This window comes from Cherax quadricarinatus, chromosome 12 (genome assembly GCF_038502225.1).
Source record: "Cherax quadricarinatus isolate ZL_2023a chromosome 12, ASM3850222v1, whole genome shotgun sequence".
Taxonomy (NCBI): domain Eukaryota; kingdom Metazoa; phylum Arthropoda; class Malacostraca; order Decapoda; family Parastacidae; genus Cherax; species Cherax quadricarinatus.
The window spans coordinates 22,585,181-22,657,269 of NC_091303.1; the positions used below are offsets into that span (position 1 = coordinate 22,585,181).

Consider the following 72,089-nt stretch of genomic DNA (forward strand, 5'->3'; position numbering starts at 1 on the left):
ATTATCTTAAATCTACCTTGGGTGTGAACCGCATTACATGGCGCCTGTCTGTCCTGAGTTGACGCAGGTGTTATGTTCTACCTTGGGTGTGAACCGCATTACACCATGTGTTGGGGGAAGGGGTGACCCACAATGAGTCTCTCAGAGCGAGGACAGTGCTTCCATCCGTGACTGACCTCATCTTCCCCATATTATTTTAAAATGAACTAAAAGTTTCCTCTCATTAAGTTAAAGGACCTCATCTTCCAACGCTGAACCGCATATCATGCTGTCTGTCTGACCTGTGTTGACCCAGGTGTTCATGATTATCTTAAATCTACCTTAGGTGTGAACCGCATTATACAGTGGTGTCGGGGGGAGGGGGCGGCCTATATAAGCTCAATGAGACACTCAGAGCGAGGACAGTGCTTCCATCCATCATCCGTGATTGACCTCATCTTCCCCCCACAGTATTCCTCTCATTAAGTTAAAGGACCTCATCTTCCAACGCTGAACCGCACAACATGGAGAAAGGTAAGTTATACTTAGAAAATTCTTGTTTTTTTTTGCATGTTTAATTTTTGTTGAAGCATACGAGTGAAATTTGGGTTAATTTTTGTTGAAGCATACGAGTGAAATTTGGGTTAATTTTTGTTGAAGCATACGAGTGAAATGTTTACTGGGTTAGTGCGTTAATAAGTGAAATTTTTAATGGGTTAATGTGTTAAATAAGTGAATTGGTGAAGAGGAGATTGTTAGAAAATTCTTGATAAGCGTTGAAACAGTTTTTACGTGTTTAATGATTTGGGTTAATTTTTGTTGGAGCATATGAGTGAAATTTTTTACTGGGATAGTGCGTTAATAAGTGAAATTCTTAACAGGGGATAGCATATATTCGAAATACTTGGAAGCATTGGTGAAGAGAAGATTATCGATTAGAAAGCAGCGTTCGTTGGTAATCGAGAAAGGCGGTGTACAACGCAATGAAAGGTTATTGCAATTGGATAATGAGTGGGCACGTGTAGATGCTTTATGGAAGAAGGCTATAGAAACAGGTATGTAACCAATTTGTGATCTTTTGTTGTTGTGAAAATGTGCTAGTCACTCGAGAAAAGATTTTTTGTTCTATTCATTGAAATCTTAATATTTTGGGTTATGAATTGGATGTGCTCTTAATATTTTTTGGGTTATGAATTGGATGTGCTTTTTTTTTCCTCTGTTATATGACCTTTTTTTGGGGAAATCTTAATATGAATTGGATATACTTTTTTTTTCCTCTGTTCATTGAAATCTTAAAACGTATTATGTAAAAATTGTGAAGGGTGACCTTCTTACCCCCATTACTGGACGTAATATTACTATTCATTGAAATCTTAATATTTTTTGGGTTATGAATTGGATGTGCTTTTTTTTCCTCTGCAGGAAATACACCTGGTAGTAATGTCGCACAGCTTGGTGGTGAGAGTGCTAGTGTTGGTACCTCACAATGCGGAGGTGCGGGTACTTCTGCCCCCATTAATGATGATGAGAGAGCAACTACCTCGCATGACGTGTCTGACACGCATAATAGTGAAGATGAGACCCCAGAAGTTATTACATATATCCAGAATTTTAGAGGTAGACATACAGTGAGGAAATATAGTGTTCCTTCATCTTATAACAGAGAGTTAAGAATGTATTTACATGTTTATAGGGATTATTTTATAGAACAGATGCGAGATATGTATGATAGATCGCCTCTAGCAATGTCGCTCAGAATCCACCCAATTATAGTTATAAGGACATTACGTCAAAACATATCGGGTGATGATCAAAATGGACAATTTGTGATAAATTTAGCGTTTGAGTTAGTAAGTGAAGAGGAAATCTCTGAAGTATTTGATCGATGGGTGGGAACAATATTAGAAAGATACGAGTCAGAGTTGCAAGATCAGGAAGGATCTGGCTGGATCATAGATCAAATCGAATCTTTCAGTATCGAATATGTTAAAGTAGAATTCAGAGTGCAAGTGGGGTCATATGTGGCATATCCCGAGAAACTGCGAGGGAAGAAATATGTATTTAATCCAGAGATTAATGATGGGTTATGTGTACTGCGTGCTTTTGCCGCCTATCAATGTCATAAAAAGAACATGCCATGGTATCATATTCGCAGAGCAGTTACTACTAAGAGAGGTTGTCTTAATCATGCAAAATCTTCTATAGATGATTTCCCCATTACGCGTGATAAGTTAGGTATATTAGAGAAGGAAAATAAAGTGTCATTATATGTTTATCAATTAAGAAAGGATCAAGATAGGACATTTATGGCTATGTGTCGTAAGGGGAATAAGAAATATAAGGACATTATGTGCGCGTTATTGTTGAATGAAAGACATTTGGTTTTAATCAAAGATTTTGACGGGTATGTTAGAACGATAATGACAGAAAAAGGTGTAAAGAAGCACTGTCATAGTTGTTTGATGAAGTTGAATACACAGGAAGAGTTAGATATCCACGAAGATGGATGTAAAATCAATCAGGTTCTCGTATTCCCCCCGGAAGGAACAACAGTACACTTTGAAAATTTTAGTCATACGCATTCCAACGAATATATCGGTGTATTTGATTTCGAATGTGCATTAGACACAACTCTCCCAGCAGGTAAAATTGAGTCTCGTCATAAAGCCATTGCCTATTGTTATATTATATTTGATCGCAAAGGAGAAATAGTGTGTATAAAGAGTTATAAGGGGGAGGATGCTGTTAATCATTTCATTTTAAATGTTAGTGGTGAATGGAATAAAATAAAGTTTAGAAGACAGTATCATGAAATCCATATGACAGAGGAGGATGAGATGAGACATGATTCTCAGAACACTTGTGAATTATGTGGTAACACCTTCAAAAAACCCAAGGACAAACATAAACACCATGACCATACTTTAAATTTCAATAATTATATTGGAGCCTATTGTGCACGTTGTAATATGCAGTGTAAAGACAAGAGAGAGAAATTATTGCTTTTTTGTCATAACATGTCGTATGATTTAGGAATAATTTTAAAGGAATTGAATGTTGATAAATATAACGTTGAAATTCATTCGAAACAAGGATTCAAATTCTTGAAAGTAGAGATAGGTAAGGTTAGGTTTCAGGATTCACTGTCTTTATTGAATGGATCTCTTTCCACGTTAGCAGAACAACATATCAAGGCAGGTAAATCCCTGAAATATACAGAGACTATTCTGAAAGATGTGCCTCGAGATGTCTTACCTTTATTATGTAAAGGAAAACAAATTTTGTGTTATGATTATATTGATAGTTTAAAGAAGCTCGATGAAACAAAATTACCGAGTAAAGATCATTTTTTTAATTCTTTGAGAAATAGCGCTATCAGCCAAGAAGATTATGAACATGCATTGAAAGTGTTTGAGTTGGGTAAATGTAAGACTTTAGGAGATTACTTGATGTTATATCTCAAGACAGATGTTGGTTTGTTAGCCGATGTCTTCATGGAGTGGCGTAAAACACTCAAGGATATTTATAAGTTAGACGTTAGTAATTATATAAGTTTACCATCATTCAGTTGGGATGCATTCCTATTGAAAACTAATGTAAGATTAGATATGATATATTCCCATGAATTATATGACTTGATTAAAAGGAATCTCAGAGGTGGGTTTACCTGCGCAATTAATCAGTATTCTAAAGCAGATAATCCCCTAATTAACCCTAATTTTGATGTTGAGAGTGGAATGGGCACTCATATTCTATATCTAGATTTCAATTCTTTGTATGCTAGTGCGATGGTTGAAGCTCTTCCACAGAATGGTATCAGAAAATTATCCAATGACGAGAAGAATGCTATCCTCGATGTGGGATTAAGTAATGTTTCCTGTGAAGGTCAAAAGGGATATTGGATAGAATGTGATACCAAGCACATATCCCCCGAGGTAGCTAGACTCACTGATGAACTTCCTTTAATATTATCACATATGAATATATCAGAAGAGATGTTATCTCCTTATTGTGAATCTATATTGAAAAATGAAGGTAGAAAGATCCCCAAATCTAATGGGAAATTAGTGGGCAGTCATTTACCTCAGAAAAATTATTTGATCAGTCTAGAATTGTTACAGTTATTACTGGAACTTGGGTTAGAGGTGGAAAAGGTTCATACCATATATGAATATACACAGACAAAATTTTTAGAACCTTTCATATCAACTAATATTGCACAGAGAACAGCTACAAGATGTCCTATCAAGTCAAAAGCCTTCAAATTAACTAATAACGCCATATATGGGAAATCATTGCTGAATATTACAAAGTATGCTGAGAAATATAGATATATCAATAATGAGAAAGCATTTATTAGAGCGAGTAAAGATCCTTTGTTAAAAAATATCACACATTTAAATCAAGATAGAGTGATTTGCACATTCAATAAAGATATATTAGAAGTTAAGCAACCACTTTATCTCGGTTTTCAAATTCTTGAGATAGCTAAAAAGAAATTGTATCATTTTTGGTATAAAGTTTTAAAACAGCATTATGGTGATGATGTAAGACTTCTTTATACCGATACTGACTCGTATATTTTTAGCTTGAAATGTAAAGATTTGTACACCGAGTTAAAAAGTGAACCATTGTTAGGTTATATGGATTTTTCAAATTTCAGTCCTGAGCATCCCTTATATGATGATAGTAGAAAAGGGGAGCTGGGGTTATTGAAATCTGAAATGTGTGATAACCATATTAGCGAGTTGATAGCCCTGAAAGCTAAAATGTATTCTGTCAAGATTGCTGGAAGATCAACTACTGTCAGCAGAGCCAAGGGTATTCCTTCGCAATTTATGCCATTATTAACACATGCAAGATATAAGAATGTTTTATCAAATGTAGATAGAGAATTATTCGCGTGTAAGTCTATAAGTAATGTAAAAGGTGAAATATGTACGGTAAGAATTAATAAGAGAGGTTTGTCAGCCTTTGATGATAAAAGATATCATTTGAATACTAATGAATCCTTGGCTTATGGACACCCTGATATTCCACCATCTAAACGTAGGAGAATAGAGTGATGTATTGCTTGTATAATAAATAATGAAAAAAATATTGTGTATTAGTGTTATCCTGAAATGTGTCTTTCTGATGATGAAAATGTTTTCCCTATGATGTAGGTACTATATCCCCTTATTAACTTGAATGAACTGAAAGGATCGACATGATTCAGCTTGTATGTGTGACGTCGACATGATTCAACCTGTATTGTGTGAACTAAAAGGTCACTGATTCAGCCTGTGTGTGACGTCACTGCTATGTCCCCTTATTAACTAAAAGGGTCGACAAGATTCAACCTGTGTGCGCGTGGTCAACACGTGACGTCACTGACCGCCGAGTAAACACGCTTTTTTAGTTCATTTTAAAATAATAAGGGGAAGATGTTTAGACCTGTAGTAAGCATGCTTACCCCCAGAGGGGGGATTCCAAAAACTTGATCCGAGGAATTGGAGAATTTCGAAAACCCCATAGGGGGGAATCCAAAAAAACTTGATCCAAGGAGAATTTCTAAAACCCCATAGGGGGGATCCAAAAAACTTGATCCGAGGAGATGGAGTCATGGTATTATCGAGAAAATTTTGGGGTTGGGGGGTGAAAGGAGGGGTACCCAAAAAACTTGATCCGAGGAATTGGAGAATTTCGAAAACCCCATAGGGGGGAATCCAAAAACTTGTATTATCGAGAAATTTTGGGATGGGGTGAAAGTCGGAGGGGGAACCTTAAAAACTTGATCCGAGGAGATGGAGACTTTCGAAACCCCCATAGGGGGGAACCTTAAAAAACTTGATCCAAGGAGATCATAAGAAAAAAAAATTCGAGGCGCGGGGGCGATCCGGACGACGCTGCAGAAGACGCAGCAGGGCGGGGGGCGGGCGGTCGCGGGGCGCGCGGGCGGGGCGGGGCGCGCGGGCGGGCGCGCGGGCGGGCGGGGCGCGCGGGGCGCGCGGGCGCGGCGCGACGGCGGGGTCGCGAAGGGGGGGGGGTCGTGGGCGGGGGTATTGGTTGGGGGGGGTCAAGGGTGAGGTAGTCTCGAGGGCGAGGTCATGGTCAAAACCGGAAGTAACACCTAGGTGTGAAAAGGTGACCCTCCAGCTGCTGGTCCTAGACCGGATACACCGCCCAGTGGAAGGCCTAAACCGGAATTTTTCATATTCGGGGGAGCGCCTGTTTCCCAGGAAGTTGTGGACAATCTGCTTGAATAAAAACCAGGCATTCACCTCGACACCTGCTAATGGTTCATCAAAATGCTTGCCCTTCATCAATTCCCGAATCTGAGGGCCAACAAAGATTCCTGCCTTTAGCTTGCCTTCACTTATACGAGGAAACCTTTTTCATAAGCCCTAATTTGATGTGGAGTGGTGGCAGCAGAATTTTCTTGGGGTCAACTAGTGGCACAGTTTTCACGTTGTGATTTCCGGGTAAAAAGCTGGTTCTTGGTGGCCAGTCTTTTTGTTCATAGTGCTGGCTGTCTGCCCTGCTATCCCAAAGACAGAAAACAGGGATACTTGTTGTATCCGCCATGAAGACCTAATAGGAGAGCAATAACTTTTAAATCACCACAAATGAGAAAATTGTGTTTCTGTTACTTGATTGCAGATATTAGTGTCTTCATATTTGCGTAAGTTTCTGGCATTTGGACACTATGATCAACTGGCACAGATGCAGCTGTGTTGCCACTGTAGAGAAGTACAGCATTTTAAATTTCTTTTAGAAGAATCAGTGAAGTCTCCATTCATTTGCTTTGTATGACATCCCCATGTGTTCAACAAGGCCAGAAATATTTGAACAGAAAACTAAAGATTCCTCTTTGTCAAAGAACTGAGTAAGTTCTGCTTCATGATGACAGCAGCAAGTGAATGTTGTTCCAGGAGCTAGAAGCCTGTGTTCCTCCAATCTAGAGCCAAGTAACTGTGCACTTTCTTTTGGAAGGTTAAGGTCTCTCACCAAGTCATTGAGCTCAACTTGGTTGAAGGGTTTGGGATCGTCATTTGTTGGTGGTTTATAGTCTACTTTCATCTCCTTAGAATCACTGTATCAGACTGATGAAATTTTTCATGTCTCAGGTGGCACAGGTACAGGAATATCTTCAGTGTGTGGAACAGGCCTTATTGCTGAAGGAATATTTGGGTATATTATGTGATCTTTAGTCATACAAAAGCAGCAGTCATCATGGTGGTTCATCTGTTCCCGCCATACCATTGGTACTCCAAAGGGCATACATTTAAGTTTTCCAACTGACCACAAAGGGCATACATTTAAGTTTTCCAACTGACTACATTTGGAGTTTACTGATGCAACTCTTGCAAGATTTGTGTGGTGCAAATGGTTTGTCCTGGTCTCAAGTTTGCAGCCAAAATAAGCAAATTAGCAGGGCTTCAATACAGGAGTAATGTTGCTCCAGGAATTTGAAAGGGTGAATTGCCCGCAGACATAGCAAAATATGTCTGGTGAATTTATGCAGCCTCTAGACATATTAATGTTCTGAAAATAAAGAAAAACATATTAGATTTAAAATTTAAGTCAATATAAGGTAAGCATTTTAACTGGTAATATACCACTTTCTCATTTACTTATGTTATACGAAAAGAGAAAGTAACGTTTCCGTATAACCTGACAACCTGATGGGATAGAGAAGAATTAAAAAAATGAATCACTATTTTCCATATATATACCGAAAAAGTTACCATAGAGCCAATAAAAAAAAAATCATTCAGACCAGTGTAATATGCTTTCCCCAGACTTTGTTCAAGCTGAAGGTGTCCCCCAGGGATGTGTTCTGAGCACAACACTTTTTCTCCTTGCTATAAATGATCTGGCATCTATTCTTCCATCTAATATTTGGTCCTCGCTCTATGGTGATGACTTTGCTATAGCTTGTGCTGACGCTGACTGTCACGTCATTGCAATTTCTCTCCAGCATGCGGTCAACCGTGTTTCCAATTGGGCCACCACTCATGGGTTTAAATTTTCTAGTACTAAAACTCACCAAATTATTTTCACTAGACGTTTTCTCGTCTCTAATAATCCACTGTACCTATATGGCTCTTGTATTCCAGAATGTGATACGGTCAGGTTTCTTAGCCTTATGTTTGACCGTAGGTTATCCTGGAAACCTCACATTACCTCTCTGAAGGCAGCTTGTCATAGTCGGCTGTACCTCCTTAAAACCCTCACTCATCTTTCATGGGGGGCTGATCGTAAAACTCTCCTTCGACTACATTCAGCCCTAACTTTATTGAAACTCGATTATGGCGACCAGATATATTCAGCGGCCTCTCCTGCAACTCTTTCTAGCCTTGATCCCATCCATCACCAGGAATTACGTTTATGCCTCGGTGCTTTTCGCTCTTCACCGGTTGAGAGCCTCTATTGCAGAAGAGAATATTCTATCCTTGACCGATCGACGTGATGCTCATTGCCATCGCTATTATGTTTGCTCTCATGACCTCCCCAATCCTTCCATTATTAGGATAGTCACGGATGTTAGTAGACATTCTTTATTTGTTCGTCGCCCCTGTTTACTCCATCCCTTTTCTCTTCGCCTACATTCGCTCTTGTCTTCTCTTCAGTTATCACTTTTCTCTGTTCATGTAGAATTTAACTTTTCTCTACCCTCTTGGGAAGTTCCAACTGTTCGTGTTTGTTCTTTCCCGCTGCCATGCGCGAAAGCCCAACTGCCTATGGTAGCTTCTCTCTCTCTTTTTTTTAACTACTTCTGATCTCATTCTCATGCCATCACAGTGTACACCGATGGTTCCAAGTCTTCTGACGGGTCGGATTCGCAGCAGTGTTTCCGGACAGCATCGTGCAAGGGCATTTATTATCCTCGGCTATAATTTTTAAACTGAATTGTATGCTAATCTTGTAACATTTATCCGTATTGCATCTATGCCTGTGTCACCATTCGTAGTCGTTTCAGACTCCCTTAGTGCTTTATAGGTTATAGAAAAGATTGATGCGCCTCATCTCTTGGTTTTTCGTATCCAACTTTGGTTATGCCTTATCTCTAGCAAGCACAAAGATATTGTTTTTGTTGGGTCCCTGGTCATGTTGAGGTAGAGGGCAATGAACAGGCAGACATTGTTGTGCGGTCAGCAGTACATGACCTCCCAGTTTCATATTGAGGTGTTCCGTTCACAGACTGTTTTGCTGTACTTGCTACCCATCTTCGCAACCGTTGGCAACAACATTGGTCTGATCTGCTACATAACAAATTGCATTCTATTAAACCAAGTATAGGTTTCTGGCCGTCTTCTTGTCATCAGTGTCGAGGTTAAGAGACTACTCTCTCCCGTCTTCGCATCGGCCACATTCGTCTTACTCACGGGTATCTCTGTGAGAATTATCAGGTTCCAGTTTCTGTTAGCCATATTCTGTTGGACTGCCCACTCTATCAACGAGCACGCAGAATTTACCTCCAGTGTCGTCACCGCTCTATTGCCCTTATTTTACCTTCCCTTCTTGCTGATAGCAACTCCTTTAACCCAGACTCTCTCGTTGTCTTTTTGATTCCAACTGATTTACTGCATAAACTCTGATGATAATGCCTCTAGCACTCCTCACAACCCTTTTCACCTCAATCTCTTGCTACCCTCTACCCCTGCACTATTTCCTGCCCCGCTGTACTCCATGACCTAATAATAATCCTTCTCCCTCTTGTTCCCAAATACCCCTCCCTGCCCTGCTGCACTGTATGACTCTTGTAGGTTTAGCGCTTCTTTTTTATTATAATATGACTGCAATAACTAATGCTGGAAAAAAAGTCGCCCCCAGTACCACCAATACCACCAGTCTGATGACATTCTTTTTTGCAAATATACAGGGTCTAAAACCAGCAACGAACAACAAAATACCTTTCATCCGTGGACTGCTTGCAGAGGCAAATGCAATGTTCGCGGCTTTCACAGAGACCCACATGAAGGATCACTTGGACAACGAAATATGGATCCCAGGTTACAACCTATACAGATGCGACAGAGTGAACAGGCAAAAGGGTGGGGGGTTGGCCTGTACATCGCAGAGTTACTTGTTTGCACAGAACTGCTTAATGCCTCAAATGATGTAGTGGAAGTTTTAGCAGTAAAGGTCGAGAACTAAAACCTAGTCATTGTGATAGTCTACAAGCCTCCGGATGCAACATCCCAGCAATTCCAGGAACAGCTGTTAAAAATTGACCACTGTCTGAAAAATCTGCCAGCTCCTGCCCCCAACATCTTGCTCCTTGGAGATTTCAACTTAAGGCACCTAAAATGGAGGAATATAGCAAATAATGTTGTTGCAGTGATAACTCCAAGAGGCAGCTCTTATGAGAATTCAAACACACACGAGCTTTTAAATCTCTGCACAAAATTCAACTTAAACCAGCAAATAATAGAGCCTACTAGACTAGAGAATACACTAGACCTCATCTTCACTAACAATGATGATCTGATAAGAAATGTCACCATATCAAAAACGATATACTCAGATCACAACATAATCGAGGTTCAGACATGTATGCGCGGAGCTCCAGACCGACATAATGAGATTAGTCATGAGGGAGCCTTCACCAAATTCAACTTCAATAATAAGAACATAAAGTGGGACCACGTAAACCAAGTCCTAACCTATATAAACTGGGAAGATAGACTAAGCAACACAGACCCCAACTTACGCCTAGAACAGATTAACTCGGTGGCACTCGATGTATGCTCAAGGCTTATTCCTTTAAGAAAAAGGAGGAGTAGATGTAAAATAGAGAGACAGGCGCTCCCTTTACAGGCGACGAAAAAGAATAACAGAGCGGCTAAAAGAGGCCAATATATCTGAAATGCGTAGGGAGTCACTGGTCAGAGAAATAGCAAACATCGAACTTAAGCTAAAGGAATCTTATAGGAGTCAGGAATCGCGGGAAGAACTAAAAGCCATAAATGAAATCGAAAGAAACCCAAAGTATTTCTTTTCCTATGCCAAATCAAAGTCGAGAACAACGTCCAGTATTGGGCCCCTACTTAAACAAGATGGGTCCTACACAGATGACAGCAAGGAAATGAGTGAGCTACTCAAGTCCAAATATGACTCAGTTTTTAGCGAGCCGCTAACCAGACTGAGAGTCGAAGATCAAAATGATTTTTTTTATGAGAGAGCCACAGAATTTGGTTAACACAAGCCTATCCAATGTTATCCTGACGCCAAATGACTTCGAACAGGCGATAAATGACATGCCCATGCACTCTGCCCCAGGGCCAGACTCATGGAACTCCGTGTTCATCAAGAACTGCAAGAAGCCCCTATCACGAGCTTTTACCATCCTATGGAGAGGGAGCATGGACACGGGGGTCGTCCCACAGCTACTAAAAACAACAGACATAGCCCCACTCCAAAAAGGGGGCAGTAAAGCAATAGCAAAGAACTACAGACCGATAGCACTAACATCCCATATCATAAAAATCTTTGAAAGGGTCCTAAGAAGCAAGATCACCACCCATCTAGAAACCCAGAGCAACATGGGTTTAGAGCAGGTCGCTCCTGTCTGTCTCAACTATTGGATCACTACGACAAGGTCCTAGATGCACTAGAAGACAAAAAGAATGCAGATGTAATATATACAGACTTTGCAAAAGCCTTCGACAAGTGTGACCATGGCGTAATAGCGCACAAAATGCGTGCTAAAGGAATAACAGGAAAAGTTGGTAGATGGATCTACAATTTCCTCACAAACAGAACACAAAGAGTAGTAGTCAACAGAGTAAAGTCCGAGGCGGCTACGGTGAAAAGCTCTGTTCCTCAAGGCACAGTACTCGCTCCCTTCTTGTTTCTCTTCCTCATATCTGACATAGACAAGGATGTCAGCCACAGCACCGTGTCTTCCTTTGCAGATGACACCCGAATCTGCATGACAGTGTCTTCCATTGCAGACACTGCAAGGCTACAGGCGGACGTCAACCAAATCTTTCAATGGGCTGCAGAAAACAATATGAAGTTCAACAATGAAAAATTTTAATTACTCCGATATGGTAGACACGAGGAAATCAAAACTTCATCAGAGTACAAAACAAATTCTGGCCACAAAATAGAGCGAAAAACAAACGTCAAAGACCTGGGAGTGATCATGTCGGATGATCTCACCTTCAAGGACCATAACATTATATCAATTGCATCTGCTAGAAAAATGACAGGATGGATAATGAGAACCTTCAAAACTAGGGATGCCAAGCCCATGATGACACTCTTCAGGTCGCTTGTTCTATCTAGGCTGGAATATTGCTGCACACTAACAGCACCTTTCAAGGCAGGTGAAATTGCTGACCTAGAAAATGTACAGAGAACCTTCATGGCGCTCATAACGGAGATAAAACACCTCAATTACTGGGAGCGCTTAAAGTTCCTGAACCTGTATTCCCTGGAACGCAGGCGGGAAAGATACATGATTATATACACCTGGAAAATCCTAGAGGGACTAGTACCGAATTTGCACACGAAAATCACTCACAACGAAAGCAAAAGACTTGGCAGACGATGCAACATCCCCCCAATGAAAAGCAGGGCTGTCACTAGCACGTTAAGAGACAATACAATAAGTGTCAGGGGCCCAAGAGACTGTTCAACTGCCTCCAAGCATACATAAGGGGGATTACCAATAGACCCCTGGCAGTCTTCAAGCTGGCACTGGACAAGCACCTAAAGTCGGTACCTGACTAGCCGGGCTGTGGCTCGTTCGTTGGATTGCGTGCAGCCAGCAGTAACAGCCTGGTTGATCAGGCTCTGATCTACCAGGAGGCCTGGTCACAGACCGGGCCGCGGGGGCGTTGACCCCCGGAACTCTGTCCAGGTAAACTCCAGGTAACAACAATCACTTACCTTCAGGATCTGAGTTACGGAGGAACAACACTAGCAGGATGCCAGCGCTGACCCAACACATCCGTGCCAAACTCTTCATTCTTCCTCGGCTCCTCTAGTCTAAATATCTACCAACCTGGACATTGGCACAAATTCTTCGTTTCAGTTTTCAAGCTATATATATTATTTTGATTTGCAATATGAAATTTGGGCTTCTTAAATTGTCTAATTCTTGTGATACGTATTAAATGTAGATAGAGAGGAAGAAAATTCTTCTAGCACCAAGATTTCCTGGTCAAGACAGAACCTTCCTATACACTAAACTGCCGCATGCGCCTGCCGCAGAGAACCTGACAGGCTGAGCTCTTCCTGTAGACTAAACTGCAGCATGCGCCTGCCGCAGAATGCAAAGCGGTACCGCTGCTTCCCCACGCAACCATCATTCTAGGATCTCACTTTGCAATGCATGAGCAGTATTTTCACGCACTTACCGCAAAAATTGTCTTCATACACCAACTATCGGAACATTTACAAAGATATGAACTCTGCATGCTATGCATGCTGTTAGTAATATATCCTGTCAGCGTGCCTGCATGTGCTGTATTATCGTGCTGGTATACAAGTACTCAGGTGTTAGTATACAAGTACTCACGTGTTGGTATACAATACTCAGCTGCTGGTATACAAGTACTCAGATGCTCATATATAAGTACTCAGGTGCTGGCATATTAAGTACTCAGGTGCTGGCATATTAAGTACTCAGGTGCTGGCATATTAAGAACTCAGGTGCTGGTTTACAAGTACTCAGATGCTGGTATACAGGTACTCAGGTGCTGGTATATAAGTCCTCAGATGCTGGTATATAAGTACTCAGGTTCTGGTATATAAGTTAATATATAAAACTGGCTAAATAGAGTACAGGTATGTAGGTATGTAATAAGGAGAAGGTTGAGGAGGTATGAGGTAGATTCAAGCATTCAGTGTTAGAGTGTCCAGAAGAAGTTTACAGGTATAAGAGGTTGAGTGAAGGTGGGAAGAGGAGCGAGTGATGGAATGAAAAGTTAATGGGGGCAGAAAAGAAAAAAAATAGCATACGCGAGGTTTTTACAACGTAGAAGTGAAATGTGGAGAGCAGAGAATATGGAGAGAGAGAAAAAAATAGTAAAAAGAGTGATGAGGAAGTACAAAAGAAGAGCCAATGCGTGGTGAGGATTTATCAGCAAATTTGGCTGAGAATAAGAAAGAAAATGGGAGGAGATTAATAAGTTAAGAAGAACTAGGAAACAAATAATTTAACAGTTAAAAATAAAAGAGGAAAAATGTTAGATGGGCAGGTGAAAGTACCGGGAAGATAGAGGGAATATTTTTAAGTTGCTAAATGATGAAGAAATAAGAGGCACTGATTTCATGCATTGGGTAGGGAGGTATAATATCTCGTAGGAGTGAGGGAGAGTTAGATGCGAGTATAGGAGTAATGAATGGGGAAGTGCGTAGAATTAGAAAGGGGTAAAGCAGCTGGAATAAGTGGGATTAAGACAGAAATATGAAAATCAGGTGGAGTGGTTGTGTGTATATTCATATGCATGAAAGAAGGTAAGGTTCCTGAAGACTGTCAGAGAGTATATATAGTTCCTTTGTATAAGGGATAAGGGGACAAGAATGAGAGTAATAATTATAAGAAAAAAACCCGTTAAGTATACTGGGTAAGTTGTATGGCAGAATCGTTATTGAAAAAATAGGGGTAAGACAGAGGGTAGGAGTGCAGAGGAACAAATTTGATTCAGGATGGGTGGGAGATATATAGACCAACTGTTTACACTGAAGTATGTAAAGGAACAGTACTTAGATAAAGGTAAGGAAATTTTTCTTGTTTTTGTGGATTTAGAAAAGGCATGTGACAGTGTGGATGAGAGAGTAATGTGGCAGATGTTGCAAGTGTATGGAATAAGTGGTAGCTTACTAAACGAATGTGTTATGTCATCATTCGTTGCTTAACATATATATAGATGGGCTTTATATAAAAGAAGAGAATATTAATGTTTTGGACCAGGCGAGGGATTAACATAGTGAATTAGATGGCTCCTGGGTGTCGGACACTACGCCGACTGATATTTCACCAACGGACATTTAAATGAATGTACATATTGCCGAACTTTCATTCACCTTAACCTAACCTAACCTAATTATCCGTTCGGCCAAATAGCTGTTGACGCAATGTCCGTTCGGCCAATTATCCTTCGGTCAAATGTCTGTCGGCTAAGTGTCCGTCAGTCATCTGTCCAATCATGGAATTAGATACAAAGCGGCAGTTGTCATGGTTTCTCTTTGCAGATAACTCAGTTCTTTTGGGAGATTGAAAAGAGAAATTGCAAAAGTTGGTGGAGGAATGTGGGAGGGTATGTAAAGAAGGAAATTAAAAGTGACTATTGACAAGATTAAGGTGATAATGAGAGTAATAAAAAATCTAGGCTGTGAAAGTTTGAATATTAGGTTAAAGGGAAGGAATACTACTTCTAATAATAATAATAATCTTTATTTCTACAAGTACATATACAGGCCTAGTTGACATCAGTGACATACTATAAAGAAAATCCCTTGTTATGCAGAGCATTTCGCGCAAATTAGGTGAATTTTGTCCCCAGGATGCGACCCACACCAGTCGACTAGCACCCAGGTACCTGTTTTACTGCTAGGTGAAGAGGGACACCAGATGTCTTAAGGAAACACGGATGTGTTCAGGTATTTGGGATTGGCATAATACCAGAATGTACTCTGGTCACAGACCGGGCCGCGGGGGCGTTGACCCCCGGAACTCTCTCCAGGTAAACTCCAGGTACATTCTGGTACCAACGGTTACATGTGAGGCATGAGTTTTAAACGTTATAGCGAGGATTACTCGGAGGCAGTAGAGATGTCATGTTTGAGAGCAATGTGTGGTATAAATATTTTGGAAAGAATTCGGATCATAGAGATTAGGTGTGGAGTTACCGAAATCATAATTCAGAGGGTTTTTTTTTTTATATTTTATTTAAAACATCATAAATACAAGGCTGCTTAAAAATTAAATAGCATCACCATACATAATCTATAGAGTACAACGAGGTACACACCATAAATACCAGAAAAAATCTTTAACTAATACGTATAGATATATACGACAAACACACCATAAAATGCATACGTACGTTTCACTAAACACACACAATACCAAAAGATATAACTGTTTGTGTAACAAATATAACACTGGTGGAAACCCCACTTAACCCATTATAACCTACATGCACATCATACAAACATGTTACATTGATGTTTAAACAATGTTATGTAATTTGCATACAAAATATACAATTGATTATAGAAATTCCAACTTAGACACAAATTCAATGATTTACACTAACACAAATTCATAAACATAATAAATATTATATAAATTGACGATCATATTAATCGTCAGCAATTTCCATCCATTCCATAAGTGTTCAATCTTGATACCTATGAACTACGTTTGAATCACAAACAAAAATCATAATGTTGCTACATATTTATAGGATACAATTGGACGACTCAGGGTAATGTACACGTGTTATATCCCTTTAATACTTTGGTGACTCACAGACTAGATTGAACAGTAACAGGGAAGGGATAAAACATGCATATATATATGTATGTATATATGTATATATATATATGTATATATATATATATATATATATATATATATATATATATATATATATATATATATATATATATATATACATATATATATACATATATATATATATATATATATATATATATATATATATATATATATATATATATATACATATATACACATATACACACATATACACATACACACATACACATATACACACATATGCACGTTTATATACCCAAATATCTGGACCTCCATAACACAATCAAAAACAAAACTAAGAAAACTAGTGACTCAAGAATACAACGAGTCTTTACACAAAGGAAGCATCAAAAACATAACAAATATGTAAAGGCACCCCAGTCATTTTGTACACAAAAAGGTACAATAAGTAACCCTAACCCCTGAATCTACAACCACACATCCATAACAACTAAAAAACATTCATGCCTAAACTCATATTCATGCAACTCACATCCTTCCCCCCAAGAGACGAGCCAGCTATTGCCCACTGACCTACACGACAACTTATTCGGCATGCCCGTATATTTATCACAGATTCACAAGGGTTTCAAGAGTGAGCCTTTTATAACCGTCCGAAAAACCCTTATCCCACCTCCTCCCATACAATTCCCTATTCCTACACATTGTACGATAAAACGTTATTGCAAGGACACGCCTTCTCACCTCACTGACCCCTTTCCCCCGCATTACCCACGAAATATAAATGTAATCCACGATAATATAATCTAAAGCCCGTTCAACGTCCTGGTCTAATCCACCGATGTCGAGACTTAACGCACGCAGGACCTGCACTCCTCTGCCTCCCACCCTCTGTACCACCCTACCCAACCAACTCCTGACATCTTCTAAACCTTCGCAAAAATAGACAACGTGAAAAGCCGTGTCTTCCCCACCACAAAACCCACACCCGCCTCCCTCCACGACTCTTCTGGATCGTAGTATTGCCCCTGACGGCAATATACCATGTAAAAAACGAAACATGACTTCACGCACCCTAGGCCGTAATTTCAACTTGCTAAATCGGAGCCATATATTTTCCCACGAGTACATGGGGAACAAACCTTCTACTGGAGCTGCACACGTACCCCCTAGTAACCTACTTAAAACCCTTATGCGAACGTTCCTCCGTTCCTTTACCATCAATTCAGAGGGTTAAGGGGTTTTTGAGGTGGCGCGGGACCAGCTACCTGGGCTGGGAAAGACATCCGGAGAAGTGACACTCAGAACTATCAGAGATCCACATCCACCGTCCTGTCAGTAGCGCCCGTTTAAGTTCTGTTAAATGTAGCACAACCACACGATCATACTAAAAAAAGAGTGACGCAGTGCACTAACTGTTGCATTGCTAGGTGGTAATAGTCAAAGTAATCAAGTACACAAAACAATCATGCAGATACAAAAGAGGCACATCCAGTACTTTTGTTTTCACTGTTGTAAGAGCTTAAAGTCTCAGTCGTGTAGATATCTGCAATATATGTGAAAAATGGGTACATGTAATGTGTACATAAATGATTTAGTGAACCGACAGGACGATAAATTAGACATTTGTGCATCACTTGGGTTTCTTTATTGAGGAAGCCGCTGCTTGGCGAAACGTTTCCACAAGATACCCTAGTGTTGCACATGTAATGTGTACCCAGCTCACATCTCTTGATGTTTATAACGAACTAAGGGTCAGTAGTGCCAATTTTAACTTTATATGTACAGAAATGCATGCTTAATAAAGACCAAACAACATAAAACCCACAAATGATGCAACATTATGGCTACACTGTGCTAATGGTGTGAAGAAACACAGAAAATACCGTAGATGTGAATCGTGTTCCGGATGTGTTCATAACGGAAATGTTTTTATTCAGAGGAGCGATGCCCCTCGTTAGTTTGTATACGATACACATTGATACTGTTACCATGTAGTCGCACCTTGAGGATGTGTCAGTGTCTTCAGTAGTAAATAGTTATGTGGGGGGTCCTTACACCTGCTCACTGAGTAGTATCTTCAAGACTGTCCGTTAATACAGCCCGTTAATATAACACACATGTTACCCTTATTTACCTGGCAGTAAATAGGATCCAGGGTGTTAGTATTATACACCTGTTCACCTATGATTTCACCTTTGTTTATGTAAGAAACTAGAGATAAAACTTTATGTCACATTTGAAAGTCTGCTATATTTCCTCATCTACATTTGTTCAAAGCATTGACTACTATTCGTATTTAGAGTGAAGGATAAGTATTGAAGATTGATGTATCTAGTGTAAAAGAAGTGTTGCAGTTTTGTAGTGTGAAGTAACAATGAAGTTTTGTGTGAACCTAATGTAAGATAGTCATGCAGTTGCCTTTTCATTTAGTGTAAGGTAATCATGCAGTTTCCATTCAGTCTAAGGTAATCGTGCAGTTTCCATTCAGTCTAAGGTAATCGTGCAGTTTTCTTGGCATATAGAATATAAATAATTATTGCAGTTTTCTTTTCGCAAGTTTTTCTTGTCTTATATCAAAATACATTTATTAGGCTCAAAATATACCACTTTTAAAATTAACGTTTATTAAGCATAATACATAATTTGATACATATATTTATATTAACATAATTCTCCTCATGAGTATACGGTATAATGATTTTATTAAGTAAATGGTCTATCGTTATATTAAAATGTACAATGCATTTAAATTAAAGAGGCTTTGCATGAGGGAGTTAAAAATCATACATAGAATGATAAAAACAGAGAAACAGGATGACAGAAAAAGGGAGAATGAAGGTGACACAACAATGATAGAAGCAAGGACACATACAGAAAGAGATGACAAAGAAAAGTAATGGCGGAGAATAATTAAAATGATGAAGATCAAACAAATATGTGTTTGTGTGATATCAGAGATATTTCTGCACATGTGTACCACTAACACGACACTTTTTTGGAATGTGTACCACCAAGTGCACCACCAACACGACACTTGTCTGGAATGTATACCACCAAGTGCACCACCAACACGACACTTGTCTGGCATGTGTACCACCAAGTGCACCACCAACACGACACTTGTCTGGAATGTGTACCACCAAGTGCACCACCAACACGACACTTGTCTGGAATGTGTACCACCAAGTGCACCACCAACACGACACTTGTCTGGAATGTGTACCACCAAGTGCGCCACTTGATAGTTGGTGTGCACTCACTGCCAGACTGGTCGCTGGTGTGTGTGTGTGTGTGTGTGTGTATGTGCTCGTTGCCAGACTGATAATAATTGGTGTGCACTCACTGCCAGTCTTGTCGCTGGTGTGTGTGTGTGTGTGTGTGTGTGTGTGTGCTTGTTGCCAAACTGATAATAACTGGTGTGCGCTCACTGCCAGTCTTGTCGCTGGTGTGTGTGTGTGTGTGTGTGTTTGTGCTTGTTGCCAAACTGATAATAATTGGTGTGCGCTCACTGCCAGTCTGGTCGCTGGTGTGTCCTCACTGCCAGCTTAGTTTGTGACTCCTTTAGAGGTCTCTTTGTGCATCGAACTTGACGAGAACGTAGGCGGAGTCCTTGTTAGTGTTCCCGAAGACCCTCTTGATTACCATGTTCCTTTCCAGGAAGTATCCCCCGATGTCGCTGCCAATGTTAACTTCGTGGGAATAAACTACGACCATCTGAAGAATTAACAAAGTCTGCTAGATATTATCCAGTTAATGAATTTTAACACCGAAGATTTTCACAAAGTTCATAAAAGAAAAAGTTGGTTTACGTCTAACTTTAACGTCTGAGTAACACTAGGCCTATGCTGAGAGACAGAACTTTAAAATATATCGATTGGGCACAATGGGCACATTGCCAAGGGCCTATGCTAAAGCTTTTGGCTCCGAAAAATCTTATATTAGTCCAAAATGAGAAAGGAAAACAGCTAAATCAAACTTGCTTTACTATAATTACTTTATAAAAACATTGTTTTTTCTATATATCAAACTTGGGGGAGGGAAGGGGACTAAGACGATGAGTTTCCCCGACCTACGAAGACTAATCCGACCATTCTGATATAGAGACTTGAACATCGAGCGTCAGATCACGGAACGGGTAGCTTTTAACCCCGTGGTGACTCCTAAAAGTTACTTGCCATGTCTTCAAATTATGTCTTAGAATTTGTATTGATAAAGCCACTGGATGGCGAAACGTCTACAGTCAAGATACCCAGATGTTGCACATGTGTCTTAATTTCACTACTACTAATGCTACTACTAATATCACCTACTTTGACTATTATGACCTATTTTATGACCACTAATGTGCCTACGACTACTACTAGTACTACCACTACTACTAATAGTGACAACAACAACAACAACAACAGGCCCCGTGGTGGCTAAAGCTTCACACGGCGAGGGTTTGAGTTCGATTCCCGGCTAGGGTAGAAACATTGGGCATGTTTATTTACACCGGTTGTCTGTGTTCCCCATCAGTAAAATGGGTACCTGGCTGTTAATCGACTGGTGTGGGTCGCATCCTGGAAGAAAACTGACCTAATTTACCCGAAATGCTCTGCATTCCGTGCATTGGATTGCGTGCAGCCAACAGTAACAGCCTGATTGATCAGGCCCTGATCCACCATGAGGCCTGGTCACAGACGGGGCCGCGGAGGCGTTGACCCCTGAACTCTCTTCAGGTAAACTCCAAGTAATAACAAGGGGTTTTCTATATAGCAGTATGTCATTGATGTCAGCTAGACCTGTATACCTTGTACATGTACTTGTAGAAATAAAGACATATTATTATTATTATTATTATTATTATTATTATTATTATTATTATTATTATTATTATTATTATATGCAGTTTCGATAATAAAAAAAATTAACTGATAAAGGTAATATGAAAACTAAAAAACAGGGTCTCCAATTAATATAAAAAAAATAGAATGATGACCCAGCTGGTGAAACTGACCTCAAACTCCGGGAGAACATCGAGCTTGGTGTTGATGAGCAGGTCGAGGTCAGTGCCACTCATGTCGAGCACTAAGAGGTCGATGGTGGTGGTGATGCCGGCCGCGTACACTAGGTTCTCCAGGGGAATACTCTGTGCCTCAAACACTTCGTATTGTGTACCATTCTGTGAGAAACAGAAGGATGGGGAACATTTGCCAAAAAGACACAGATGGGAAACATTGCCAGTCTTGTTAAAAAAAAAGGTGCGTACACCAAAAGGAGACTTTTATTAGTACGATATTTTGCTTACATGATGCTTTATCAACTACTGATAAAGTACTTCATGAGGCTTTATAATGTACTTGATAAAGTACTTGATGAGGCTTTATAATACACTTCATAAAGTACTTAAGGCTTTATCAAATACTTGGTGAAGTACTTGATAAACCTTTATGAAGTACTTGATAAAGCACTTGATGAGGTTTTATCATGCACTTGATAAAGTACTTGATGAGGCTTTACCATGTACTTAAAAAGTCTCGTGTAGATGCTTTACTTAGCTGAATTTACATAAAAGCCAGAAAGACGACACTATATCGCTATGGATGCTTCATTAAGGGCAACGTTGTCCTTCAATAAGTATCCACACTGGCAAAGTGTTTTCTTTCCAGCATGTCGATATCTCATACCTTAAAAATCTAGACTAAAAGTTTTCAGCCTACTTTGTCCGTTTTCAGTGCCTAGGCCTATGTTAAGCCCGAAATGTCTAGGCGTGCTAGTGACCTTCTTTGTAATTAATATTTTATAATATATAAACCACACATTGTAAGCTTAGCAAGGAAATTAACATTTTCATTTTCATTCAAAATACCCCATGATACTACCTGTGGAAAATTTTTAATTTTCCTAAATTCAGCATGTGTATATTTGAATAATATAACAATTGTATATTAAAATGTGATGCTGATTTGACCCTTCGAGAAATTTCGAGTGAGGGGGGGGATGTGAAACAGCCACAGAGGGCCGCGGAGGAGATAACACCATATTGAAAATGAAAGTGTAAACATTGATCCTTTAATTGTGCAATGTAATCGGGCGTCATCGAAGTTCAATGGGAGGATATCGGCCTCAATCCGTATTTTAGAAACTGATGACATGTTCCCACTGAAGAATTGGGATAAATAGTGTGGTAAACCCTTACAATTCGGCAACAAGAATGGAAAAATAAAGGGCACTCCCAGGAGCATACCTTAGCTACATGATGCTTACCCATAATGTACAGTAGTTTTGCATTGGCCATTGTAAATTCTAGCTCTTGTGGTATCATTAGGGTGTGTTTCCAAAAAATAATAACTATGAGCCAGTAATTAAATGGTAAGTGGTAATACAAATTTCTTTTTTAATAACACCCTTATAATTTTTGTATAATAATATTCTGTGTACCCACCAAGCCTAATCATATACAGTCCACATTATTTTATAATTTAGGTGTCCCATAGCTCGTTCGCTAGTGCACTTAGCTCACACACTGAGGTCCGGGGTTTGAATCTCTGCTGGTACGGCATGGGTTCGATACCCCAGCTAGTTGCAGTGTTCTTATTGATTAAATACCACTCGTTCATGGCTACAATAATATAAAATACTGCTTATGGAGGCTAGTACACCAAACGGGGAGAAGAATGAAATTAGCTCAGAGGCATCCACACCACCCTATGTCTTCAGATCAAGGTAAAACACCTAGCTCTGCTGGGTACTTGATTCTTGTAGGATTTGGTTGTGCTGTGGGTTAGAGCGTCATGTGATTTTCATCACCATGAGGCGGGCCAAAACGACATGGGTTCGAGTCCTTGGCTAGTTGCAGTGTTGTTATATATATATATATATATATATATATATATATATATATATATATATATATATATATATATATATATATATATATATATATATATATATATGTATATATATATATATATATATATATATATATATATATATATATATATATATATATATATATATATATATATATATACATATATATATATATATATATATATATATATATATATATATATATATACATATATATATATATATATATATATATGCAATAAGATCACAGTAAACAGGTGATTCCAGAATTGAGAAAGTTGTACCAAGCAAGTCCATGGTCGAAAGGAATATAACTGAATCATATTTCATAAAAAGCAGTTTTGAAAATAATATGAATATTTCCTTTGGTTTATATAAATTAGATTCATTTATAATTAATAAAAGTTGGGAAGAATTTAATAATGCACTTGACAAATAGTAAATCTTATTTCTTGGGTAGAGTGCTGTGTTAGTGGGATGTTGTGAGGACCTGCCTAGTTGGGGCCAGCAAGCCTGCTGCAGTGTTCCTTTCTTATGAGTCGGATGTAGTCGCACATCAGGTGTTTGCTTTGTTGTGGGATGTGATGGTGAGGTGTGGTCCCAACCTTTATTTGCCTACCTTTGATGCATTGTTTTTATAGTTCCTTGATAATGTGAGAGGTCACGAAAGCGCTTGGAATTTATCTATCCTTTCACAGTGGTTGTTTTGCATATATACATACATATATATATATACATATATATATATATATATATATATATATATATATATATATATATATATATATATATATATATATATATATATATATATATATTCATAGATGGGGTTGTAAGAGAAGTAAATGCGAGGGTCTTGGCAAGAGGCGTGGAGTTAGAAGATAAAGAATCACACACAAAGTGGGAGTTGTCACAGTCGCTCTTTGCTGATGACACTGTGCTCTTGGGAGATTCTGACGAGAAGTTGCAGAGGTTGGTGGATGAATTTGGTAGGGTATGTAAAAGAAGAAAATTAAAAGTGAATACAGGAAAGAGTAAGGTTATGAGGATAACAAAAAGATTAGGTGATGAAAGATTGGATATCAGATTGGAGGGAGAGAGTATGGAGGAGGTGAATGTATTCAGATATTTGTGAGTGGACGTGTCAGCGGATGGATCTATGAAAGATGAGGTGAATCATAGAACTGATGAGTGGAAAGGGTGAGTGGAGCACTTAGGAGTCTGTGGAGACAAAGAACTTTGTCCTTGGAGGCAAAGAGGGGAATGTATGAGAGTATAGTTTTACCAATGCTCTTATATGGGTGTGAAGCATGGGTGATGAATGCTGCAGCGAGGAGAAGGCTGGAGGCAGTGGAGATGTCATGTCTGAGGGCAATGTGTGGTGTGAATATAATGCCGAGAATTCGTAGTTTGGAAGTTAGAAGGAGGGGCGGGATTGCCAAAACTGTTGTCCAGAGGGCTGAGGAAGGGTTATTGAGGTGGTTCGGATATGTAAAGAGAATGGAGCGAAACAGAATGACTTCAAGAGTGTATCAGTCTGTAGTGGAATGAAGGCGGGGTAGGGGTCGACCTAGGAAAGGTTGGAGGGAGGGGGTAAAGGAGGTTTTGTGTGCGAGGGGCTTGGACTTCCAGCGGGTATGCGTGAGCGTGTTTGATAGGAGCGAATGGAGACAAATGGTTTTTAATACTTGACGTGCTGTTGGAGTGTGAGCAAAGTAACATTTATGAAGGGATTCAGGGAAACCGGCAGGCCGGACTTGAGTCCTGGAGATGGGAAGTACAGTGCCTGCACTCTGAAGGAGGGGTGTTAATGTTGCAGTTTAAAAACTGTACTGTAAAGCATTCTTCTGGCAAAACAGTGATGGAGAAAGTTTTTCTTTTTCGGGCCACCCTGCCTTGGTGGGAATCGGCCAGTGTGCTAACAATAATAATAATAATAATAATAATAATAATAATAATATATATATATATATATATATATATATATATATATATATATATATATATATTTATATATATATATTTGTCTGTATATATATGTATATATGTATATATTTTTATATATATATTTATATATATATATATATATATATATATATATATGTATATATATATATATATATATATATATATATATATAACAAGTCAAAGAAAGAAAATCTCCAAAAAGAAAATACTTTCATCATCATTCAACACTTTCACCTCACTCACACATAATCACTGTTTTTGCAGAGGTGCTCAGAATACAACAGTTTAAAAGCATTTATGTATAAAGATACACAACATATACCTCCAAACTGCCAATATCCCAAACCCCTCCTTTAGAGTGCAGGCATTGTACTTCCCATTTCCAGGACTCAAGTCCGGCTATATAAATATAACCGGTTTCCCTGAATCCCTTCACTAAATATTACCCTGCTCACACTCCAACAGCTCGTCAGGTCCCAAATACCATTTATCTCCATTCACTCCCATCTAACATGCTCACGCACGTTTGCTGGAAGTCCAAGCCCCTCGCCCACAAAACCTCCTTTACCCTCTCCCTCCAACCTTTTCGAGGACGACCCCTACCCCGCCTTCCTTCCCCTACAGACTTAAACACTTTCCATGTCATTCTACTTTGACCCATTCTCTCTAAATGACCAAACCATCTCAACAACCCCTCTTCAGCCCTCTGACTAATACTTTTATTAACTCCACACCTTCTCCTAATTTCCACACTTCGAATTTTCTGCATAATATTTACACCACACATTACCCTTAGACAGGACATCTCCACTGCCTCCAACCGCCTCCTCGCTGCAGCATTTACAACCCAAGCTTCACACCCATATAAGAGTGTTGGTACTACTATACTTTCATACATTCCCTTCTTTGCCTCCTTAGATAATGTTTTTTTGTCTCCACATATACCTAAACGCACCACTCGCCTTTTTTTCCTTCATCAATTCTATGATTACCCTCATCCTTCATAAATCCATCTGCTGACACGTCAACTCCCAAATATCTGAAGACATTCACTTCTTCCATACTCCTCCTCCTCAGTCTGATATCCAATTTTTCTTTATCTAAATCATTTGATACTCTCATCACCTTACTCTTTTCTGTGTTCACTTTCAACTTTCTACCTTTACACACACTCCCAAACTCGTCCACTAACCTTTGCAATTTTTCTTTAGAATCTCCCATAAGCACAGTATCATCAGCAAAAACTAATTGTCAATTCCCATTTTGTATTTGATTCCCTATAATTTAATCCTACCCCTCTCCCGAACACCCTAGCATTCACTTCTTTTACAACTCCATCTATAAATATATTAAACAACCATGGTTGACATTACACATCCCTGTCTAAGACCTACATTTACCGGGAAGTAGTCTCCCTCTCTTCTACACAACATAACCTGAGCCTCACTATCCTCATAAAAACTCTTTACAGGATTTAGTAACTTACCACCTATTCTATATACTTGCAACATCTGCCACATTGCTCCCCTATCCACTGTTCACATATATGCTTCAATGTAAGCACTTGATCTACACATCCCCTACCCACTCTAAAACCTCCTTGCTCATCCGCAATCCTACATTCTGTCTTACCTCTAATTCTTTCAATAACAACCCTACCGTACACTTTTCCTGGTATACTCAGTAAACTAATTCCTCTATAATTTTTACAATCTCTTTTGTCCCCCTTCCCTTTATATAAAGGAACTATACATGCTCTCCGCCAATCCCTAGGTATCTTCCCCTCTTTCATACATTTATTAAACAAAAATACCAACCACTCCAACACTACATCTTCCCCCTGCTTTTAACATTTCTGCTCTTCTTCACTCCTTAAAGATGGTATACCTCCCTGGCCAGTGCATGAAATTACCGCCTCCCTTTCTTCATCGACATTTAAAAGTTCCTCAAAATATTCTCGCCATCTACCCAATACCTCCCTCTCCCCATCTACTAACTCCCCTACTCCGTTTTTAACTGACAAATCCATTTGTTCCCCAGGCTTTCTTAACTTGTTTAACTCACTCCAAATTTTTTTCTTATTTTCATTAAAATTTCTTGACAGTGCCTCTCCCACTCTATCATCTGCTCTCCTTTTGCACTCTCTCACCACTCTCTTCACCTTTCTTTTTTTCTCCATACTCTCTAGTCTTCCTATAACACTTCTGCTTTGTAAAAACCTCTCATAAGCAACCTTTTTCTCTTTTATCACGCCTTTTACTTCATCATTCCACCAATCACTCCTCTTTCCTCCTGCACCCACCCTCCTATAACCATAAACTTCTGCCCCACATTCTAATACTGCATTTTTAAAACTATTCCAACCCTTTTCAACCCCCCCCCACTACTCATACTTGCACCAGCCCACCTTTCTGCCAATAGTTGCTTATATCTCACCCGAACTTCCTCCTCCCTTAGTTTATACACTTTCACCTCCCTCTTACTCGTTGTTGCCATTTTCCTCTTGTCCTGCCTAACTCTTACTCTAGCCGTAGCTACAACTAAATAATGATCCGATATATCAATTGCCCCTCTATAAACGTGTACATCCTGGAGCCTACCCATCAACCTTTTATCCACCAATACATAATCTAACAAACTACTTTCATTATGTGCTATATCATACCTTGTATATTTATTTATCCTTATCCTCTTCTTCATAAAATATGTATTACTTATTACCAAACCTCTTTCTGCACATAGCTCAATTAAAGGCTCCCTATTTTCATTTACCCCTGGCACCCCAAGTTTACCTACTACTCCCTCCACAATATTTTTGCCCACTTTAGCATTGAAATCTCCAACCACAAGTACTCTCACACTTGGTTCAAAACTCCCCACATATTCACTCAACATTTCCCAAAATCTCTCTCTCTCCTCTACACTTCTCTCTTCTCCAGGTGCATATACGCTTACTATAACCCACTTTTCACATCCAACCTTTATTTTACTCCACATAATCCTTGAAGTAATACATTTATAGTCACTCTTTTCCTGCCATATCTTATCCTTCGACATTATTGCTACTCCTTCTTTAGTTCTAACTCTATTTGAAACCCCTGATTTAATCCCATTTATTCCTCTCCACTGAAACCCTCCCACCCCTTCAGCTTTGTTTCACTTAAAGCCAGGACAACCAGCTTCTTCTCATTCATAACATCCACAATCATCTCTTTCTTATCATTTGCACAACATCCACGCACATTCAGACTTCCCACCTTGACAATTTTCTTCTTCTTATTCTTTTTAGTAATCTTTACAGGAAAAGGGGTTACTAGTCCATTGTTTCCGGCATTTTAGTTGACTTTTACAACACGCATGGCTTACGGAGGAAAGATTCTTATTCCACTTCCCCATGGATATAAAAGGAAAAGTAATAAGACCAAGAACTATTAAGTATAAATAAAAGTGTACATGTATGTGCAGTGTGACCAAAGTGTAAGTAGAAGTAGCAAGATGTACCTGTAATCTTGCATATTTATGAGACAGACAAAAGACACCAGCAATCCTACCATCATGCAAAACAATTACAGGCTTTCGTTTTACACTCACTTGGCAGGGCGGTAGTACCATCCTGGGAGGTTGCTGTATATATATATATATATATATATATATATATATATATATATATATATATATATATATATATATATATATAATATAGGGAGGTACCACCTCTAGAACTGTCCTAGGGACCCTCATCCTCAGAAAAAAGAATAAACTTGTCATATACATATATATATCAATAACAAAACTGCTCTAGCCAAGGACTCGAACCCATGCTGCTTTGGCCAGCCTCGTGGTGGGCGAAGACGTATGACGCCCTAATCCACTAGGCCATACGACCCTTTCAAGTAGGGCATCCAGCGGAACTGGATGTTGTACTCCCTACCCAAGGACACACGATGGTGTGAATGAATCTAGGCTAATTTCATTCTAGTCCCTGTTTGGTGTACTAGTTCAACAAGCAGTATTTTATATTATTGTGACCACGAACACTGCACTAGCCAAGGACTCGAATCCATGCTGCTTTGGCCTGCCTCATGATCGTATGGTCCAGTGGATTAGGGAGACATGCGTTTTCGCCCACCATGAGGCAGGCCAAAGCAGCATGGGTTCGACCACTCGTTCGTGGTCATATATATATATATATATATATATATATATATATATATATATATATATATATATATATATATATATATATATATGGTCAAAAAATGGGACTGTTTAAAAGTCTTGAAGAGGGAAGTAGTAACTTACGTCTTTCGTCCAGAGTTGTTCCAGCTTGGTCAAGCCAAGTATCTCTACCTCGTTGCTCGCCCCCTCCTCAACCCTCGGATGAGACAGCGTCAGCTGCAGACAATAAATGCATTATTATATACATTCGGCATAAGTAGTGATGGAGGTTTGATCCTCTGGTGGCTAATCGTGGGACCAAAGCATTGTGTGGAAAATATTTTAATTTTCCAAAGCTATAGTGCCTAATAGGTGTTTAATGTGTCGATATGGGTCAAAAATGTATTTGAAAATGGAATAGAACCAAGAGTTCCCTCTGCGTCTGCGCGGATGTGCGGGGAAAGAGGTCGACACAGGGCATGGAGGCGGTGGGAGTGTTTTGAATGTAGTGAAGAGGCTGTGAAAACGTGGGACCAGGAAATTGGCGTTCACGGCGGCCTAAGGATTAATATAGGCCTCACTTCATAATAGGAAGTGTCGTAACTGTTCCTGGTGAAGAGTGAGGGAACGTGATTTACGAGACCATCGTAATAAAGTGGTAAAATGAGTGAATAATGGTAGGACCGGTGGTGACTGGCGTGTCGCCATGGACTGTCCCAGGGAAAAATACCCATGGTTTAATCATCACTCATTGGTCTCAGATCTTAATGGAGTGGCCTCCAATATGTATAATAATTAGGAGACATTAAACCGTATGGTGGGCTAAGAAGTAATCAGTGACAATAACACCAAGTTAAGAGAATGTGTGAAGTGAAATGAGTCGCCGTTCTCAGAGTGAGCATTTGTTTATCTCGTGTTCCTGTCTCGAGGATAGTGAAGTTTTTATGGAGTTACGACTTCTAAACCGGGACAAATCAACGAATACCTCGTCCTGCTGGAATAAGAACCGTGTCGGTGTAGCAGGACATCGAAATGTGATGGTGAATGGAGGAAATAAGGTGCATCAATCACCCACAGTTAAGTAGCCCTTCTAGTTATAGCAGACTGATACTGGCCAGTTAAGTATGTTGTAATTGGATAGGTTATGGGTGATCCAGCTACTTCAAGTGACCACCAGAGAATATCTGGTAAGTGGTGGTATTATATACGAGTGTTATGTCCTTGATGGATATATACATGTGCAACCAACCCCTCCCCCTTCATTCAGTTAAACTAATATAATCTATACAGTCCACAATTAATTAGTAGCGCCGTACTTGTGGGTGCTATCCAATTTATACTGGTCTCGGATAGATATGGATAAGATTGTGAGGTCGAAGGGGCCACCTGCAGTGACCAGAGGTGGTTAAGTTTTCTCATATGTCTACACGGGGTGACTACGGTAAACAATATAGTTGTTGTCTCCCAATGATATTACTCGTATGCATATAATGTTGAGGTACGTACAGGTAACACCCCTAGAAAATTTTCCATACATTGCTCTCGCAAGGATGAAAAGAATTCCACTACCCAGGCTTGGAATGCAAGTGCTGGTGTTCCAAACTTAAATGTCTTTTTCAGGAATACAACTTTTACCTTAAAACAGATTCTCCTTGGGATAACAAGTATTTTTTCTTGTATATCAAAACATCCTTATTATGAAGAAATAGGGTTTTTAATTAATTATTTTTTATCATGCTAGTAGAAAAGTTACACAGTACATTACAAATTGTCACCGTATCTATGTCGTACTTCCATTCATCACTAAATGTCATGGAACTACAGTCTCAACTTCATGTAACAGCCAACTAGCTAAACAACGACGACGAAGGACGACCAATACGGCTTTTATTTCCACTAGGTTAGTAATGACGGAGGCTTTAACTGGAAAACAGATGGCGATGACTTCAGTAACTTCGGCGACAGCGACAGTGGTAGAGTTCCTGGGACTGGGGTGTCAGCAGTGGGATTGAAGAGTGGGTAGAGAGACAGCAATGGGCTTGGTTGCTGCAAGAATGAAATACATCTGTGTCCACGTGCGTGAATGATTCCGAGATATGTGCATCAGATGGACTGTGGTGATTGAAGATTCTCAGCATTCTTTTAGTGACTACTTAGAGAACTTCATTTTTGGAAGATTGTTCAGCTTGAAGATAGCGTTAGCGACTCTGTTGAAAGTTTCTCGGTTGGAGGCGTTTTGTGGATGGGAAAATTCGGAACATGTGAGGATTTTCTTGGTGATTCTTCCCTGAAGGACGGATGATGGGTCCATAGTATTAGGGTCATGGTGACATGTGACAGCGGCGTATTGTTTCATTGGAAGTCTGGGATTCGGAATTTCTTAATGACGATTTTCTTCCTCGTGGAGCATTTTTCAGCAAGGGTGAAGTGGTTGCTTCTGCAGTTTAGGCACTTTGGTTGGCCAGTCTTAGGATATTCAGGTATGTGACCATCAGTACTGCAGATGGAAGAGAGATTTTTTTATTCTTGAGAGGACAATCTTTAATGATGTAGGTACAGAAGCGTGTCCATTATGGAGTGATCAGACAGCAGTGTTGAGGCTTGATGTTGCGTGGTTTAATATGGTAATGTCAGATGCGTGTCCATTACTTATAATATTATTGGCCAACAGCTGCTTGAATGCATGTACAACTCTCTCACTGGTTGAATAAACCATAGTCAAGCAGTCAGTCAACACCCTGGACTCAAACCGAATTCTAATAGACAAATAAAGAGTGGCCAAGCAGTTAATCATCCTCGTGCTTGTGAACACAATAATAATAATAATAATAATAATAATAATAATAATAATAATAATAATAATAATAATAATAATAATAATAATTATTATTATTATTATTATTATTATTATTATTATTATTATTATTATTATTAACAATAAAAATAATAATAATAATAATTATTATTATTATTATTATTATTATTAAGAATGATAATAATTATTATAATAAAGTTTTAAACACTATTATGAAAACTTAATTCACGTTGACCTTTATGAGGGGCGATGCTTACCATGGTTGGGTAAGAAAAGGGAGACAGGCAGGCATTGGTCACCATGGCCTTGCGACCCTTTCTGAGCAGCATCTTGTAGAGTCGAGGATTAGGCTCCACCAGCAGCCCCGTCCACCCCAGGTTCTTCTCCAGCTGTAACGTCAGTGAGTGGTACTCCCCATCACCGGCGCCCAGGTCCACGAAGACACCGCCTTGCTGCCAACCCAAGAACCAAGTGATCATCGAAGTGTAATAAAAAAAATGCAAATAAAAAATATGAAAACCGTTATCAACCAACATACGGTAACATTTATGTGAATTATTATTATTGTTATGTAAGCAAATCACCTGCTGGAGGCTTACTTGAATTATTACCTGGAAGTAATTTGGGTGAGGTAAGTGGGACTTAAGTTACAGCAGGTCGCCTAACTGTAATTCCCTCTATCCCCACTCCCTACCACTCTCACAAAAAGCTATATGTCTAAGCATTTTATCCACAATGGTATATTATAGACTATTCTGGAAAAATACCCTGACTTTACTCCATGTAAATAAAGCATTACCACATGTGTGTGTGTACTCACCTAGTTGAGGTTGCAGGGGTCGAGTCCTAGCTCCTGGCCCCGGTGTGTGTGTGTGTGTGTGTGTGTGTGTGTGTGTGTGTGTGTGTGTGTGTGTGTGTGTGTGTGTGTGTGTGTGTGTGTGTGTGTGTGTGTGTGTGTGTGTGTCTGTCTGTCTGTGTCTGTGTATGTGTGCTTGTGTGTGTGTTTGCATGTGTATTTGTGTACTCATATGTGTGAGTGCTTGTACTCGTGTGTGTACATATACTCGTGTGTGTGTGTGTGTGTGTGTACTCACCTAGTTGTACTCACCTAGTTGAGGTTGCGGGGGTCGAGTCCGAGCTCCTGGCCCCGCCTCTTCACTGATCGCTACTAGGTCACTCTCCCTGAGCCATGAGCTTTATCATACCTCTGCTTAAAGCTATGTATGGATCCTGCCTCCACTACATCGCTTCCCAAACTATTCCACTTACTGACTACTCTGTGGCTGAAGAAATACTTCCTAACATCCCTGTGATTCATCTGTGTCTTCAGCTTCCAACTGTGTCCCCTTGTTGCTGTGTCCAATCTCTGGAACATCCTGTCTTTGTCCACCTTGTCAATTCCTCTCAGTATTTTGTATGTCGTTATCATGTCCCCCCTATCTCTCCTGTCCTCCAGTGTCGTCAGGTTGATTTCCCTTAACCTCTCCTCGTAGGACATACCTCTTAGCTCTGGGACTAGTCTTGTTGCAAACCTTTGCACTTTCTCTAGTTTCTTCACGTGCTTGGCTAGGTGTGGGTTCCAAACTGGTGCCGCATACTCCAATATGGGCCTAACGTACACGGTGTACAGGGTCCTGAATGATTCCTTATTAAGATGTCGGAATGCTGTTCTGAGGTTTGCTAGGCGCCCATATGCTGCAGCAGTTATTTGGTTGATGTGCGCTTCAGGAGATGTGCCTGGTGTTATACTCACCCCAAGATCTTTTTCCTTGAGTGAGGTTTGTAGTCTCTGACCCCCTAGACTGTACTCCGTCTGCGGCCTTCTTTGTCCTTCCCCAATCTTCATGACTTTGCACTTGGTGGGATTGAACTCCAGGAGCCAATTGCTGGACCAGGTCTGCAGCCTGTCCAGATCCCTTTGTAGTTCTGCCTGGTCTTCGATCGAGTGAATTCTTCTCATCAACTTCACGTCATCTGCAAACAGGGACACCTCAGAGTCTATTCCTTCCGTCATGTCGTTCACAAATACCAGAAACAGCACTGGTCCTAGGACTGACCCCTGCGGGACCCCGCTGGTCACAGGTGCCCACTCTGACACCTCGCCACGTACCATGACTCGCTGCTGTCTTCCTGACAAGTATTCCTTGATCCATTGTAGTGCCTTCCCTGTTATCCCTGCTTGGTCCTCCAGTTTTTGCACCAATCTCTTGTGTGGAACTGTGTCAAACGCCTTCTTGCAGTCCAAGAAAATGCAATCCACCCACCCCTCTCTCTCTTGTCTTACTGCTGTCACCATGTCATAGAACTCCAGTAGGTTTGTGACACAGGATTTCCCATCCCTGAAACCATGTTGGCTGCTGTTGATGAGATCATTCCTTTCTAGGTGTTCCACCACTCTTCTCCTGATAATCTTCTCCATGATTTTGCATACTATACATGTCAGTGACACTGGTCTGTAGTTTAATGCTTCATGTCTGTCTCCTTTTTTAAAGATTGGGACTACATTTGCTGTCTTCCATGCCTCAGGCAATCTCCCTGTTTCGATAGATGTATTGAATATTGTTGTTAGGGGTACACATAGCGCCTCTGCTCCCTCTCTCAATACCCATGGGGAGATGTTATCTGGCCCCATTGCCTTTGAGGTATCTAGCTCACTCAGAAGCCTCTTCACTTCTTCCTCGGTTGTGTGCACTGTGTCCAGCACTTGGTGGTGTGCCCCACCTGTGTGTGTGTGTGTGTGTGTGTGTGTGTGCGTGTGTGTGTGTGTGTTTGCTTGTGTGTGTGTGTGTGTGTGTGTGTGTGTGTGTGTGTGTGTGTGTGTGTGTGTGTGTGTGTGTGTGTGTGTGTGTGTGTGTGTGTTTGTGTGTGTGTGTGTGTGTGTGTGTGTGTGTGTGTGTGTGTGTGTGTGTGTGTGTGTGTGTACTCACCTAATTGTGGTTGCAGGGTCGAGACTCAGCTCCTGCGCCCTCCTCTTCACCGACCGCTACTAGGTCCTCTCTCCCCCTGCTCCATGAGCTTTATCATACCTCGTCTTAAAACTATGTATAGTTCCTGCCTCCACTACATCGCTTGCCAGACTATTCCACTTCCTAACTTCTCTATGACTGAAGAAATACTTCCTAACATCCCTTTGACTCATCTAAGTCTTCAGCTTCCAATTGTGACCCCTTGTTTCTGTGTCCCATCTCTGGAACATCCTGTCTCTGTCCACCTTGTCTATTCCATGCAGTATTTTGTATGTCGTTATCATGTCTCCCCTGACCCTCCTGTCCTCCAGTGTTGTCAGAACGATTTCCCTTAACCTTTCTTCACAGGACATTCCCCTTAGCTCTGAAACTAGCCTTGTTGCAAACCTTTGGAGTCTGTGGTGTGGGGTGTGGGGGCAGAGGGCCTATGGGGGGTTTCAGTGGGGGTGGGGGTAGTGGTGAGGGGGATGGGGGAAGAGGGGCCTATGGGGGGTTACAATGGGGGAGGGGGTTGTGGTGAGGGGGATGGGGATAGAGAGTAAGGTGTGTGAGTTGCTGTGGGTTACTGTGAGGGTGGGGTTTGTGGTGAGGGGGATGGGGGGAGAGGGTACATTGTGTGGGTTACTGTGGGTTTCTGTGGGGGTGGGATTTGAGCTGAGGGGGATGTACGGGTTACTGAGGGTTACTGTGGGGGTGGGGTTTATGCAGAGAGGGATGTGTGGGTTACTGTGGGTTTCTGTGGGGGTGGGGTTTGTGCTGAGGGGGATGGGGGCAGAGGGTGCAGTGAGTGGGTTTTGGGTTAGGTCATTTGGTTGCTTTGGGACTGCCATGGTTGTGTTCTTTCTGTGGATGGTACTGGAGGGGGTTGTGTTTGTTCTTCCACGTGGGCCTGATTTCTCCTGCTCTCCACCTTCCTTGCCACCCATTCCTCCTTGCGACGTTGCACCCTCTCTTTCAGTGTCATCCTTTCTTCTTGTGTTCTGTCTCGGTCGAGGTACACACTCTGGAATACCTGATTGTCCCTTAGGCATGCTTTCTCCTGCAGGATCCGGTTTCGAGCTGATTCTGCCTTGAAAATCATTTTGACTGTGTGTGTGTGTGTGTGTGTGTGTGTGTGTGTGTGTGTGTGTGTGTGTGTGTGTGTGTGTGTGTGTGTGTGTCTGTCTGTCTGTCTGTCTGTCTGTCTGTGTCTGTGTATGTGGGCTTGTGTGTGTTTGCATGTGTATTTGTGTACTCATATATGTGTGAGTGCTTGTACTCGTGTGTGCATGTATACTCATGTACTCACCTATTTGTACTCACCTATTTGTGGTTGCAGGGGTCGAGTCCTAGCTCCTGGCCCCGCCTCTTCACCGGTTGCTACTGGGCCCTCTCTCTCCCCGCTCCATGAGCTTTATCAAACCTCGTCTTAAAACTGTGTATGGTTCCTGCCTCCACTACGTCATTTTCTAGGCTATTCCACTGCCTTACAACTCTATGACTGAAGAAATACTTCCTACTATCTCTCTGACTCATTTGTGTCTTCAACTTCCAATTGTGGCCTCTTGTTTCTGTGTCCCCTCCCTGGAACATCCTGTCTTTGTCCACCTTGTCTATTCCACGCAGTATTTTATATGTCGTTATCATGTCTCCCCTGACCCTCCTGTCCTCCAGTGTCGTCAGGCCGATTTCCCTTAATCTTTCTTCATAGGACATTCCCCTTAGCTCTGGAACTAACCTTGTCGCAAACCTTTGTACTTTCTCTAGTTTCTTGACGTGCTGCATACTCCAGTATGGGCCTGACATACACGGTGTACAGTGTCTTGAATGATTCCTTACTAAGGTATCGGAAAGCTGTTCTCAGGTTTGCCAGGCGCCCATATGCTGCAGCAGTTATCTGATTGATGTGTGCTTCCGGAGACATGCTCGGTGTTATACTCACCCCAAGATCTTTCTCCTTGAGTGAGGTTTGCAGTCTTTGGCCACCTAGCCTATACTCTGTCTGGGGTCTTCTGTGCCCTTCCCCTATCTTCATGACTTTGCATTTGGCAGGATTAAATTCGAGAAGCCATTTGCTGGACCAGGTGTCCAGTCTGTCCAGGTCTCTTTGAAGTCCTGCCTGGTCTTCATCAGATTTAATTCTCCTCATTAACTTCACATCATCTGCAAACAGGGACACTTCTGAATCCAACCCTTCCGTCATGTCGTTCACATATACCAAAAATAGCACTGGTCCTAGGACTGACCCCTGTGGGACCCCGCTCGTCACAGGTGCCCACTGTGATACATCATTACGTACCATGACTCGTTGTTGCCTCCCTGTCAGGTATTCCCTGATCCATTGCAGTGCCCTTCCTGTTATATGCGCCTGATGCTCTAGCTTCTGCACTAATCTCTTGTGAGGAACTGTGTCAAAGGCCTTCTTGCAGTCCAAGAAGATGCAATCAACCCACCCCTCTCTCTCTTGTCTTACTTCTGTTATTTTATCGTAGAACTCCAGAAGGTTTGTGACACAGGATTTGCCTTCCGTGAATCCGTGCTGGTTGGCATTTATACTCCTGTTCCGTTCCAGGTGCTCCACCACTCTCCTCCTGACAATCTTCTCCATAATTTTGCATACTATACACGTCAATGACACAGGTCTATAGTTTAGTGCCTCTTTTCTGTCTCCTTTTTTAAAAATGGGAACTACATTTGCCGTCTTCCATACCTCAGGTAGTTGCCCAGTTTCCAGGGATGTGTTGAAGATTGTGGCAAGTGGCACGCACAACATATCTGCTCCCTCTCTAAGGACCCACGGGGAGATGTTGTCCGGTCCCATTGCCTTTGAGGTATCGATGTCCCTTAGCAGTTTCTTCACCTCCTCCTCATCTGTATGTATGTCGTCCAACACTTGTTGGTGTATTCCTTGCTGGTGTCCCCATCTGGTCTGTCCCCCCAGAGTCCTTCCTGTCTCTACTGTAAATACTTCCTTAAATCTCGTGTTGAGCTCCTCACATACCTCTTGATCGTTTCTTGTGAGTTCTCCACCTTCTTTCCTCAGCCTTATCACCTGGTTCTTGACTGTTGTCTTCCTCCTAATGTGGCTATACAACAGTTTCGGGTCAGATTTGACTTTCGATGCTATGTCGTTTTCATACTGTCGCTGGGCCTCCCTCCTTATCTGTGCATACTCGTTTCTGTGTGTGTATGTGTGTGTACTCACCTATTTGTGTGTGTGTGTGTGCGTGTGTGTGTGACTCAACAATCAATATTTGCACTAATAACTCGTTACAGTTGTGACCGGGTGTGAAGAACGTGTGAATTGTTCATTACTCTATAATTTGTTCATGATTGTAGCCATGTATAAACGTAAGTAACTTTACTTACAGGATTCTTTACCTTTGTAACTTGTGAATTCATTACCTTTTACCTAGTTTAGCTATCAAAACTTTGGGGGCCCAGTCCCTGGACCCATTATGTACCTCTGTAATCTTTTGACTACCACCAACAGGATGGGTATGGGGTGCATAATAAACATATTAAACAAACAACATTAAATTAATAATTGCAATATTAAACATTATTACCAATAAGGGAAGTACAGTGTCTGCACCCTGAAGGAGGGGTGTTAATGTTGCAGTTTTATAAACTGTAGTGTAAAGCATCCCTCTGGCAAGACAGTGATGGAGTGAATGACGAAGTTTTTCTTTTTTGGGCCACCCTGCCTTGGTGGGAATCGGCCGATGTGTTAATAAAAAATAAAAGGGTAAATTATAAAATAATGTGGACTGTATATGATTAGGCTTGCTGGGTACACACAAAAAAATTGGTATTAACACTTACCATTTAATTACTGGAAGACAATGCTGATGGAACATGCCCTAACATTACCCTACCAGCTAGGATTTACAACGGCCAATGCAAAAACTACTGTACCTTATGGGTAATTGTCACTTAGCTAAGGTATGTTTTGGGGAAGGATTCATTGAAGTCCTCTATTTTTCCATCCTGGTTGCCAAATTGTAAGGGCTTTCCACACTTTATCCCAGTTCTTCATCAGGAACATGTCAGTAATTTCTAAATTATCGATTGAGGCCGATATACACCAACTGACCTTCAAGAATGCCTGATCACATTACACAATTCAATACAGCATTCACACATTAAATTCAATGTGGCATCTCGGCATCACCCATCCGCAGCTGTTCTACACCCCCCTCACTCGAAATTTTTCGAAAGGGTCAAATCAGCATCATATTTTATTACATAATTATTATATTATTAATTTATATGTTCTACATTTAGGAAATTATGTAAAAAAAAATTCCACAATTTAAATGAAATGACAACGATTCGAACTGCCTGCCTGAAATTACTAGCCAGTTGCATGATTCACTGCACTACAGAAGGTTCATCAGTGCACAATCCAACAGGAGTAGAACAATGAGGTGAGCATTGCTGGTAAGGCACAGTGTCTCTCACACTTATCGGGTAGACAATTGAGCCTCCATCACTCCTTCAGTGACCCACACGGATTTAGCATGACATAAATATAATATTATTTAAGCAAGAATAAGAAATTCATTGCAGTTTCACTGTAAATATTGCACAAATGATAAAAAAGCATAAAAACTGGGATTTTCGAAATTACGAAACCAAGCCATGTTATGACTCACTGCAAGGTGACATGTCCAGACATGTTGTAATGGTTAGACTCAACCAGTGGCATGTATTCATAAGAAACATGGTAAATATTTCTCACCCTATAAAAATTCTTCCCTTAAGATAAGATAAGATAAGATTTCGTTCGGATTTTTAACCCCGGAGGGTTAGCCACCAAGGATAACCCAAGAAAGTCAGTGCGTCATCGAGGACTGTCTAACTTATTTCCATTGGGGTCCTTAATCTTGTCCCCCAGGATGCGACCCACACCAGTCGACTAACACCCAGGTACCTATTTGCTGCTAGGTGAACAGGACAACAGGTGTAAGGAAACATGTCGAAATGTTTCCACCCGCCGGGAATCGAACCCGGGCCCTCCGTGTGTGAAGCGGGAGCTTTAGCCACCAGGCATTCTGCATTTTTAATACAGTGGAACCTCAGTTTTTGTTTGCCCTGGTTTTTGTCAAATTCGGTTTTCGATGACTTTTTTTCATCAAAATTTTGTCCCAGTTTTCATTCAGCCGCTCGATTTTCATTGAGTTGACAGTGGTCTGCAGTACCAAACGCATCTGCCTGTCCACACCCACACAAAGCATCCCACGCATTCTGACTCAGTCTGGCTTTGTTTCTCATCGAATGAGCATTAACCTACGTATTCATCCGAAACATTTCATAATAATCTATTATTTTTTGTGCTTGTTTATTGAGTGTGACTGCCAAATAAGCCACCATGGGGCCAAAGAAACTTCCGAGTGCCAGCCCTTTGATAAAGAAGGCAAGAAAAATTAAAGAATTAAAAAAAGAAGTCGCAGCTAATTGCTTCAAAGGAGGAGGAGGAAGAGAGAGGGGAGAGTGTACCTTCTTCAGTGATTAAGAACATGTGTGCAAAGTGGAGTGAGCTGCAAAGTTTTGTGGAGAAATATTACCCTAACAAAGCTGTTGCAAGCTGTGTCTGCAGTATGTTCAATGACAATGCCTTGTCCCATTTTAAGCAAATCTTAAAGAGATGCCAGAAACAGACCTCTTTGGGCAGATCTTTTTGTGCAACAGGGGTACAGTGACTCTCAAGCTCTTGTTAGTGCCAGTAAAAGACAAAGAAGGGAAATAACCCCAGATAGGGCCCCTGATACCTGAAGTCCTTATGGAAGGGATTCCCCTTCCAAACAATAACCTCTCCTCCTCTCTCCCCTCCTCGCTGTCTTCCATATCCAAACAGAGTCTTCAATAAAGGTAAAAGTGATGTTAAATGTTCCTTTATCCATTTCATTAGTCATTTATATTTATTTCTCATTGTTTTCTATATGTAAAACTATAGTTATTCTCATTAATTTTTTTTTTTTTAATATTTTTGGGTGTCTGGAACGGATTAATTGGATTTACATTATTTCGTATGGGAAATGTTGCTTCAGTTTTCGTACAGTTCGGTTTTCGTCAGACTTTCTGGAACAAATTAATCACAAAACCCGAGGTTCCACTGTATATACGTCTGAGTAATTTAAACTTGAAGCTTGCTACACAGGAGTGTTTCCCACTTGAAAATCTTCTGCCCTCTTCCTGCGTGCCCCGTGGCCTGGTGGCTAATGCTCGTTTCACATGGCGAGGGTCTGCGTTCGATTCTCAGCACCGGTAGAAACATTTGGAGTGTTTTTTTACACCAGATGTCTATGTTCACCCATCAGTAAAATGGATACCTAGGAGTTAGTCGACTGGTGAGGGTCGCATCTTGGGGCACTGACCTAATTTGCTTGAAATACTGAGCATAACAAGGGGCTTTCTATATAGTAGTATGTCATTGATGTCAGCTAGGCCTGTATACCTTGTGCATGTACTTGTAAAAATAAAGATATTATTATTATTATCTTATACATCTTATACCTCCCTAATTAATCAGGTGGATTACCTGCGAACCAATGTGTCAATAGGAAATCTCACAGGTATTCTTCTTCTTCTTCGAGGACAAGAGCTGTCGTAAGATGGGAAGGAAGAAGGATAAGGAAGGATGGAAATAACTGGAAAAGGATGGGAAAGAGGGGAAGAGGAGGAATCAAGGCAAGTGGCCCAACCACTTTGGGACATGTGGTACCGAAGTACTGGAGGCGTAGATGGAGATGTATTTCAGAAATACTGACGAAGATGATGTAGAAGGCAACAGGAACTCAGCAGGTGCTGGCTGCATCTTGCTGGGCGGCTGCAGGCGACATGGAAGGAGCTCATCGCTGATTGGTCAGTTCATAGAGGTTTGGTGTTTACCTGGAGTCATGGCGTTGTTTTACGATTCAGCTCCGTTTTCAAGACGTTTAAAACGTTGTAGAGGGAGCAAATTTATACGTGTCAGCAAGTGTTTTTGGCTGGAATCTTCTAGTTGGTCTACAATGGCCTTTAGAATAGTAGAAAGTTCAATTGTACGAAGAGTTCCAGCTGAGCAGGAAGAATCGATGGTAAACTTGACTGTCTTTTCGATGAGGTGAGAATAAAGCTCATAAAGCGGCATGTCTTGATGATATTTTTCTGTAGTGTAGAAGTTGATTCCAGTCCATGAAGTATATTTTTTAATATCTTCGTCTTTATCATGTCAGGAGTTGTGAGATGATGATTTTTTTGCTGTTTTTCCTTTCTTGTTAGGTATTGTTGAAGGAGGAAGTAAATATTCGTTGTCATCTTCAGTAGACGAATAGGAAGATGTTTCTGGTGATAAGGCTTCTGATTGGTCGGTTTCAATGAGGAGTGGTGGCGGCGAAGGCTTCTCATTGGACGTTGTTGGAGTGACGTCACTAGTTGTTGGTGGTGTTGGAGCTACTGTAGCTGAGGTGTTGATTAAGTCCTTGGTGAATTTTAGAATTTCTTCAGAAGGTGGAGATGCTGGAAATATGAATGATGGCATGTTAGTTAATGCAAATAACTCGTTGATGGTAGAATTAAAGGTTCCAGGTACAGCCATGTTCTGCATGTGAGCATATAGTAAACAATAGTGGATCTTCGTTACGTCACATGTTGTAGGAGTGATGGTGGTGGAGGCGGGCTGAGTAGATGCTTGAAGTAATGTTGTAGTGTCTGCTTGTAACTTTGCAATTGCTGCATACGTTGGTGTGTTGTTAGTAGGTTTTTTCTTTGCTGCATCTTGTGTTTTCTTCATAATATCATTTCTTGTAGGACATTTTGCTGCCAGTGTATGGTGATCATTACTTTTGCAGTTTAAACACGCTGGTTGTGTTGGAGCAGCAGCGGTGCAGGAACTGAAGGTGTCCCTCACTACCACATGTAGTGCAGAACTTCTTGTCTTTTGCTGGACATGCTTTGGTGGTGTGATGGTATGAATAACAGTTCCAGCAATGTTGAATGTAGTGGTATCTCTCTGCTTCAATGTAGGTGGGACTGATGTAGTAGTAGTAAACAGCAAGACCTTCGTTCAGTGCAGTGGCAGCCATGTTCACGTCGGTGAAGGTGACCTTGAGCATAGACGATGCATTCGGGATTTTGGTAATGCTATCAACAGTAGCCCAAGTATTTTGCGTTTCAGTGGATGACTTGAGTTCAGCAATTGATTGAGAAGTCAGAATCTTGTCCAGTTTTTTAGGAATACTGATTTTCTTACCCTTAGGGCAGGAGAGGATGTAACAGTAAATCCTTGAGCAGTAAGAGTAGTGGTGGCTTCTGTGGTGAGTAACTTCTCTGCTTCAGCATCATCGTGACATACAACAATGAATGCTTCTTTCAGTGACAAAATAGCATTGAATTTCACTTGCAATGCTTTCTGCACAACAGTGGCAAGAGCAAGCTTCGTTGAATCATCAACGGTACTACTTTTTGGCTTGATCTTTACACGATTTGCGTAGCTCATCATGCAAGTCAAGGCGAAGACGACGCTGGTAAAGGTTCCCCTCCCCAACGGGGATCGTAGGGAGACAGAGTAAGTAGAGCTGCTATGACCTGCCAGGGCGAGAGTCAAAAGCAGAATCTCTGTATAGTGACTTTAAACTTACAAGAGACCTCTTTGATAGCAAACCATAGCATATAGATATATATACACTGGTTTTTGTAAAATACAGTCTAATCCTGGACGAAACATCGCTATGACGTTTTCCTGCAAATATAATCTCTTTTCACTTGGTTTTCCGTAGCCGAAGTGTAACTATAACAGTTTATTAGACTTTTTCATTGAAATCGCATTTTAGAGTTGTTTACTTACCAGGAGTATACCTAGAGAGGATTTTGGGGGTCAACGCCCCGGCGGTCCGGTCTTAGATCAGGCCTCGTATTTGACAAAAGTCAAACGAAACTAATATTAATTAAGATTTATACTAAAAATTATCAAAAAGCTTGCGCAGCTGGACTCAACACCTCTCCTACCTCATATGTATGTATAACATTCGCCAGGACAGGCGTCCTGTCACGGGTCTCAGTGTTACAATGACCCTTCTGAGTGACCTACCTTGTTTTTGAAGTATTCTTTAATGTATTGAAGGAGAGCGATAAAGGCATCGGTTTCGCCAACGTGGCCGGAGAGTTTGTACTCGGAGGCAGCGGGAGATAGGAAGTAGTTCATCTTCAGGTAAGTAGCCGTCGCTTCGTCGTTGAAGGCTGGCGGACCCTCCAAGAACTTGGACAGGCACACTGTAGGAAATACAATTTTGATGTGGGTGAGAAAAGGAAAAATGCTTGGTGGTTGGCAGTGGGTGTAAGATGGCAGTGCCGGTAATGGTGTTTTGTGTGGTGTATTGGTACTGGTTGTGGTGGTGAATGCCGAGGATAATTGTGTACAATAGGTGGTGAGTGTCGGTTGCTGGTGTAGATAATGATTTTTTGATAAATATCATTGATGAGTGCCATTGTTAATGAAGTTCAAGTAATTGGTAATCGACTAGGCCTTGTCATATCTTCATCAAAGACTAAGATATTGACAGGTAAAGGACATGTTCCACCAATCTGTTTGTATGGTAAAAACATCAGCTGCGTTAAAATCTTACAATTAGCTTGGTATAGACGTATCTTTCAATAAATCCATCATACGACGACTAAATAGAAAATGCAAATAGGAAATGCTCTCAGAGTTGTTGTTAGCTACAACCCCAACTGTGGTGCTAATGTATGAATGTTAAGAATGATATACATAATTGTGTTGGAGTCTTAATTGATTATGCTGCGCCTATGTTAATGTTAATTAAAGAAAATTCCTTCCAGCCCTTGCAGCTGTAAAACGAAGTCCACAGAATTATTTTTGGCTGTTCTAAAACTATCAAGGTCCTATTAATATGAGGAAGGAGCTTTGTGTTCCTAGTATCGGTCATAGGATTATCGATATTAATACTGTACTTGATATTTGAATTTAAAATCAATGAACCAGACACTCACTTCAGATCTTACCAAATATCTATAAGTAAATTAGCACACATCTACATAGGTTGTGAAAACATGCATGTATATTATTTTTTTTTAACCTACACCTGTCTTTAGACAGCAAGAGCATTTCACCCCTCCATGGAAAAATGTATTCTTTTAATATGACTTATCTGCAAGCCCCTCCAAGAAGCTCATCAATACAAATCTCTTCCTTAATTGACTTGCAGAGACAATTACTCTAGAAGAAATTTCTCGCTTAACTGTTTGCAATAATATTTCATAAATTTTTACACTGATGGATCTAAGCAGGAATGTATTGGCAGGGCTGCAGATTCTCTTGTTCCCACTTCCTAGTTAAGAACTCTAGAAACTAAGTTGTTAGGCATAAGAATTAACAACTGCGAGTCTACACTGCAAAATTAATTGCTTGCTATCCTAAAGGCAATAAAGGTAATTTATGACACTAAGCTTGACACTATAATTATTACTGATTCTGTGAGTTTCTGTCATCATTGGTGGCGCTTGACTACATGATGGTTAACAATATGCTCACTCCGGAAGCCGGGTATAGATACTCCAAAATAAGAGGAAAAGGAATTAATGTACATTTTTTTTTATGGATTCCATCACACGTTGAGTTATTCCTTCATGATAAAGTTGATAAGTTAGTAGAAGAAAGCAACCTGAAGGAAATTTTGTAATATAACATTGGTATCTGTATCTAGCATTAGAAATAATGTTATTAGAAAAGTAGATAATGATAGTGAATGTTATAGAAAAGGAGAAAGAAGCCTAGGTAGATTTGTCACTCACAATGATAACATATTTACTTTGCAACTTGTGATGTGAACAGATTGTTGTTGTAGTAGATAGACTTAGGACTTAGTTACAAGTACTTCTGACAGTTTGGAAGACGCACAGATGATGGTTAAACTAAATATAAAGTAAATGGTCAGCCTTAAGGTCACTATCTGTAACACTATGTGGTTCATCGTCCTAAAACTTTGAGAAATACAGAGATATTGTAATCTGTGATATGTCAGAGCATTGTATTAATGAAAGTAAGATAGAAGATATACTATGCAAATATCTTAAATTTTCTCTCATCCGATAAGACAATTATAGATATAAGTCTAGAATCTAGGCATTTCGTGTATCCACATGCTCCTGGGTTATCGTTCACAAGATGGATATTGGGTGCACAAACTAGCCGCTTCGACGGCAGAATCTGGAAAAATCCTTTCGTCATACATACCTATCTCTCGTTTTGTGTGTAAAAGTTTCCAGCACCCGTGCTTTGTGTGAAAGTTCCTAGCACTTATCAAATCCGTAAATGTTCCCAGCGCCCGTTCTTTGTGTGAATATTCCCAGCACCCGTCCACTGTTAGATTAAAAAAATCGATTTCATTTCTCTTACCTTGTTTTGTGCAGGCAGATTTAGAGGGCCCAAAGAGCATTGCAGCCAGTTGGAGGAGCAAGACCAAGCAGAAGACGCCCAGCACCGTCAGGAGAGCCACACTCACCCACCTGCGTATATAGGGTACTCAGGATGAGCGTGGCATTCAGAGCCAGTGTTTGAAATGACACATAATGGTCATAATGATAACTACCTTACGTAATGTTTGGTACCTGGGATAATGCTAGATGCATGTTAGGTGTCTGGGATAAAGTTAGGTGTTTGAGACAATTTAAGGTGAGGTATCTTGGCTATTGTTAAAGGCATATGATAAGGTGCGATGCACATGGTAATCCTAGGTACATGGGACATTATTAGCTCCTAGCACTGAAAATGCTAGGAGCCTGCAATAATGCTAGGTGTCTGGGCTTCTGCTGGGTACCATTGATAATGCTAGGTTTCAATGAAAATACTTAGTGCCAGTGATAATGGTAGATATCAGTGATAATGCTAGGTGCCAGTAATAGTGCTAGGTGCCTGATAATTCTAGATATTGGTGAAAAAGCTAGGTGCCAGTGGTAATGCAAGGTGTCCGTGATAATGCTGGGTGCCTGTGATAAAGAAAAATGCCTGGAGTCATTCTAGGTGCAAAATATTTTTTACATCAAGTAATAATTTGTAGGCCTATATGAGATAACACCAGGTGCTTTATGCAGTGCTTGATGCGTGGGATAATGCTAATTAGCTAGGCTAATGTCACGGAACTGGGATAATAAGAGGTGACTGGGACAGTGCTAAGTAACTGGGATAAGCAACACTACAGGAATCTATTATAATATTCAGTTTCTAGAACAGTGTTGCTAGTAACCCGCGGTAATTTCAGATATGTAGAACGACGATCTGTTAAGAACTAGGCATAATACTAGATATTTAGAACAATGAAACGTAATGTATAAAATAAAATATTCATATGTTCTTTATATAGGAAATCTAAATAATCTACAAATAGTTTCACAGACAGTATTAAGTGGCTGGATTTATTATTGTTAAGGATTGTGTGGTCTAGTGGTCTAAAACGTCATGCGTTTTCTCTTACTATGAGGCGGGCCAAAACAGCATGGGTTCGACTCCTTGGCTAGTGCATTGTTGTTATTGATCAATATGAATAACTTATTTAATTTTCTTCATATCAGAAAGATTTATCTTTTTCTATGATTTCGCATTTTTTTTATCATGCACATACATATACAAAACTAGAAGCACTTAATTTTCCGATATACTAGAAAAAGTGTTTCTTTTAGTCAATTTTCACGAAACTTATACAATAGCGTACTAGAGTTATACTTAGTTATTTTTTTTATTATCACACTGGCCGATTCCCACGAAGGCAGGGTGGCCCGAAAAAGAAAAACTTTCACCATCATTCACTCCATCACTGTCTTGCCAGAAGGGTGCTTTACACTGCAGTTTTTAAACTGCAACATTAACACCCCTCCTTCAGAGTGCAGGCACTGTACTTCCCATCTCCAGGACTCAAGTCCGGCCTGCTGGTTTCCCTGAATCCCTTCATAAATGTTACTTTGCTCACACTCCAACAGCACGTCAAGTATTAAAAACCATTTGTCTCCATTCACTCCTATCAAACACGCTCACGCATGCCTGCTGGAAGTCCAAGCCCCTCGCACACAAAACCTCCTTTACCCCCTCCCTCCAACCTTTCCTAGGCCGACCCCTACCCCGCCTTCCTTCCGCTACAGACTGATACACTCTTGAAGTCATTCTGTTTCGCTCCATTCTCTCCACATGTCTGAACCACCTCAACAACTTAGTATTCAGTAAAAATAATCAATTTAGTTAATTGTTAACGAACATGATATACCAGACTATTTAGCACCCTCCTTGATGCTGGTGTGGGGATCTTGATCTAAGGAGCTGGATTTGTCCTCCATTTCCTTGAATAGAGCCTGATTGTCTACGATTTTCCCACTATGGAACTATATAACCCCTACGGGTTCAGCGATCCCCATGAATATAATAAGTTCTCCCCTAGAAAAAACGCGAGCTACAACACTTGACAAACTCCGAGGTATGTGTTATGGCTGCAAGTTGAACAGTGATAACGGTATAAAATGTGCACTAGTATTCGTCACTTACCGATTTACACGGGTTTTATCAACATGCATATTGTTCTTTAGTGAGAGTCAGTATACACACACACAGTCGACTGTGAGTAGCACAAGAGCCAACTCATAATAATAAGATTTTTCCTGTTCGCTATGATGTGTGCGTGGCTTGCTTCCTCCGGCGTCCACATACAGGAAATCACATATTTATAGAGATCGTCTTAACTCTCTGCCTAGTTATATAAATAGTTTTTTATTTTCTTTCCTCGTTATTTCATTTACTTTTTTTTCGTGCCGTTTCAAACATTTATTTTATTATATATGAAATGAGGAAAGTTGTTATATAAGTTTTAATTTGAGTGAGTTAAATATAATATTGATATAATAAGAGATGTTATCCAAAAGTTCCTGGGCTGCCACGAGAAAAGATATATACGCTTACCTAATCACCTAGTTAAACATGTCTCCGTCGAGACATGTTTAACTAGGCGATTAGGTAGGCCTACACAGTCTATACAGTCTCCTTGGGAGGCTGTATAGACTGATCCCAGCGCCTCTGCAACTTCTCGAAACATTTCTGGAGCTCTTATTTCATAACGACGTAGATACAGGGCGGCCTGTGATTCTGCTTGAGTCTCCTCCACGTTGCTGAAACACCGCCCCTTGATTTCCATTTATATTTTTGGGAAGAGAAAGAAGTCACAGAGGACTATATCTGGGGAGGGAAATTATGTGGTCTGCCCGAAATGCCTAGGTATGCTAGTGGTTTTCTTTGTAATTAATATCTTATAATATGTAAACCACACATTGTAAGCTTTGCAAGGAAATATAAATTTTCAGTCAGAATGCTTTGATACGACCCAAAAGAAATTCCCACAGTACTTGCAGTTTCCTGGATACTCTGACGACGATCTTCGTGAATAGCCGTCCTCGCTTTTTCAGTGTTAGAGTCTGCAATCAGAGCATTTCTTATCCACCATATATATATATATATATATATATATATATATATATATATATATATATATATATATATATATATATATATATATATATATATATATATATATATATATATATACAAGGAATTCGCAAGAGCAGGCGAAATATACACAAACACTGATTTCTGGCCGAAGGAGACTCGAACCTACGAACCTTGGAACAGTGTTTGTGTATATTTCGCCTGCTCTTGCGAATTCATCGCATTGTTAAAATCTCTAGTTGGTCGATGCATGCAGGGGATGAGATGAAAAGCTGTAAGCTTCCTCCCTGAAAGCTGGCTGCCTTGGATCAATACGTCCGGTGTGAGCTGGATGTCAAGGTATTGGTCCAGTGTGGTGAGGATGGTAAAGCACTGCGTACCTTGTTCCAAGGTTCGTAGGTTCGAGTCTCCTTCGGCCAGAGATCAGTGTTTGTATATATTTCGCCTTCTCTTCCGAATTCCTTGCATTCTTAAAATCTCTAGTAAGGCTGATGCATGCAGGGGATGTAATGAAAAGCTGTAAGCCTTCTCCCTGAAAGCTGGGTGCCTTGGATCAACGTCTAACGCAAGCTGCACGCCAAAGTATTGGTCCAGTGTGGTGAGAATGGTATAGCACTGCATACAAGGTTCGTAGGTTCGAGTCTCCTTCAGCCAGAGATCAGTGTGTGTGTATATATATATATATATATATATATATATATATATATATATGGCTATGGGCATCCCTTTCTGTGGTTTTGGCATAATATCTTCTATTCAAGAACACCTACCAGGATACCAGGATTATCATTAACAGGTTGGTGTGTGAATACCTGCAGCTCGTTTTGGAGTGGCAAGAAGACCCTGCATTTCATTTCTTCCATTAGATCAGATTTTGCCAGCGAAGTGGCTAGTTCATTGTGCACCCCATATCCATCCTATGGACGGTAGCGCAAGAGCATATGGATACACAAAAGGCCTAGGAACTAGGCCCCAAAAGGGCTAACAGCTGCACATATGGATTTATATCAGCATATCTACAGTTCATTTATCTGTTAAAAGCAAATTTAGGAAATTTGCTTAGTATATTTGCTTCTCTTATTTTCATTAATAAGATATCTTGACATGCCACAATAAGTGGACAACTAAGCACATAGTGTTCAAGAGAGTGACCATATGCCTGATCACATAATTTGCATTCAGTTTGATCATCATCTGTGTGTCTCCCAAACTGCCAGAAGTACCTGTAACCAAGCCTAAGCCTGGCCACTACAACATCAGTCAGTCTGTTCACATTGCAAGTTGCTCCATAAACATACATATCTATTCATGTTATCATATTGGGTTATAGATCTACTCGGGCTTCTAATTGCATTTCTATAACAATAATTTTCATTATTTATTTCTCTCCTAATATTATTCCTATAGCTAGACACAGATATACCAATGTAATATTCTACATTCTCCTTCTGGGTACTCTTCTTGGCTAACATCAACTTCATCATAAAGGAGTAATCCAATGTGTGAGGGGCTCGATAGCAATTGTACATTAATTCCTTTGTCCCGGATTTTTGAGTATTTATACTTGGCTTCTTCAATGAGCATGTTGCTGGAGTCATTATATGAGTCAACAGCCAACACCCAGTTGTTAATTCTTATGCTTAGTTCAACAAATTTATTATCGTTCTTAACTAGGGAGGTGGCAACAAGAGCAGATGCAGCCCTGCCAGAAGACTCCTGTTTAGATCCATCAGTGTATATAACTTGTGATAACTTATTACTACCAGCTAGGCAAGAAATTTCTTCTTGAGCAGTTGCTTTAACAAGCGATTTAAGGAAGGGATTACTAGTAATGAGCTTCTTGGGAGGGACTTACAGGTATTTGATATTAAATGAACACATCTTCAATGGAGGGGTGAAATGCTCTTGTTGTCTACAGTGATACAGTTCATGCAGGTTATAAAATTTAATGTAATTGCACGTTTTCAAAATCCATTTAGGTCTGTGTGTATTTACTTTTAGACATTTAGCAAGATTCATTGTGACAGTGTCTGGTTCAAGAAAAGTGTTGTATACATGAAGTCAGTGCCAGAGGAGTGAGGGAGGATGCATAACGGTCATCTTAGGGTAGGAGGGGGTAGTGAGAGGAGGTGGGCAACATGGAAGAGGCGGAAGAGAGGTAGAACTGCATGTGTTTCCCCCTTCCCCAAACACGCGCACATACACTGTTCAGACTCGCTCCGATAACAGAGTGTTTGTTCTCCTTGTATGTATAGTGCAGAGTATATAGCGGTGTGTTGTTTATAATGGGGGCTGTGTATAGTGTATAGTGTTGTCACGTTTATTGATGTTTCGTGGAGCGCGGTGAGTGAGCAACTCCGCTTGGCCTGCCTCCACAGGTCATCACCCTACCTCCACTCCTCGCTTCTCATCACTTATCACACCACCTCCACTCCTTCCTCCCTTACCTGCCTACTATGAGGACGTGAGGCCACCAACCACATTTTGGGCTATTCTCTCCTCCACCCCTCTCCATCCCCACCATGAACCACCAATGGTATGTACCTTAGTTTTAGTTTAATATGTTTATTATCCACCCCATACCCATCCTGTGGGCGGTAGTCAAAAGATTACAAAGGTACATAATGGGACCAGGGACTGGGCCCCAAAGTTTTGATAATTGAGCAAGTTACAAAGGTAATGAACTCCAGGTAGATCTGGTCACAATCATGACAAGTTACAAAGGTATTTACAGATTACAGAGGTACATAATGAGTCCAGGGACTGGGCCCCCAAAGTTTTGATAGCTGAACTAGGTACAAAGGTAATGAACTCACAAGTTACAAAGGTAATGAATCCTGTAAGTAAATTTTCTTACTTACGTTTATACATGGCTACAGTCATGAGTAATGAGCAATTCACACGTCCACACCCGGTCACAACTGTAATGTACCTTTACCCACATGTGCCATTTTTCCTTCAGCCCAAGCTTACCACACAGACTGAGGTGTGACAGGTGATGCAACTAGCCAGCTATAAAGCCAGGGGAACAATGCACCTAACAATGAAAGAAGAGGCACATGTCAGGTGTGTGGAGTGTATTTTGGCTTTATCCACGCACGCAGTGGGTGTGCTGGATCACATATGATCCCTGCAGAGAGCAGCCCACAGCCTCCACAGGCAGATGAAAATTCCAATAGCAACCTCCTCAGTTGTGAAGATCTGATGACATTCAAATCCACTGCTAGCAGTACCCTATCTCACATTCCTAAAGCGGCTCGTTCATATGCTGCAGGTAAATTCACAGACCTTCTTAAGCAGGTGAATGGAGGTTCCACCAACTTAGAAGCCTGAGGCACCATTAAGGCTTGGCACAACCTACTCCTGTTCAGCAATGTCTGTCTTGCATTTCCTGCAAGATGCGGCAAATTGCTAACCACATCAGTCATCAAAGCAATGCGCAACTACCCAAGAACAGATAATTATGTCCTCTGCTCTATCATCACAGGAATCACACAGGCAGACCCAAGAAAAATTCCACTGAAAACGAGAAAATTGGCTCACAAGTTAGCAAAAAAATCGAAGAAGGTAACACAGTGGGAGCAATCAGAATAATCACAAGTGACGACACTGTTGCTCCCAAAGATGAGGCCACAGCCCAAGCACTAAGAGACAGGCACCCAGCCAAATATCCGAAAACATTCACTTCTTCCATACTCCCTCCCTCCAGTGTGATATCCGGTTTTTCTTTATCTAAATCGTTTGATACCCTCTTCGCCTTACTCATATCTATATTCACTTTCAAGTTTCTACCTTTACATACCCTCCCAAATTCGTCCACTAACCTATGCAGATTTTCCTTAGAATTTCCCTAAAGCACAGCATCATCAGCAAAAAGTAACTGTGTCAATTCCCATTTTGTATTTGATATCCCCTATTTAATCCTATCCCTCTCCCCAACGCTCTAGCATTTACTTCTTTTACAACCCCATCTATAAATATGTTAAACAACCATGGTGACATTACACATCCCTGTCTAAGACTTACTTTTACTGGAAAGTAACCTCCCTCTCTCCTACACATCCTAACCTGAGCCTCACTGTCCTCATAACTACATCATAGCATTACTAAATTCCCTGCATTCCAGTATATCCATCATTACTCTCACCAAAACCTGGCTAGAGCCTGATACTACAGATGTCTATGCCATTCCTGGTTACACAGCCATACACAACTGTAGGCCAGATCAACAAGGGGGTGGCACAGCTATATACTACTCAGACCAACTTGAACAAGGGATGAACAGGGGAATATATAATAGCTAAATTCAAATCCAAATACCTAGAAAAACCTCTCACAGTTATAAACATCTACAGAGTACCACAGTCAAACATTAGCAGTTTTAGTGACAACCTAGGAAGTATGATAACTGATGCACGCATGAACAAAGATCACTTACTACTCTCAGGTGACTTCAATATAAATCTCCTGCAAGACCAGGACCCACACGTTACTGAATTCACAAACACTATGAGTAACTGCATGTTGCTACCAACAGTAACAAAACCTACAAGAGTTACAGAGACTAGTGTTTCCCTACTAGACCACATCTGGACCAACACCATATCCCCTTTAAAATCAGGCATAATCACAGATAATACCACAGATCACTACCCTACCTTCCTCATCACACTACTAAAGTCACTTTCAGACTTCACAATGAGGCAGCCATTAATAACTTCACAGCAGCAGTGACAAACATTGACTGGCACACTGAGCTAGAAATCTATAGATATTGACGAATGTATTAATAATTTTCTAAAAAAGACCCAATACCTTTATAACAAGCACTGCCCCCAAAAAACTGAACAGATGACAGCTAAGAGACTGAACAGTCCCTGGCTAACACCCAGCATTCTCAAATCCATAAATACAAAGCACCTATACGAAAAACAGTACAGAATGGGTCACATAACCAGAGACCAAACAAAACGTTACTCGTCAATCCTAACCAGCCTGATAAGAAGGGCTAAAAAACTGTATTATGAGAACAGATTATCCAACTTACGAGGTGATATAAAAAAAGACCTGGAAAACCCTATCAGAAATTCTAGGAACAAAAAAGATGTCACGAAATAGCGAAATTGAATTAACAAAACCAGATGAAACCCAACTCCCACCAACTAAAACTAAAGCTCCCGCTTCACACACGGAGGGCCCGGGTTCGATTCCCGGCGGGTAGAAACATTTCGACACGTTTCCTTACACCTGTTGTCTGTTCACCTAGCAGCAAATAGGTACCTGGGTGTTAGTCGACTGGTGTGGGTCGCATCCTGGGGGACAAGATTAAGGACCCCAATGGAAATAAGTTAGACAGTCCTCGATGACGCACTGACTTTCTTGGGTTATCCTGGGTGGCTAACCCTCCGGGGTTAAAAATCCGAACGAAATCTTATCTTATCTTAAACAGACTCAATAATTTCTTTTCCACTATAGGAAAAAACCTTGCCAATAAAATCCCAAGCTCAGATACCCCACTCAATGACTACCTCACTGGCAACTACCCGAACACACTGTTCCTAGCTCCGACTAACCCTACTGAAGTCTCCTTTATTATCAACACACTAAAAAAACAAGACAGGAGATTTAAATACCTTACCACCCTTTATATACAAAAAAGTGTCACAAGTACTATCACCAATCATTGCAACACTAACAAATCCATAGAATCCTCTACCTTCCCTACAGTTCTCAAAATAGCAAGGGTCACCCCGATCCATAAAGGAGACCAAACAGACTTGAATAACTAAATGCCAATATCCAACTTACACCCTCTCTCAAAAATCTTCGAAAAATTAATTCATAAGCGAATCTATTCTTACCTCATCTCCCACAACATACTCAACCCCTGTCAATTTGGATTCAGGCCTAATAAAAATACTAATGATGCTATTATACACATGCTAGAACACATATACACTGCAATAGAGAAAAAAGAAGTCCCACTGGGGATCTTCATAGACTTACGTAAAGCTTTTGATACAGTTGACCATGACTTGCTCCATATAAAATTGTCGCACTGTGGTATAAGAGGGCACTCCCTCAACTACCTAAAGTCTTACCTCAGCAACAGAAGCCAATATGTATACACAAACAGGGCAAACTCTTCAGCACAGCCAAATACAGTTGGTGACCCACAGGGAAGTGTCCTAGGCCCTCTTCTCTTTCTCATATACATAAATGACCTACCAAATGCTTCGCAACTACTGAAACCCACACTATTTGCAGATGACACTACATACGTCTTCTCTCACCCGAGCCCAGTCACGCTAGCCAATACTGTAAATACCGAATTACAGAAAATATCTACCTGGATGAGTACTAACAAACTTACTTTAAACATTGACAAAACCTACTTCATTCAGTTTGGTAACAGAGCTACAGGCGTCCCTCTTAACATAATGTTAAACGGATCACCTATCACAAAACTCACAGAGGGAAAATTCTTAGGAATCCACCTTAATAATAGACTCAAATTTCAAACACATATACAACAAATTTCCCCCAAAAATTTCCAAGACCGTAGGCATACTATCGAAGATAGGGTACTATGTTCCACAGTCAGCCCTCTTGGCCCTATATCACTCACTTATTTACCCCTATCTCACCTATGGAATTTGTGCATGGGGCTCAACAACAATAAACCATCTCAGACCATTAATTACCCAACAAAAGGCTGCAGTCAGAATGATAACAAATTCCCACTATAGGCAGCACACTCCACCAATATTCAAAACTCTAAACCTACTCACCATACAAAACATCCATACTTATTACTGCACCTACTACATTCATAGAACACTTAACTCTGATATAACCCCTCCCCTCAAACGTCTCCTTGCCAACCTCAACAGAACACATGACCATTGTGGAAAATTACATTTATCTGAATGTATCATTATGTACATAACAGTAAATGATCAAAGATAATTATTATTTATCAATTAGACAAGTAGGTCGCAAAAAATGTCCCCCTTCGATACCTACCACTATCATATCCACAAGTTGCTCTGGACCTATTAATTACAAATGAAATATGTATCACCAGGAATGCTGGTAAATATATAAATTTGTGGACTGTATATTAAAATTAATAAATGATTATATATATATATATAAATATATATATATATATATATATATATATATATATATATATATATATATATATATATATATATATATATATATATATATATATATATATATATATATATACACATTTATATAACAGAAGGAGAATATATCTTAATCATAACACTCACCAATTTGACTGGAGATTAATGTGTCATGTACAGGATCCCCCCTTTTGCCTACATTTATGAAAAATTTACTGGCCAGAATTTAAACATAAATTAGACAGCTTATCTTCCACACTGCAGGCGGAGGTCATTGCTAAACGACTCAAATTGCTGATTTGGCAACGGTGGAGGACCTGGGTACATATAGGATCTGGCATCCACACGGCGACATATTACACAAGATTTAATCACCCTTTTTACACTTTGCCGTCCTTGTGGAACCCAGAAAGTTTCCCTAATACAATTTAAGGTATCTTGTACCCCACCATGTATTACATTTTTATGGGCATTTAGCACAATTAAATTTGTTAGATGATGAGTTTTGGGCAGTTAGATAGGGTGTTTAGCATAATCACCCAATTCAGCATTTTGTAACCTACCTCTGCACCTAATTACATTGTTCTCTAAATACAGCCCCAATTTCTCTATTATGGAACCTTTCACAATTTTGCTTTCCATCATCAATTTAATCTCATTTCCATAAATTTCCTCCTGTACCCTCTTTATCCAATATTCAAGAGGATGTGAAAACTTAAATGAAATATTCATCTTGTTTAGAAATTTAAACACCAACTTAGTTACATTGATTAGTTTGGGTAAAGAAGAATACCTATTTATATCAATGGCTAAGGAAGGACAAACTATTGGAGCGGTGGTCACAGTAATTTCAACAGGAGCAATATACGCCTTTTGTACAGGCCAATTAGCTTTATTTACCAACCAGCTCAGTCCTTTAAACCATGATACAGCATTTACAAATTTGGCATAAGGTAAACCTCGAGACAAGAAATCAGCTGGATTCTCCTCACCAGGTATATGATTAAATGTTAACATATGCTGACCCAAACTATTATATTTCTCTTGCATCTGATTAATTTCAGCGACTCTGTTTTGTACGTACACAATTTTACTGTTTCCATTATGAAACCATTGTAAGGATACCTCATTATCAGTGTGGGTGTTGGTGTGTGGGTGTGGGTGTGTGTGTGGGTGTGTGTGTGTGTGTGTGGGTGTGCGTCCTTGTGTGTATGCATATATTTGTACGCTCGTGTGCACATGTCCGTGCGTGCGCCCTCGTATGTGTATGTGTGTGCGCGCGCGCTAGTGTGGGTGTATGATCCACTTAATGTTTGTATTTATAACTCATTACAATTGTCACCAGGTGTGGACGTATCAGTGGTTCATTACTCTGTAATTTGTTCATGACTGTAACCATGTATAGGAGTGAGGCTGATTCATTACCTCTGTAACTTGCCATGATTGTGACCAGATCTACCTGGAGTTCATTACCTTTGTAACTAGTTCAGCTATCATAACTTTGGGGTCCAGTCACTGGACCCATTATGTATCTTTGTAATCTTTTGACTACCGCCCACAGGATGGGTATGGGGTGCATAATAAAGATATTAAACTAAACTGTGTGTGTGTGTGTGTGTGTGTGTGTGTGTGTGTGTGTGTGTACTCACCTATTTGTACTCACCTATTTGTGGTTGCAGGGGTCGAGTCCTAGCTCCTGGCCCCGCCTCTTCACCGGTTGCTATTAGGCCCTCTCTCTCCCCGCTCCATGAGCTTTATCAAACCTCGTCTTAAAACTGTGTATGGTTCCTGCCTCCACTACGTCATTTTCAAGGCTATTCCACTGCCTTACAACTCTGTGACTGAAGAAATACTTCCTACTATCTCTCTGACTCATTTGTGTCTTCAACTTCCAATTGTGGCCTCTTGTTTCTGTGTCCCCTCCCTGGAACATCCTGTCTTTGTCCACCTTGTCTATTCCACGCAGTATTTTATATGTCGTTATCATGTCTCCCCTGACCCTCCTGTCCTCCAGTGTCGTCAGGCCGATTTCCCTTAATCTTTCTTCATAAGACATTCCCCTTAGCTCTGGAACTAACCTTGTCGCAAACCTTTGTACTTTCTCTAGTTTCTTGACGTGCTTTATCAAGTGCGGGTTCCAAACAGGTGCTGCATACTCCAGTATGGGCCTGACATACACGGTGTACAGTGTCTTGAATGATTCCTTACTAAGGTATCGGAATGCTGTTCTCAGGTTTGCCAGGCGCCCATATGCTGCAGCAGTTATCTGATTGATGTGTGCTTCCGGAGACATGCTCGGTGTTATACTCACCCCAAGATCTTTCTCCTTGAGTGAGGTTTGCAGTCTTTGGCCACCTAGCCTATACTCTGTCTGTGGTCTTCTGTGCCCTTCCCCTATCTTCATGACTTTGCATTTGGCAGGATTAAATTCGAGAAGCCATTTGCTGGACCAGGTGTCCAGTCTGTCCAGGTCTCTTTGAAGTCCTGCCTGGTCTTCATCAGATTTAATTCTCCTCATTAACTTCACATCATCTGCAAACAGGGACACTTCTGAGTCTAACCCTTCCGCCATGTCGTTCACATATACCAAAAATAGCACTGGTCCTAGGACCGACCCCTGTGGGACCCCGCTCGTCACAGGTGCCCACTGTGATACATCATTACGTACCATGACTCGTTGTTGCCTCCCTGTCAGGTATTCTCTGATCCATTGCAGTGCCCTTCCTGTTATATGCGCATGATGCTCTAGCTTCTGCACTAATCTCTTGTGAGGAACTGTGTCAAAGGCCTTCTTGCAGTCCAAGAAGATGCAATCAACCCACCCCTCTCTCTCTTGTCTTACTTCTGTTATTTTATCATAAAACTCCAGAAGGTTTGTGACACAGGATTTGCCTTCCGTGAATCCGTGCTGGTTGGCATTTATACTCCTGTTCCGTTCCAGGTGCTCCACCACTCTCCTCCTGATAATCTTCTCCATAATTTTGCATACTATACACGTCAATGACGTGTGTGTGTGTGTGTGTGTGTGTGTGTGTGTGTGTGTGTGTGTGTGTGTGTGTGTGTGTGTGTGTGTGTGTGTGTGTGTGTGTGTGTGTGTGTGTCTGTGTGTGTACTCACCTATTTGTGTTGTGTGTGTGTGTGTGTGTGTGTGTGTGTGTGTGTGTGTGTGTGTGTGTGTGTGTGTGTGTGTGTGAGTGTGTGAGTGTGAGTGAGTGTGTGTGTGTGTGTGTGTGTGTGTGTGTGTGTGTGTGTGTGTGAGTGTGAGTGTGAGTGTGTGTGTGTGTGTGTGTGTGTGTGTGTGTGTGTGTGTGTGTGTGTGTGTGTGTGTGTGTGTGTGTGTGTGTGTGTGTGTATGTGACTCAACAATCAATATTTGCACCAATAACTCATTACAGTTGTGACCGGGTGTGGAAATGTGAATTGCTCATTACTCTATAATTTGTTCGTGATTGTAGCCATGTATAAACGTAAGTAACCATTCTTACAGAATTCATTACCTTTGTAACTTGTGAGCTCATTACCTTTGTACCTAGTTCAGCTATCAAAACTTTGGGGGCCCAGTCCCTGGACCCATTACGTACCTCTGTAATCTGTAAATACCTTTGTAACTTGTCGTGATTGTGACCAGACCTACCTGGAGTTCATTACCTTTGTAAATCGTGAGTTCATTACCTTTGTAAATTGTGAGTTCATTACCTCTGTAATTTGCTCAGCTATCAAAACTTTGGAGTCCAGTCCCTGGACCAATTATGTACCTCTGTAATCTTTTGACTACCGCCCACAGGATGGGTATGGGGTGCATAATAAACATATTAAACTGTTAACAAACCTGTTAACGAATTCCTCAGGTAGAATTTCATTCCAAGCACATTTAAGTTTCCATGCTTCCTGTATTAATAATTTCCCTCTTATAGTAAGGGGTGACACTAAACCTAGTGGATCAAAACATTTGGAAACTTCAGCAAGCAAGACTCTCTTAGTTAATTTACTGGGCATACTGTAATTATTAGGTTTTAACATTAACAAATCTCTCTCAGTATCCCAAGTTAAACCCAATACATTACTACATTTTGGCAGTTCATCTCCAGGATAATCTTTACTTATTTTGTCCTTTAATTTGGACGAATTACTATTCCATTCCCTCAGAGGCATATTTGCACTTTGCATTATTTTATTAGCCTCTCCATAAGTCATTAACAGTTCCTCTTCAGTTGACGTCACACCCAGGAAATTGTCCACATAAAATTGTTTCCTCATTACTTTACTCAGTGGACTTCCCATACGTTTAAGGTGTGCATTTATAGTCGCTTGAAGTAGGAACGGACTGGATGTAGCACCAAATAATACGCTCCTAAAGCGTAAGGTTTTCAGAGAGCTAAGTGGGTCACTAGGATTCTCAGGCCATAAGAAGCGGGTACAATCCCGGTCAGCCTCTTGTAAACCCACTCTTAGGAAAGTTTTATTTATATCAGCCGTAAAGGCATCATTCTTTATCCTGAAATTTAATAAGATATCTCATAATTTTTCCGTCAACGGCGGACCTGTCATCAAACAGTCATTTAAACTAGGTACATTTTTGTTACTCCTGGCACCACAATTAAACACAATTCTCAAAGGACTGGTCTTAGAATCCTTCTTCACTCCGTGATGTGGCAAACAGTGACCATAAATTCTGGCCTGCTCAGGAGGTACCTCTTCTATAAATTTATTAATTAATTGCTCAGCAATTATATCATTATAGGCAGTTAACACTTCTGGTGTCTTACTCAGTTCGCGGAGCAGAGCCTTGAACTGTCCATATGCCATTCTGTAATTAGTGGGCAATTCTGGATGATTCAGTCTCCACGGAAGTCGTACCCAGTATTGTCCAGATTCAAATTTTACATCTCTCAGGTATTGCTCCTGAGTAAAAGAATCGTCTGGACTTTCTTTATTTACATTTATTCCAATGCTGTCTAATTCCCACAATTTATACACTGGCTCAACACCATCCTCTATGGAAGAATTATACTGGGGTACGATTTCATGAGTAAGACACACAGTTATGGTATTTGTAGTTTCCTCTAGTCATGAATTGTTATTACGAGGAATCCTACCATACATTACATGGCCTCCTGCAGTCTTCAAAAGGGTGACACCACATTTCTTTACCATACCCTTTACAAAGGAGGCATAATAGTCACTACCTATCAAAATATTTATTGGGCCTACAGAATCATCACTTACACCAGAAGGTGCTAAATTTACATTATGTGAAAGTCTTTCTGTAGCTTTACTAAGCCCTACTGTAGATATTTTCTCTGGAAGTCTATCTACAATTACTGCATTAACACGTTTCTTTTCATTGCCCAACCTGAGAGTTACATAAACAGTGTCATACAATTGAGCCCTTTTATCCGAGAGAAAACCAGATAATTTTAAAGTTGTGGGATCTCCCATCTGTACTTTCATACCATCAAGACATTTACGTTTCATGAAAGTACGCTGGGATCCCTGGTCCAATAATGCAGTTACATTTTTTGATTTATGCCTTTTATCATCAATTTTTACCTGTAACACAGGTAAGGCTACTTCAGCAAAACCATCATTATTAAGATTAGCAGCAATTTTTACATTAGCCACTGTTGTGTCAGGATTGTCAACATTATCATTATTATCAACATTGGCATATAGACCCTTGCACATGACTATATGGTGTCTTCCTTTGTGACATTGATAACAGTTGTTTAATATGGCATGACAATCCTTTACATTGTGATTACCTAAACACCTGATACATCTGTCAAGTTCCTCCAGTCTTTCAACTTTATCATTCCATGAATTGTATGCATTACAATTCTTTGAAAAATGAGTACCCTTGCAGAAAAGACAATCTCTCTTTTCTTTGACTGGTTTCTTATTAATTGAACGTAATTATACAGTAACTGAGCAAGAAGCTTTAGGAATAGTATGGTCTTTAACGCACTTCCGAGACATTATTTATCAGTACTCTGTTTATGTCTTGTCAGACCATGCTCCACTGATACCTTTATTCCAGAACAAACAACCTGCCAAGCACCATCCTTCTTAGGCGCTAGGATCAAGGGCGCATTCCAAGGTGAATTGCTAGGTGCAATAACTCCATCATCAAGCATTTGATTGATCAATTCTTCTGCGACAGCAACTTGTGAATGAGGCATTCTGTACGCAGGTATATAGATAGGTCTAGTACCAGGCTCAAGTGGAATACGATGGGACAAATAGTTCGTTATACCCATCTTCTCACCTGGTAAGGCAATGGCTTTACGACGTTTGTTCAACAGAGTCAACAAACGCTTGACCTCGACTGGGAAGTCAGTGGAAGTTAAGTCTTTCTCCTCAACTGATGGAACAGATTGATCCAGTGAAGTGGATGAGATCTCCCCGGTAGAAATAGCACCGACCCACTGGTCAGGTGACAACTCATCCTCTACCTGAACAGGGTAAGGATAGTGAACAAGGTCAACAAGATTGGTATTTGCTCTGAGACGAACCCTGTGACCAGAAGTGGAAGAAATGGATCTTACTGTATCTTACAACATGTAAGGATGGTTCAACAAATAGACCTTTTACTTTGCAAGAATCACTGTCAACTAGGACGTTATCACCATCTGGAACACTAGGAACAACAACAGACACTCTAGTGAGGGCACTAGCCGCGACAGAAACGTCTTTCTGCAGACGGCATGTGACATCAACAAGAGATGGCATTATTAGTTGCAAGTAATTATTTTCCGACAAGGCATCCGCTGTGGAGAAACTACTACTTGAACTAGCAGACATTGTAGGGATAGGCTCAGCACTCAAGGTAGTCAGAGCGTCCTCGGACACTTGAGGTAACTGGACACTATCTTGCAAGCCTGAAGTTGTAGGAACACAGACAGGAGTGACAGGATCATCAGTGCCTGACCGCTTGGGTACGCTACTGGAAAATGCACTGGCCTGTAAGGACTTAATCCGAACGTCGTACTCTGCGGCAGTATGGCAGATCTCGGATCCAAGCTGGTAACCCCAAAATGGTACAATCAAGTCATCAGTTTGGGCATTCCATCGATAAGGGTCGAGCACAATGCGTAAGTCTCGCATGGAAGCAAATCCCAGTAGAAGGTCACCAGGGAAAGTAATCTGGTCGACAACAAGGAAGGAAGCAGTAAAGTCTCTACCTTGGATAGAAAAGGTGAGGGATGTCCGACCTTGGACACGCAGGTGAGAACCAGCTACTCCACTAAGGGAGGACACATGAGTTGGTTCTACGAGAAGGACATGTCGTAACTGCTTATCCCTAAACAAACTAGACCTGATAATATTGACTTGTGCACCAGAGTCCATGAACAAATGAACGGGCGCATTATGAACAGAAGCTTGCACTATAGGGCCTATGGTTGCATTGGAAGTTATGTGCAAACAAAAAGGTGGATTGTCACCAGAAAAGATTTGTTCCACTACATCCCCAAAATCATCTACGTTAGAGACGTGTGAAGCAACATCAGCAGGATTGTCATTCTCGAGACTGCTGAAGGCTTCAAAGGAATTGTGAGCGGGGATGGTGTACTCATTATCACCTACTGTCACCATGGGACGGTTTGACTGGGGCGCTCGGATTCCCACGAATTGGAAGAATGAGCCTGGGTCTGGTTAATATGAGAACCACGACGTCTGTTTCCTCTACGGGTTCTGCGGTTGGAACGGCCACGGAAAGACCTAGAGTACAGAAGGTTGTAGAGAGCATTGCACTCAGATGTGTCATGTCCATGTATTCTATGATAAGTACAGTAGGGAAGATCTGACTGGTACTCATCATCAGTACGACGCCTCTTAGGGTGACTATCAGGACAATTAATTGCAATATGGCCACGGAAACCACAGTTGTAACAAGTCCGCTGACTATGGTTACTGAATGTACTATGAATATTACGAGGTTTATAATGACTCTGTACACTGGTCCTTGGTGATCGCTGCAATGGTTGACGACCACGATTTGTCGCTGTGGCACAAACAAGAGGTGGTGCAGACTGAGGCATAGGTATGAAATTACTTTTGATACATGGGAAAGTACCCTGGGGGCACAAGAAACGTACATGATTTAGGGCTGTAAGTGGTTCCATCGTCACAGATGAAGGATTAGCCTCATAAGCACACACGGAAGCAGGCAGCATTAGTTCTTTGATTGCTCCAAAAGCTGCTATTTTAGCAAACGATGCTGTGGATGGTTTATCCTCGTCAGGGACAAAAGCTGAGGACTGGACAGCATTGATAAATGATGATAAAAGTTTGTCTAATGTAACACCAAATGCACTCAACGATTCATTAGTCATGGGTGTAGCATTCACGAGTTACCTAAGAACGACATATGGATCAGCTGTTTTTACTGGTACAAGGAAAGAACGAATCAGTTCCTCATATTGTGACCACTTAGTAAGATTCCTGAAATCTCGCATTTCAAGGAGATCAACAACGTGAACGGCAGCAGGGGACCGATGAAGAGCTTCTTTCGCAAGTCTGATAAGACTTTCCTCTGAAGGAGGACCGTCAACTAGAGCATTAACACGAGAACGAATGGCAGTAAACCATGCTTCAAGACTATGTACATGGCCATTGAATAAAGGTAACGCATCAAGGGAATCACGAGTAAAACTATAGTGTCTCAGTGTCTGGGTCGGTCTGTCAGTCGATAAGGAACTATGAGGACTGATGACAGCAGCAGCAGTAGCCTGAGAGGTCTGAGTGTCGACATTCACTAAAGTATCACTTGACGGTATGTGAGACATAATGGCAAAGAAGTTGCACAAGAACAAATAAGGCAAAAATAATGAATAATAAAAATGATACAAAATGCTAAAATTGAAATAAAAGAGATGCAACTAATTCTGCAGAAGTAATAAAAAAAAATGTCTAAGATACACTGCAAGAGGAAGGACAATTCAACTGGGCAAGATAAAGGAACACATTGAAATTTACAAGTAAAAATATTACTGGAGGCTGAATTAAATGCAAAATGAGCTGTCTGTACTCTTGCTAATAAAGAAATTAACTAATAAAATTGTAAATCAATGTAAAAATCATAAAATAAAATCACTAAATTGTATGCAACGAGGGATAACTGGGAAATTTAAATATTTTCTAAGAATGCATAAACAAAATTAAAAATATAATACAAAAACAATATTGAACTGAGAATAATAATGCATAAAAATATCAATAAAAGAAAATAATTCACTGCAGAACAAGTGCAGCAAAATAAGGCGCAGAAATAATCAATGCAGTAATAAAATTACACTGGGAAAATGTAGGTTAAATAATAAAAATAAAAATATGGAGAAAGACTGATTGAACAATTTAACTCTTAATTGTAAATTAGACAAAACAATTTACTCAGAGTAAAGAAAACACTTTACGTTAAAAAAGAAATTGACATTACACTAAGAGTGAATTTGTTCAAAGAAATATGAAAAATATGAATAAAAATAAAACAAGAAACAAAACTGGAAGTGTAACACTTACAAGTGGTGGGGCATACAACACTTACAAGTGGCGGGGCACACAACACTTACAAGTGGCGGGGCACACACAACAAGGATTGTACACTTATTTATCAATTATGTTCTTACAAGAAAATCTTGCTGTGACTGATACGACAAAAATTGTTGGCAAAAATAATGGTACACAAGTCTGCGAAAAGATCAAGGGAATGAGACACTGCTGGACATACGAAAAAAAATAAGGTACACATAGAAATAAATGGATAATTTAGTATACTGGGGTGAATATCACTGCATGAACTACAATAATGACAAATATTGGAGAATACAATGCTGAAAGAACACAAGATAAAAAAAATGAATGAATTACTTCACACGGAGTGATTGACTGGTACACTACACAATAATACTTACTACAGACAGAGAGTAGCATAAAAAAAAAACACAGACATGAAAGATATACGAAAACACTGAAAAATAATGTAAAAATAATGAGTCAAAGAAACACTGAGTCTACACTGAAAACACAAGACTTAGAGTACACAAGGAATTCACTGTAAATGTCTCACACACGCAAATGTCTTTAAATGCAAGGAAAATGTCTCTAAACAGAAAATTATCACTGAAGTCTGGAGTGGTAGACGGGCGGTGACGAGTGATGAGGGGAAGACGGTCCTGTGGGCGGGTGGTGATTCCTCACACTGTTGTGAAGAAATGCGCTTTCTAGGTGAACTCACATAACTGGCTTTATCGTTGGCGCTCAGCTACAATCTCTTGACCAATTATGTGAGCCAAAACAGTACTAGGACCTGGTACAAGGGTGGAAAAAGCCACAGGTAGATGAGGTGGGGAGTGGGTGGCGGGTGGATGGAGCGTCAACTCGCTGGTGCTCACTGGCACACAGTCTCACCACTCACGAAAGTGGCTTAATTAACTAAGCCACAATATGCCACAGGGATGATGAAGACCACTCTTAGCAGCATCCAAGCACAAGCGATATATGAGACAATACTTCAGAGAACTTGCGTGGCTTACTTCTCTCCACCATTGTTCCTCATCATCCTGCCAGCAATGGGTTAGCGGAACAAACCAATAAGAAAGTACTTGATGTCTTGAGAGCCACTATCAATCCCAACAGTGAAACTTGGGATGAAGTTATACCTGATGTGCAGTGTGCTATAAATTCGGCTTACAATGTTTCCATAGGTGACACTCCACATTATGCATTGTACATTGTAGATAAACGTTTGCCTTATGAGTTGCTATATTCTAATCCGAAACCAAATTACAACCCTGATTATTTCATAGCAACTCGTACCAGTCTAGCTCAAAGCATCTTTAGAAGAATCCGTGAAACACTTCATAAATCAACAGCAGAGTTTACAAGAGTCGCAAACACTCGAGCAAAGCCATCGAAAATCAAAGTAGGTTTACCTGGAGAGAGTTCCGGGGGTCAACGCCCCCGCGGCCCGGTCTGTGACCAGGCCTCCTGGTGGATCAGAGCCTGATCAACCAGGCTGTTGCTGCTGGCTGCACGCAAACCAACGTACGAGCCACAGCCCGGCTGGTCAGGAACCGACTTTAGGTGCTTGTCCAGTGCCAGCTTGAAGACTGCCAGGGGTCTGTTGGTAATCCCCCTTATGTATGCTGGGAGGCAGTTGAACAGTCTCAGGCCCCTGACACTTATTGTATGGTCTCTTAATGTGCTAGTGCCACCCCTGCTTTTCATTGGGGGGATGGTGCATCGTCTGCCAAGTCTTCTGCTTTCGTAGTGAGTGATTTTCGTGTGCAAGTTCGGTACTAGTCCCTCTAGGATTTTCCAGGTGTATATAATCATGTATCTCTCCCTCCTGCATTCCAGGGAATACAGGTTTAGGAACCTCAAGCGCTCCCAGTAATTGAGGTGTTTTATCTCCGTTATGCGCGCCGTGAAGGTTCTCTGTACATTTTCTAGGTCAGCAATTTCACTTGCCTTGAAAGGTGCTGTAAGTGTGCAGCAATATTCCAGCCTAGATAGAACAAGTGACCTGAAGAGTGTCATCATGGGCTTGGCCTCCCTAGTTTTGAAGGTTCTCATTATCCATCCTGTCATTTTTCTAGCAGATGCGATTGATACAATGTTATGGTCCTTGAAGGTGAGATCCTCCGACATGATCACTCCCAGGTCTTTGACGTTGGTGTTTCGCTCTATTTTGTGGCCAGAATTTGTTTTGTACTCTGATGAAGATTTAATTTCCTCGTGTTTACCATATCTGAGTAATTGAAATTTCTCATCGTTGAACTTCATATTGTTTTCTGCAGCCCACTGAAAGATTTGGTTGATGTCCACCTGGAGCCTTGCAGTGTCTGCAATGGAAGACACTGTCATGCAGATTCGGGTGTCATCTGCAAAGGAAGACACAGTGCTGTGGCTGACATCCTTGTCTATGTTGGATATGAGGATGAGGAACAAGATGGGAGCGAGTACTGTGCCTTGTGGAACAGAGCTTTTCACCGTAGCTGCCTCGGACTTTACTCTGTTGACGACTACTCTCTGTGTTCTGTTAGTGAGGAAATTATAGATCCATCGACCGACTTTTCCTGTTATTCCTTTAGCACGCATTTTGTGCGCTATTACGCCATGGTCACACTTGCCGAAGGCTTTTGCAAAGTCTGTATATATTACATCTGCATTCTTTTTGTCTTCTAGTGCATTTAGGACCTTGTCGTAGTGATCCAATAGTTGAGACAGACAGGAGCGACCTGTTCTAAACCCATGTTGCCCTGGGTTGTGTAACTGATGGGTTTCTAGATGGGTGGTAATACTGGAAATGGGAAGTACAATGCCTGCACTTTAAAGGAGGGATTTGGGATGCTGGCAGTTTGGATGGATATGTTATATATCTTTATATATATATATATGGAGTGAATGATGGTTAAAGTTTTTCTTTTTCGGGCCACCCTGCCTTGGTGGGAATCGGCCAGTGTGATAATAAAAAAAAATAAAAAATGCTTCTAAACTGTTGTATCTGGGCACCTTTGCAAAAACAGTGGTTATGTATGAGTGAGGTGAAAGTGTTGAATGATGATGAAAGTATTTTCTTTTTGGGTCACCCTGCCTCAGTGGGAGATGGCCGACTTGTTGAAAAAATAAATATTATAGAACAATAATAATAAAGAATTTTTTTTTTATTGTTGGTTTGTGTAAACAGGTTTTGTAACCACTATAATGATAGCCACATTTGTGTAGTTATTGTGTTGCATACAATGAGTGGATACATATGCATTACACATTATACTGCTCTCACAGGCCACAAAAGTTACTTGAAAAAATAAAATATTAAAAAATAAAAGAAAAAAGTAGAACTTCTGGATCAGAGGTCTCGACAGTGAAAGGGTTAATTTCACAAAGGATGTGAATGATAGTCACTGCAATGGGAAAATATTCTTCGAAAAAATCTTTATTGGGTTATTCTGAAGTTTAATGAAATCATCAAATATTATAAATACTGCAGTTGACTTGGGTAATAATATAAATAGCCCTGTGCAAAAACAGGCATGGGAATGTCTCATTACAGCCAAAGTCATCAAAAAAAGAAGGTCCATCACAATGAGACAATGCTGACTAACTTTAAAAAAACGTCTGCAATGCCTAAGCTTGATCAAAAGTTTGTTGGTCCTTATCGAGTAGTTGAACATATCAATGGCAATAAATATATAAATATAAGGTTAGAGAAATTAGTACTGGTCAGTATAAAGAATCGCATTTAGATCATATGAAGTTAGTATGTGATGATAATGATGTTCCAACCCAGACTAATGTGACAGACTCTGACAATCCTCCTGATCCTGTACTCTCTACCTCTGATACTCAGTCAGACGATCAGCCTGAATGTCCTTATTCCCTATGTACACAACAGGTATTGAGAAATCCTCAAGCATCATTTGTAACTACCAATTCAGATTTGCCTCAAATACAGCATGCGTTAGCCAGTGCAACAGAGTTCGATCCTCCCAGAGATGACACCCATTCTGCATATGTCAATCTCACCCTAGCAGAGTTGGGGTTAAATGTAAATAACCTGTATAGATGAATAATTACAGTATCAACTTATCAGTATTCAAGAATTTTTTTTTTGTGTTCACGTTCTCTCCGAATTCTGAGAGTTAACAGTCTAGATTTGAGTGCACCGAATCTGCCTTTCTGTTAAACACTTCTTTCTTTGTACATGTTTCTTCTTCAGAATCCGTAGATCACATGAATACAGATCGATCGATGAAATTTTTTTTTATCACTTCTATTGTGTAATCCCAATGTTGAGTTTCATTCAATGAGTTGTGCTATATTATACCTTATAATGCATTACAGTTTCATTACAGTAAGTTTCATTATATTCAATTACGTAAGCTTCCATTCCAATATTCTCCTTATGTTATAATGTTCAATTGTTGTGTACTTTGACATTGTATAGAATCAGCCCAAGCCGTACACCTGCCGTCTCTCGTTTGTATTAGCTGTATGTCGGGATGACATATGTTAGCATCGCCGAGCTCTCAGTAGTAGGACCAGTTCCTAGTAACCAGTTACCAGTAACCAGTGTACCAGTAGATGACTTACTACCAACCGTCTGTGTGAATCACTGACTGTTATTCACGTTGCTGCTGACCATAGCATGTTTTCAAATGCCGTTCACCCGCTAGGCACTGGTGGGTCAGTCTGAGATAGGGAGCAGAGAGAGGCAGGTTGGCTGTTGGCACTTCCCATACTTTCCGTTATAATTATACGTACTAACCAGCCTATGTGAGTGTTTTTACCCCATCCACGTTATCAAAACCCACATGACAAGTTGGCTGGTCTGCAACTGCATAATTAATTCTTGTAGACCTAGTCTTATTTCCTCCAGACCAAAATAACCTTTATGATATTTGTTTGAGTTATCCATTCAAGTGTTTTACAGCTTAATTTATTCTGTACCATGACCCTCAATAACCAGTCTGATTCCTTCAGATTATATTTATTACTTAAAGTTTTGAGAGTGCTCTCCAGTTTAACTCTAAACTGTTGTAATCCTTTGTAAGTGTGATCTGGAGATTTTAAATTAACAATGATATTCACTAGATCCAACCTACTTTGTTCTATATTACCATAAGTGACTTTCAACAAGTCAACTGCTTCCTTGTAAGAATCATCTACATTAGGAAAGGCTTGTATGAGTATGTGAGCATCTCCTCTTACCTGTCCTTTGAGGTAAAATAATTTAGTTACACAGGCTAGGTCACTCCTGTCATGCACAGCTGCTTTAAAAATTGACCAAAATTCCTCCCAATTTTCACCAGGATTAAACACAGGTAAACATAGTTCTGGGAGTTTTGGTAAAGACATATTATTTGTTGGAGCAGACTGATTAACTGCCTGGTTTACACATTTTAATTTATTCAAGGCCTGACTTTTACAAGAAAGAATCTTTTCCTCTAATTCATAATACTGATTAATCATAAGATCTACTTCAGTCTCATCTACACAGTTTACTAACAAATCTCCTTCATATTTGTTGTAATATAATTTGTATGAATCATATCTATTCCCCAAAGCATCTAAATACAATTTTAAATCGTCAGTATTCACAGTTTCTTGATTCATTAATTCCAAACATTTATTGTATGCTTTTGTTACATGTTCTTTTCTAGCTTGCAGTTATGCTTTTTTTGCTCTATATTTCATATGTTTGTCTTCTATATCAATTTCCTCATTTTCAGCCATGATGCAATGTATTAAATTCAAC

The 72,089-nt window shown here is 40.4% G+C and overlaps 2 protein-coding genes across 2 annotated transcripts; one reads left to right on the forward strand and one right to left on the reverse strand.

The window, feature by feature from the left end:
• The first annotated feature begins 331 nt into the window (after positions 1-331).
• On the forward strand, positions 332-5,208 carry LOC138852598 (uncharacterized). Its single transcript, XM_070084263.1, has 3 exons — positions 332-513; positions 861-1,034; positions 1,402-5,208. The coding sequence occupies exons 1-3, from the start codon at positions 504-506 to the stop codon at positions 5,043-5,045; spliced, it is 3,828 nt and encodes a 1,275-aa protein (XP_069940364.1). The 5' UTR covers positions 332-503; the 3' UTR covers positions 5,046-5,208.
• Positions 5,209-19,128: 13,920 nt separating this feature from the next.
• Positions 19,129-48,837, reverse strand: LOC128686587 (protein Star-like). Its single transcript, XM_053773522.2, has 7 exons — positions 48,723-48,837; positions 46,590-46,699; positions 44,265-44,446; positions 32,504-32,698; positions 29,576-29,668; positions 21,450-21,614; positions 19,129-20,164 (listed from the first exon to the last, which is right to left on the reverse strand). Exons 1-7 carry the CDS (start codon positions 48,749-48,751, stop codon positions 20,012-20,014), a joined length of 927 nt encoding a protein of 308 aa, XP_053629497.1. The 5' UTR covers positions 48,752-48,837; the 3' UTR covers positions 19,129-20,011.
• Between the last annotated feature and the right edge of the window lie 23,252 nt (positions 48,838-72,089).

Coding starts and splice junctions, on each gene's coding strand:
- LOC138852598 (XM_070084263.1), top strand. Junction 1,035..1,401: donor GAAGAAGGCTATAGAAACAG/GTATGTAACCAA, acceptor TTTCCTCTGCAG/GAAATACACCTGGTAGTAAT.
- LOC128686587 (XM_053773522.2), bottom strand. CDS start 48,751: ATGCATGTTGATAAAACCCGTGTAAATCG. Junction 46,700..48,722: donor GATAAAACCCGTGTAAATCG/GTAAGTGACGAA, acceptor CTATATACGCAG/GTGGGTGAGTGTGGCTCTCC. Junction 20,165..21,449: donor ATGTTCTCCCGGAGTTTGAG/GTCAGTTTCACC, acceptor TTAATTCTTCAG/ATGGTCGTAGTTTATTCCCA.